General features: G+C 43.9%; 2 protein-coding genes across 4 annotated transcripts; both read right to left on the minus strand.

The window, feature by feature from the left end:
* Window positions 1-833: 833 nt before the first annotated feature.
* Window positions 834-31091, minus strand: mrc2 (mannose receptor, C-type 2). Its single transcript, XM_080487956.1, has 29 exons — window positions 30814-31091; window positions 24934-25341; window positions 21292-21465; window positions 21028-21192; window positions 19267-19380; window positions 18853-18996; window positions 18575-18766; window positions 16443-16597; window positions 16165-16269; window positions 11135-11250; window positions 10892-11040; window positions 9219-9436; window positions 8298-8440; window positions 8089-8185; window positions 6585-6714; window positions 6471-6500; window positions 6213-6379; window positions 5908-6076; window positions 5694-5836; window positions 5438-5546; window positions 5182-5348; window positions 4984-5092; window positions 4667-4905; window positions 3368-3530; window positions 3141-3290; window positions 2801-2914; window positions 2159-2338; window positions 1266-1289; window positions 834-1181 (listed from the first exon to the last, which is right to left on the minus strand). The coding sequence occupies exons 1-29, from the start codon at window positions 30938-30940 to the stop codon at window positions 961-963; spliced, it is 4422 nt and encodes a 1473-aa protein (XP_080344082.1). The 5' UTR covers window positions 30941-31091; the 3' UTR covers window positions 834-960.
* Window positions 31092-35199: 4108 nt separating this feature from the next.
* On the minus strand, window positions 35200-50806 carry tlk2 (tousled-like kinase 2). 3 transcript variants are annotated; one of them, XM_080487647.1, is made up of 28 exons: window positions 50653-50806; window positions 49885-49973; window positions 49386-49654; window positions 48996-49045; window positions 48846-48906; window positions 48635-48774; window positions 48442-48548; window positions 47033-47098; window positions 44476-44558; window positions 42928-43005; window positions 42755-42824; window positions 42625-42668; window positions 42352-42450; window positions 41835-41936; window positions 41564-41656; window positions 41276-41386; window positions 41026-41162; window positions 40728-40880; window positions 40565-40631; window positions 40349-40446; window positions 39007-39088; window positions 38558-38649; window positions 38386-38475; window positions 38125-38294; window positions 37893-38031; window positions 37080-37191; window positions 36714-36821; window positions 35200-36484 (listed from the first exon to the last, which is right to left on the minus strand). In XM_080487647.1, exons 1-28 carry the CDS (start codon window positions 50796-50798, stop codon window positions 36311-36313), a joined length of 3030 nt encoding a protein of 1009 aa, XP_080343773.1. In that variant the 5' UTR covers window positions 50799-50806; the 3' UTR covers window positions 35200-36310. The 3 variants fall into 3 exon arrangements, with proteins under 3 accessions (XP_080343773.1, XP_080343771.1, XP_080343772.1); XM_080487645.1 differs by lacking the exons at window positions 47033-47098; window positions 48442-48548; window positions 48635-48774; ... (3 more) ...; window positions 49885-49973; window positions 50653-50806 and adding an exon at window positions 45584-46250; XM_080487646.1 differs by lacking the exons at window positions 42352-42450; window positions 47033-47098; window positions 48442-48548; ... (4 more) ...; window positions 49885-49973; window positions 50653-50806 and adding an exon at window positions 45584-46288.
* Between the last annotated feature and the right edge of the window lie 574 nt (window positions 50807-51380).

Here is a 51380-nt window from a genome sequence, read left to right on the forward strand (position 1 = left end):
GCAAAGTGCCAAAAGCGTCCAGCGAGCCGCAGGAGCTGGAACCCGATGACAACCCACCGGTCCTGCTGTAGCGGAGAGACAGTCCGGCTAAAGACCGGCTTTCTATCTTATGTGCACAAATCATAGTGTGTGCCCTCAGACGACTCGAGGTCACGGGTCCCTGTCACCTTCCACACATTCACATTTGGACCTCCTCCTCGTCCTCCTCCTCCTCCTCCTCCTCCTCCTCGCCTGACAGCTGCTGCTGACGTGTCGGCTCGGAGGAGACAGGAGAGGCGGGCTCAGGAAACGACACACGCATCAGGAGAAGCGAGGCTCCTCCACAGCTGCACAGACAACGAAAACATCAACACAAGTTCAAGTTCAGGTTAATACTGGCACGGCAACGAGAGGCAACGAGAGGACGAACCCCAAAACCAATTCGTTTTGGTTTCTGCAGAAAAGGCAAATAGTTTGAGTTGAAAGTCCGTTTGTGGCTCTGATGGTCTTTTTTTTTTCTTCTTTTTTTCACTTTCTGAGTGTTTTGATCAAAATGGCAGCAATAATGAAAATATAGTGTGCAAAAATGGACTTTGGCAGGAGAGCGCGGAGTCATTTCATTAAAGCGGTTTGGTGCTGAATATTTCCAGCCGCGGTAAAACGATTCCCAGTGGATCCCTCATGAATAGCTCTGATGAGATGAATTTCCCCTTAATGGTTTGAGGAGAAACTTCCAGAATTGTATAAAAAAAAATAAAAAATCTTGGCAAAATAAAAATTCTGTAAAATTCAATTCAAAAACGGAACATCTGCTGCGCTCCACACAGCACATCAGCACTTACAACAAAAAAAAATTTAAAAATCTTATTTTGGGATTTAAAAGAGACAAAAGAACAAACCAAGAATATATACATGTGTGAGTTTGTGGGTTCCAGTCTTGTGTTGGCGGGTCGGGTCCGGAGTGGCTCAAGAGGGGCGGGGCTACTCTGACTGTTCGTTCAGCTCCATGTCCGACACCAGGATGTTCTTCTCCAGCTGCTCGCCCAGGCTGGAGTTGGTGCGGCTGTAGCGGGCGCCCTCGTAGGAGCCCCGGGACGCGCCGGTCCGCCGGCGGTACAGGTAGATCACACCGACGATCAGCACCACCAGGACCAGGCCCGTCACCATGACGACGATGAGGGTGGGCAGGTGGTCGCCGTCCGCTGGAACAGAGGAGCGTCTGGATTAGCTTCACTGCACGTCTTCATAACAAGGTCGAAATGAAGAGGATCAAGTCGCAAACTTACAGGTCACAGAGGAAGTTTCAGCACCTGCAAAGGAATCAAAAACACTTTTATTTAACTGCTCAAGTATTCATGCTTTGCAGTGTCTGTATATTGTGTCGTATATAGAAGTAAATCATACTTAGAATTTCACATACTGTGCATATGTGACGGTTCATGGTGTTTATATCTGACAATATACAGATCCTGTCATAAACCAGGATGTGTTGTTTATATTTCCTTTGAAATGATATTAATCTGTGTATGTTCAATCTGACACACTGCAGGCGACAATCTCTTATGTTTCCAGGTCTGAGTAGAGTGGCGATATAACATAGTATGTTGTGTGTAAAAGTCTATTGTACAGAGGTTAGAGAGTCTTTTTCCTCTCTCTCTTTCAGTGCACGGGGATCATGCTTGCAAAATAAATCCGGTTCCATCAGGCGGAATGCGTTGCACATCCATTAAAGAAAATTGAAAAGTGAAAACCTGTGAAGTGCACGATGCAGCCTCATGAGGTTGCAGCTGTCTATTCCCTTCATCGTTTCCCCGCACGTTGCCATGTTTGCATCGACTGCAAACGCTGGATTTTATTGGCTGGTTTGGTGCTGCGGGTCACTGTCACACTCCAGGACTGTCTCCAGCCTCCACAACAATGAAATCTCACCGTCGTGTCTCTGGTGACTTGATTTGACACCAGGTTGACTTGACGGGACCGGACACACTAAGAGCAGCTCGTCTTGTTTAAGAGGAAGCTCTTTGTGTGTGTGTGTGTGTGTGTGTGTGTGTGTGTGTGTGTGTGTGTGTGTGTGTGTGTGTGTGTGTGTGTGTGTGTGTGTGTGTGTGTGTGTGTGTGTGTGTGGGTGTGCGTGTGCGTGTGCGTGTGCGTGTGTGTGTGCGTGTGCGTGCGCGCTCACTGCGAGGCCGCTTGCAGATGACCCCGTGCGTGCGGTTCCTGCAGGATCCCGGCTTCCACAGGCCGTTGTTGCTCTGGATCCAGAAGCAGGAGTTGATGGACAGCACGGAGAACGCCACGTCGTGCGTCTCCCAGTTGGTGTAGGACATCTCCGTGTCCTCGCTCCACACTAGACCTCTGCCTGTCGCGGGAACACAATCAGCTTCAGACACTGTCAAGGACAAACTGTGCCTCCGCGCTTTATCTCAGGGAACGACTCGTTTGTGACACCGTGTTCTGCGGCGAGGCGACCGGTATTGGAGTTGATCATCCAATTAGCTTACCGAGCATATCTCACGGCTTTTCATACAAATTATCTAATAGCAGACAGATAATAATACACTTTATATCAATTAACCTTTTTTTTCCTTTTTTTTTTACAATGAGGCACCTTGCTTTATCACATTTATTTGACATGAGTGCAAAAGCCTTAATTGGGTTTTCTCTTAATTAATTGCTCAGCGATTACACTAAGAGGAATAAAAAAATCAATCATGCAAAACTTATTAAATTAAAAGTGTCATCTGCAAGCAATTTGTCTAAAGATAGCTCAAAAGTGAATCGGCTTGGCTGGAGAGTGAAGGTGAAACAGTGGTTGCTGGACCTTTGACGCTGATGCCCAGCCAGGCTCCGTGCGCCTGCTCGGCGTAGCCCTGGATGTGCTCCCACACGAACGAGTTCTCCGTCTCGTCCAAGATGGACAGGAGCTCCGATCCCACTAGGAGAGGACGGCGACAGAGATGGAACAAGTCAGAATTGATCACTGGAGGGATTGAACGATGGCCCGCCGCAGGCTCCACCAAACGCTTCTAAATTTAGATGTATTGACGCGTTGGGTCGATTGCGGCGGTCGCGCAGGAGGTCAGGAGCGTTTGATTGGTTTCCGATGCGGTGGGAGTCCGAGCAGAGTCGGGCCCGGGCGAGACGGGGGGGCGCCTCCATACCTTTTTTGCAGGAAGTGCGCGCGTCCTGTTGCAGTCTCAGCACTTGCAGGTTGAAGGCGTAGCAGTGGTTCCTGAACGCCACCCAGGCCCACTGTCCCACAGGCTGAGGACACAGGCCGGGGTAGACCCACTGGTGAACCGCGGGCTCGTCTGTCAACCAGGAGAAACGGCCGGGGTCAACAATTCTGCCTCCCGCAGCACCTTTGGCAGTCACGTCAGGCACATACCACCAATCTGGCAGATCGCCGCGTCCAGCTTAGCGTCGCAGGGAGTCATGGTCCACTGGCCTGTTGTCGTCATGTGACCACATCCAGCCATCTGATTGGGTTCGCCGTCTTTCCAGTTTGAATACGACACTTCTTCATCACCGAGCCAAGTGAAGCTCCGTCCCTTTGCACAGGAAAAGTTTAGAATTAACCACAGCGCTTCTCATCATGGGGAGAAAAAACCTGAGAGGCTCAGTGAAACCATTTCATACTAGCTGGGATCCTTTTCTAAACTCTGTACACTCTTTCCTGGACCTTTCCTGAGATGGAAGATTGAAACCCCCCCCAATTTTCTTTATAATTTTGTTTTTATTGTAATTTATTTAATTCAATTTATCCTACTCTTTTTTAAATTTGATTTATTTATTGTTTTGATTGTTTTGTTTGATTGATTAAGTGTTTGGCCTGGAGGCGGGTGACGGGTAGGGGGGCTGACATTCAGATGTGACTATGTTTACTTCAGTTTTTTGTTTTATTTACACTGTTATATTTCACACTGTCTGTCCATATTGTTCAAAATGTTCTATAACATTTGTTTTGTTTGCACAAAACAACAACAACCTTGCATACTACTCTTCAATGAATAAAATATAATCAGGTTGTGAGGTTCGGATTCCATTTCTGAAAGTGAACGGTGAAATAAATATATAAACTAATCTAATACTGTATGTGTCGGTAAATAATGTAAATATATATCATAGTCAAATTGAAATGATCAAAAAAAGGCTATAACAGGTGTGATGTGATGTCAACAGATGTCTTCTATTATAATCTCTTTTAGTGTGAAAATACAGGAAGTCCATCTTTCAGTGAAAAGTTAAACCTGCTAACATGATAACAACTGACTGGAAACATTTCTGATATAAATTTTTTATATTTGTACGTCAGAACAGTAATGGTTTAGTAATAAACCTCCTCGCTGTGCACACGGAGAAGAGTAGGATAGAAACATTCAAACTCCTCTTTCTTCCTCATACAGGCCCACTTGGTATCTGGTGTATGTATAAAAAAAATGTGTCTCCACATGTGATCCAGATTGTGTTGGAGTGCTGCTCGATTCAAAAGAGCACCACAGACACTCTGCCACTGTTGTCGATTTCTCTCTGCGCTTTGATTGGAAAACATATTGATTTGATGGAATTGGTGAAACTAACCAGTAGGAAAGCAGAATACATTTCACCTTCTGTCAGCAGTAAAACAATTCAGGATATGTTGCATTATGGCCCAAATGAAATGAAATGTGTCGGCTGACAGTCTCACTCCGTAGTTGTAGAGGGCGATCCAGGCCGGCCGGCGCAGGCTGTTGATGAGCAGCGTGAGGTAGCCCTGCTGGTAGGGGTCCTTCACCGAGGCCAGGGTCCCATTTAGAGATTGACAGAGGTGCAGAGCACCGGTCCAGTCCAGGCGTTTCTCCACCACCCGGTATGTGATCCCGCCCAGCTCCACGGGCTTGGACAGAGACGCAGGAATGAGGGCCGGAGCCGGAGGGAGGCCCTGGTCTGAAATCACAATGCATGAGTCACTAGCACACGTCTGGTTGTCCTTTAAATTTAATTGTGGTGGACTGATGTCCACACCTTGCGGCCTTTGACAGATGTAGCCGTTGCTTTCCATCTCACAGGCTCGAGAAGCCCACATGCCGGTTTTCTTCAGCGGGTTCCCGTGAATCATCACCACACAGTTTGCCTGAGGGGTGAAATCACAGGAGGAAGAAGAGATCAACACCACTTCAAGTCACGAGGGGCAGCGGACGGTGGGAATAACGTTGTGTTTACAGGCGTCTTGTTGTGGTGAGGTCCGCTGTTGTCGAGCGGCTCTCCGGGCCCCCAGTTGGTGTAGCTCAGCAGGCCGGCCTTCGCCCACTGGAAGTGACCCTTAGAGTCCGAGGTCAGACCCACCCAAAGATCGGAGCTCACGTTGGTGAGCAAGGTGGTGACGAATGCTGTGAGAGGAAAGGGAAAACACGACAGTGCGCGTGCCTGGGGTCAGTCTGCGTTTGGCTCTCAGCGGGCCCAGTTGTGCTGCAGGTACCTTGTTCCAGGTGATTGGACACCATGGCCAGCACGCCTCGCTGCGTCTCACACTTCAGCTTGGCTGCAGACCAGGTGACCCGGTGGGACAGGTCAAACACTCGGAAACACTGCGGGAACAGCAGATATCGTTACACGCATTGTGTAGTGACTAGTGAGGGCTGGAGCATGTGGGAGACGTTAATGCCAGTCCTCGCGGAAAGGTGCCAGATTACACTACATTGCTGCGTATGAGTGGGGTTGTGGTGTCGGACCACCTTGTGCTGATAGGAGGACCATCCATCGGGACAGCCAGCAGGCGGGTGCGGGGAAGACGGAGTTGGAGGGATAGTCCCAGTTACATTCACCCTCTTACAGATGTAGGGCAGGTCAGAGTGGCACTTCTGATCGGCCCAATCCGCTGAAGGAAACACACCGGCGTTAGTCTGCTGTGCACAGTCGTCACACTCTTTCTTTACTGACTGCATGTACATTTGTTGGCCGACAAGTGGACGCATCTGCGGTCGCGGCTGAGTGGGTGGGGCCTCCCGAGAGCCCAGGACACGTAGTTCAGCACGGAGTGGTCGGACCAGCGGAAACGGCCGTCGTTTTCGTAGGTGTGAAGCCCCAGCCACCAGTTGTCGCCCTCCACCTTCACCATCTGAGCGCGAGAGAAAAGTGTGAAAAAACCCCGTCAACGCTACAGTCACCTTTAAACCAATGGAAAAAGAGAACCGCACTATGAATGTAATCGTCGCACACGGATTTGAGGCTTTACAAAAAGAAATGCACATTGCCTTGCGTAAAGTGTTGGTCAGGAAATCTTCTTCTTCGACCGAGTGGACCGACGCCAGCGAGGAATCGAACCAGGAGCAGATCCTCTGGGCCTGGTCCCAGGTGGTGCGGTGGTCAAAGAACTTATAGTCGGCCTCCTGGAAGCCGATCCACTCCGGTGTGGTGGTGCCTGACCGACGGAAGGGAAACCAAAACATGAGGACTTGGATCATTTTAGGAAGAGGAAACAAATGAAGAGCTTTAAGAAAGATCCCACCGACCTTCTGACCCTGGTACCTGTTCAACACTTCCTAAAGACACACAAAAAAGAAACGCATGAACATGATGCACAAAATGCAGCCGTCATTAATCCAGAACAGAACTTCCTGTTGTACCTCTGGGGATTTTGCAGATAAAGTCTAACTCAGAGTCGCAATGCATGGCCAGCCACGTCAGGGTGCCCAGGTCTGCTGCAGCACACTGCCAGATGTTGTAGTAGTAGCGGCCAAAGTTCTGGTAGGTCAACTGAGACGAGAGCAAAACATGGAGATTATAGTTTGTACACGTTACATGGGGCAGCTCTTGACTCTTTGAGCAAATAAGAGACAGTGACGGATCGTCCCCCAGCTAGGGATATGTGTGCAAACACTGTCTCATCCGTCGGGCAAACGTCTTATGATATTCAGATTAACATGTGTATATATACAACATTTGTGTGTATGCACTATGATTACAAACATTTGTTTATTTTAGGGCAAGGCAGCATATCAAATCTGCTGTAGGGGAACGCCTGCTGTAAAGTATTAAATGCATGTTGAAAAACTGACCTCTTTACAGTTTATTTTCAAATTATTTATTGAAATTTCATAGGTGAAATGGTAGATTTCTAAAACAAAATCCGTTGTAATGGTCTATGATGATTTGTTTATTTTTATTTGAAGATAAAAAACAAACAAAACAAGACTCTGCGGTGTATTTTTACGGTATCGTTTTATAATCAATCAATGTATCCAAAATGAGTTTATACATGTCAGAAGAAGAAATAAAATAGTTAAGAATTTTATTAGAAATAGTATTTGTGAATGAAATTTAATTTTAGGCCGGGCAAGAGGCAGAGGAGAACAATATCGTGTACGGTCCTTTCAAAAAGTCTAACTAAACTGTATACAAACAAGAGTCAAATGTTGACATGGTGAATGTAGTTGTGGTGATGTAGTTTTGACGTAATCCTTAAAAGCCTATCAAATTTAATCCTGATCCAGAATCCTGATCCTGGCCTAATATCTATCTGTGGTGAAAAATTGGACAAAATCCGTGGAGTACTTTTGACGTAATCTTGCTGACAGACATACAAACATAAATATACGCTGATGATTTTATTACGTGCTTGGCAGATGTAAAAATGAATGATGAGGCTGAACATTTTTTAACTTGTGTTAAACTAAATAAAACACAAAAGTTGATGCGTCTCATTACTTCTCTGTGCTGACGAGCTCGGCGCTACCTTTTTCTTGACCGTGAATATTCTGTAACTGTGTGGGGTTCTTTTGTTCATTAAAACAGACTAAAACAATTTACTTTTAATTTGGTTGGGAACGTATAAACTGCAGGCAGGAGGTTTTCTACTAGAAGTGCTGCAGGTTTTCCTCTGAGATCTCAGAAAAGTATTCATATCCCTCGAACTTTTCCACAACTTGTCACATTACAACCGCCAATGTAAATGTAATCTTATGTGATAGATCAAGCTGCATAAATCCAATAAGATTCCAGTGGCAGCAGAGGCCCCCGTCTTAGTTTGAGATATCTATTCGAATGTTGTTATCGCATGCAGGACTTCATCTCAAAGAGATTTCTGGCTCTATATATAAGTCGTGCATGTTGCTCAGTGTGTGGACTCACAGCCAACCCGTCACTCCACTTCCAGCTGCCATTGTCCATGGGGTTCCTCCTGTTCAGCCCGATCCAGAACCAGTGCTGCTCGTGTTCTTCTGACTCCCTGTGGGCGTCATCATCATCATCATCATCATCATCATCATCATCATCATCATCATCATCATCATCATCATCATAATCATCATCATCATCGTTGAAGTGCTCGGGCCGCTCACCCGAAGGTGTCGTGGAGGATCTGCATCACAAATTGCTCCTCCTCGGGGCCGCTGACGCTCAGCAGGTTGGCGCCGTGCCGCAGACAGTAGCCGACAGCCTGCAGCCAGCTGAGCTTCTGGTCCAGCTGCGAGGAGTGAAACACCTGCACACGGGAGACCGGGACGCAGTCACAGGTCACATGTGAGGAGGAACGATGTCAACAGAACTCCTGCTACTCTTCATGACGCCGAGACTCTGAACTCAGCACTTTTAGTATTACTCAAACTTTTCTCATGAACATCCAAACTTTCTGTAGCCATCGAACTTTAGAACTCCTCTTTGTCGATTTTTTTTTACTACTTTAATATTGCAAAACTTAGTATTTCCAATACTTAATAAAATATTTTTTAAATGTAAATACATAAATAATGAAATAAATAACAACAATAATAATAACAATAGTAACAACAACAATAATATAATAATAATAATAATAATCTATTTATTTAACAAAAAGAGACATAATAACATTTTCACGTATATTGTGCTTTCCAACTGCTTGAGGAGTCCCAAAGTACTTTACACCATTAATCACATTCACCCATTAAATTATAATAATTATATATAATAATTACTATATATAATAATAGAAACATTGCAAAAACAACATCATTATCATCATTATTATTATAAACTGCAACAGCAGGAACTGTTGAGTTCATTTTAGAATTTATAGTCATATTTAGTACATTTACAATAAATTCCGTTTAGTAAAAAAGGGTTTTGTTTGTCTTAATAAGTCTCATTCGACCCCATTGATTTATTTTTTTGACCTGAAAAATCTTTTACTAAAACGCTCTAATTCTAAACAGGATATTTTACGCTGTATTTTCTTTAATAGTTGAGGAGTTAGCTGCTGAGTGAGTCTCTGGCGGACGGACCTTGTAGCAGTAGCGCAGGTTGCTGTTGCTCTTCCAGCCGTTGGGGCAGGCGCCGCTGAGGCTGGGGGTGGGCTGCGGGGCGGGGGGCTCAGGGCTCAGAGACGTGTCCTGGTTCTGACGGCAGATGAATTTCGCCCTCGACGACGCGCAGTCCCTCACCTCCCACAGACCCGTCGCAAAGCCGGTCGCCATGGAAACACAGCCGCCACGGATGTTGGCTGAAATAGACAGAGGGTGAAACGTAGGTGAGCGGAGGGGGGGGGTGGAAAGAGGCCTCAATGATGAAACGTCTGGAAATAGATAGGATATGCGAAGAAATAATGAGTGAGGGAAAGTGATTACATTATGAGTGCTGATCACAGGTTTCTTAAAACACGGAAAATACTTTGGATTGTATAAATCAGACATTTGTTCACAAACTGCACAACCTCAAAGACAAAAAGCCGGCTGCGGGTTTTTAGTTCAAGTGAAAACGACGATTCTTAACAAATTTCAAAGGCGCAACGCTTCAGTAGTTCAGGCCAAGTGCACCAAAGTAAGAAATCCGCCGTAGCTGTAATCTCAGCAGAAGTCAACACAGTTTGTATCTGCAGTGAGACGCCTCGTCTGTGACCACGTCTCCAGACTCACTTCCCAAATTATGGCTATTATGCTGAGAATCTAAATGATATGAAATTATGCTTTTTATTCTTTTGCTGCTGGAATCTATGAAAAACAAAGCTGAGACGTGATTTGAGCTTTTTTTTTTACCAAGCAGGCAACTTTAACGCAAAATAAAATCCCTTCCTTCATTATGAAGTCAGGCTATCAGAATGTCCATTTAGAAAATGTACTTTGGAAAAAGAAAGATAGAAAAAAAAGTCACCTGGGTCAAGTTTTTGTACGTTCAATCTGATTGGCTTGGTTTCAAAATAAACTTTGTGTTTTGAGGTCACTGAAATACTCCCGCTATATATTACAGGGAAGTTTAATAATCCCATTAAGGATGTGAACTTGCGGCAAGAAAAGAAAGTAAAGAAATTGAGAAATAAAAGCAACGATCTTGCAGGTACGCCTCACACACTCCTCATATAAGAAATCGTAGAATTAAAGGACTTAAACTAGAAAAAAGCTGTTAAAACAATAATTGATCAAACAGATGTTGAGAATAAACTACGTTATGATGATGAAATTACTTTGAAAATAATCAGAGCTCCCATATTTCGGGAAGTGAGTATAGAGGTGATTTCCCATTGAGACAGACTTAGGAGGATTTTTTTTGTTGAGTTCCCGATGTTTTTCACATTATAATATATAATTGCTATGAGGTTCTAGGCAATAAAAATAACAACTCTTCTAAAATTAGATGCTTTTAATTTGAAATATCTAGTGAGTCTTTTTATAGTTTTATATTTTCAGCATTCCCCTTTTACAGCCGCTCTGTAGAGTTGGTTCAACATTCCCACATTCTCACAATAATAAAATCCCAAATCACAAGTGGATCAACATATAAGAAGCTGATTTCAGTCAATATTCTGATACAGACATGGGAACGACGCATGCATCGGGTATTAAAGAGACATTTTACAGGTGTGGTCTTACTGGAGAAGCACTGATTCAGCCTGATTTTTGTTGATCAACGTTACCAGGTCAGGAAATGTATCCCTGTCAAATGAGGCGTGTGTGGTGGGTACCCGGCTGGTCTCGGTTCCAGTTGGTGTAGGACACTTGGTCGCTGCTCAGCCAGTGGAAGGAGCCGTGATCTCCCACTTCTCGGAGGCCGATCCAGAAGGAATCTCCAGTGCGGCCGAACAGCAGGCTGTTGGCGAAGGCCTGCTCGAACCTTCAACAGCGAGAAGGGACGATGAAGCAAAACAGAGCGGTCTCTCTCTGAGTCAGTGTGTGTGTGTGCGTGTGTGTGTGTGTGTTGCACATACCTGTTGGTAATGGTGACGAGGGTGGCGTCGTGCTCCTCGCACGACTTTCTGGCTTCGTCAAAGGTGAGCAGATCTTCTCCCACCCAGTAACAAGCTGGACTGTGCCACTTCCAGCCCTAGAGGATGGAGAGATGTAAAAAAAATAACCCTCAAATAAACAAACAAAAAAAAAAAAAAACTGCCTTTAAATGTGCTACTACATAAACTGTAGTTAAAACAACTTCTGACATAGATTTCATGTTAAAAGCGTAAATAACATGAGGTGTTTCACCAAGCATCATTTTCGAGTGTTGTAAAGAAACCTTTCTGACTCTAAATGAGAAATCTGATGCGAATACATAAATAAAAACACCACAAAATCAAGTAATTAAAAATACCATGAAATAAATTCAGAAGCATAAATGCACTTCTCTTATGTTGTGAGTTCAACTTCAGAAGTTTCAAAATGTTTTAACCAGGTCAGCCACATTCACCCGACACACAGCAGTTACGTTGAGTCCATTAAACAAAGTAAAAAAAAAAAAAAAGGGATGTCTAATGATGCTTTGTGAATAAATAGGAAGCAGAGACGATGGCAGGTTGCTGCAGACATTTGGCACCAGATACTCTGTAAGTGTGATTCTACAGCCAATAAAGTAATACCTCACAGTAGTAATAGAATCTTTATTTCCAAGATATCCAGCCCTATTTATATATGATTATATTATTGGCTGCTTATTGCACTATTGGGGAAATGTTATTACGATAATGGATCAAATATCCTATTACACTAGTTACATGACATTGTTGGCTTTATCACATTGAAAAAGTTCAAAATGATTTAATTATTGGTTGTTACCGGCTTGTAGGCTTGAGAAAACTACTTTGTATAATCTTTACTACACTTTACTACACTGTAGTGTGTATCCACACAAACATTTACATGTAATAACAAGATTTCTTTTTTGCAATAATCAACTCTAAACCTGACAGCAAGTTTTTGTTTCAGAGTCAAATTGAGTTTCTTGCAATAATTAAAATCATGAGAGAAACTACTATCCGGTTATGGTAATAGCAAACTGGTTCTTGTTGAGAATCGGTTCCCAGTGTTTCAATTCCTCGGAATCATTTGACCAATTTGCAAAAGATTCTGTTTTCGATTCCACTGGGTGCGAATGACGTCGACGTCATTCACCAGTGCAGCCAGCAGGAAACACGGCTCCCAAACGGCCACGCACTCAAAGGTTTGGCTCCACTTCAGGAAAAAGGACGACAACGGGGCAACTTGTGATACTTGCAGAGTGGGAGTTCCATCAAAAGTTGGAAATACGACCGATATGCAGAAACATTAGCACCGAGAACTTTGAATGAATGTCGCGTTTTCGATCGGCTGAGTGAATCTCAACCCAGAGATCAGCACGTCCTCTGCTGCTCATACGGCAGGTTTCATTTCCAAATGACCATCGATGAAGAACCGAATCGTTAAGCAGAATCGAAAATGGAATCGGAACCGTAAAAACCTTATCAATTCCCATACTTAACGTTGGGTGCCTGAACTATTTTCACTTCTGCTGCTCGCACGCTGGAGCACTTTCGTCACCTGGTTACAAACAGTTGATAGATTAAACGGGGAAATTCCATATTTCCCCATATGATTCCAATCAAAACAAGACATTTCAGAGATGTTAACTCAGCCATGTAGAGAAAGAGGAGTGAGTTGGCACGAAAACACAAAGATAAGCAAATGTATGAGAATCCGCCGAGTTTAAAGACTGTTTGTTCCACACAACTGCAATGAGAGTCCGAGTTTATCAATCTCGCCAAGCTGGCCTCACAGTGAAGCACACTCATAGGCCATATTTCAAATAATTGCTGTGAAAAATATTAGTGAGTTAAGAGGTTTTCAGAATTCCCGTTGCCAAATGAAAAGAACAAGTCCGGACATGCAGAGAAAAGCTCACCCACTGTAGCTGTGGACGTGTACAGACGCAAAGTGCCGCCAACACGCAGACGGGGGCGGGCGTTTGCGCAGGAATGATAGCAATAGACAGGTCACATGCGGCTTTGAGCGATTAAAACCAACCTCTTTTGCACAACCACACTTGGCATCTGGACAGAAGCCTCCGAGGTTACAGATCTGCTGGAACTCTTTGTCTTAGACTCAAAAACCTACTTCAACTTCTGGCTGATAGCATGTATACAGGACACAGGGCCATGTCGTACACATGCGCTTAGCATTTCCTTGCAAGCATATACAGAAGCGGAGCGTTCCAAACTGGATATCAATCCTAATCAACCAGCATCTTATCACACAAAACAGCTGAAAACACAATGAAACAAGCCACGCGCTGAATGGATCCATCCTTCCCATGACAGTGGAAGGTTAAGAAAGTATTTCAGCCTCTGGACGCTTCATAAGTCGCTAACTGTGTCTGGAGGAGCGGTTTCGGTGCTTTTGCCTGGAAAACCACACTCTGAGAGCAGTGGGAGTCAAGTCAAACATGTGAGTTACACAATTAAACAAGCTGAAGCTTGTATAAAGCGCCTTTAATCTGAAGGAAACAGCAGGGTTCCATGATAATCATCTCAGATTTACCATGAACCCTCCTATTATTACCAGATTGCACCGTATCATTTGATACTACATAAATATTACTATAACTGCCGTGAGTTGAACTTTCTGGTTTTGTTGTTGACATACTATCTGACCAAAACTGCATTTGGAGCGCGGATGGTGATATCTTATCTTAAACGTCTGAGAGAAATGTTATGTTATCATAACTTGCATTCATTTCCTGCAGATTTAATCTTAATTCCACCTTAACTACAAACTGTCTAACCTGAACACATTTAAACTTGTGTACTAGAAGATGACATCTACTTACCTAACCCGTCATTACTCAAACCTGAACTTAACTCTTAGTTTCATCTCGGCTTCAAGCAAGTATTCGGAATAGATTCCCCGAATAAGTTCCCCGAATGTGATGACATTAAAGATATTACACACCTATATATATTTAAAAACCTCATGCATTACGAGGACTTAGATTCTCTTTTATTTCCTGCAAACCTTACATCACAAACCAGTGTCATAACACCCTGATCACAACCTATAACCTTTCTACATAATAACTCTCAAAACACACACACACACACACACACACACACACACACACACACACACACACACACACACACACACACACACACACACACACACACACACACACACACACACACACACACACACACACACACACAAATTAGAATTAAAAAAACACAACAAAAACATACAATAGCTCGATCGCCCTCAAAAAACTGCTTCTGGCATCATATTCGTGTTTCATTATCTCAGTATCAGTTATACATCGAGCAAATTAATTGTTCAGCTAATTAAAAGATTATCTCCAGAGACAGAAAGCAGGAATGAAGCAGCTGTTGTTTTCAGTCGCTGCTTCAGTGAAAACGTACAGTGACAACATTACAGGATCCATTACATGTGTTGAGGAGCGAGCCCGGAAACCAGACCGGCTAAATGGTTACTGGAGCAGTCAGCCGCCTCCGTGCTGCTGTTGTTGTTTCACATGTGCTCATCTGCCTGAGACAAAGTGAGCCCCTGCAGGACCCCGCAGCGCCCGTCATGGCAAAATGACCCCCGGCCGCATTACCCCCCATGATGCCTTGCTTCCCCCCCCCCACAGAGCGGGTTAGAGATTCATTACACTAAACAAATGGGTCCGTCCGTGTGGAGATTTGAGAAGCAGCACGACCACTCGACTTCAGATCATTTCCATCATAAATCAACACTTTGGGAATATACACCACTTGACTATGGAGCCAGAATCTTGGCAGATGTCAGAGAAATGTAGTATTTTCTGAGATGGTCAGGCAGGGAGGGATTAAAGCCCAATGTTGAGAGAAATATGAGCAGTATAATCAAAGACAGATGTGACAAAAAGATGTGGGCATAATTATGTCCTCTTCTGCTGGATGTAACATGAATTTAAAAAAAAACATTCCCCCGGTTTGCACGCTGTAAATACTGGCCTCAGTGTCAAACATACTGTGAGCCCATCTCATGGTCTAATCTGGCAGGATGACACTGAAAACTGTAAAACTTACAAATATTAACGTCGTCTTCTAATGTAATGAAACAGTTACTACTGCTAACGTTAGCATTCCTATGCTACAAGTCACATATCACTTTCCATCCTGAAGCAAAAAGTCTGTGATGAAGACCGTCAATTTAATCCTGCATGGAATGACAATTGTTGATCAGCCGGATCCAATGAGTGTTGCCACAGCAGGATATTACAACTTGCATTGTCAAACGATTTGTCCTTTCAATAACACTGAGTTATAGGTTATCAGGCCACTTATTTGCTGCTCTGGCCCCTCCAGGGTAAAATGAGTGTAACCTGGGTTCCAGGACCCCTTTGAGAGGGGAAGACCAAGGCTTTGTCTGTATGGAGATTAACTAAACTGCATTTGAACTTGTCAAAAGAAACCATAACATGACACTTTATAGACTCAAAACCAGGCCTGGGAGGCGGCCAAATGCTTTCATTTATAGGGCTCCTGTTTCTTCTGTGTTGGTGTGAGTGGGTGTGTCTACCAGTGTTTGGAGGAATCACAGATCATAGAGGGACCACGGCATTACTTAAAGGCAATCTGGGGGGAGTCCAAGGAAAATAAAGTGGAAAACCGCTGGTCTAGAGAATGGTGTTGACTGGTTGTAACTGCCCGTGTAATAGGAGAGTGATTCATGTTACAGTAACAGTCTGGGTGGGTAAGGGTGAGAGAAAGAGGAGCCCGAGGATCAGAGGACAAGGGTGAAGGAGCGGCTGAAGTGTTTAGAACAATAATTATGTGCTGAGAAACACAACAGGCTGACTGATTGATCCTGTGTGAAATATATTTGGACCAAGAACTCTATATCTAGTATAGGAGGGAGGTAAAACACATCTGAGTGATATAAGCCATGAACGCAAAATGTCAGAGAGAAAATGAAGTGTAAAGTGTTGAATGCCAAGAGAGAAAAGTGGCCGTACTTGTTTGCAGTCTTGGTGCTGTGGCTTCCCATCACTCTTTGTTCCTGGTTTCTTGCAGATGGAGGGCAGCGTCAGATTACAGGGGCTGTCATCCCATCGGCCCTCCTGCACACAGCGCGGCGAGACACAAACAGAGAGACGGAGCGCAGCTGGTAAATATATACAAGAGGAGGAGGCAGCGGCACAACGGGGAGAGGCTGTGTTAGTGTGAGGGGTAATCAAGGCGCCCCCTCCCAGGGGGAAGGGGGCTTCAGGGGTCACAGCCAGGGTCAACTCACAGCTCCCCAGATGGACACGCAATCTTCCAGGGTGTTGCGGAAGTTGTTGGGTTCGAAGGGGTGCCAGTAGGTGAAGATGACGGGCGTGTGGTCGGTCCACTGGAAGTCCATCTGCATGTCGGTGTCGTGCAGCCCGATCCATAACTGCTCAATGTCTGTGAGAAGACACGGCAAGACGAGGTGACAAAATAAGCTCCAACTACAACCTTTTCCATGCAGCTTGGAGCTTTTCATGATGTGAGGAAATAACTTGGAACCATCGCTTAAAACTATCGATAATCATCATCAGTTTTTTATCTGATCGATTTTACCCTAATTACAACAAAATATGGAAAAAACTTACTACCAAACTCTATATTCAAATGACGGCTGAAATACTTATATGTTAGCTTTGTTTGAGTCTGAAGTTGAATCAGAACAAAAGCAAAGTATCCTGACGGGTCTGAGTGAACTCTGTTTGAACCTGCAGCTCCTCTGATCCCCGCTCACTCCTTCTCAAGTGTGACGATATCTGAATTCACATTTATGCAATGAATGTCGGAATTGCACAGACTGTACTGTCTGGAATAATCATAAATCTGTCAAAATGTCAAATTTATTCTGACAGTTCAGCCACTTATTATGAAAAGCCTCACACTGCGGTTCTGTAGGTCGGCCATTACTGCTGACGTTGGAGTCTGAGACACTAATGAATGAGACCTTTGAAGTGATGGATGAATGGATAGATGGACGGATGGATCGATGGATGGATGGAAGGTTTTACTCGAGGTACTCAAGTCTACATCCCAGTCCAGCGTCTCTAAAGCGACAGGTGTGAATGTGAGCGCGTGTGACTTTCTGTCTCTCTCTATTTGCCCAGTGATGGACTGCTTCACCCATAGTCAGCTGGGATCAGCTTCAGCCCACCACAACTCCAACTTGGATAAAACCAGGTAAAAATCAATGGATGGAAAATCACATAAGCCCAATGAGTTTACGTTTTCTTTCATTTCAATACCCTGTTTGTGGCCTTTCACCCGCTAAACGAACCATGCAAATCTGCAAAAAAGCTGTTTTAACTTTTACAATGTGTTGACTTTAAGTTGAACCTGAACAATAGCAGAGATTTGAGTGACCTCTGTTTTAACTTGCTGGACTTCGACATTACTGACACGCACTCCTATTCTCTGGTTGTCCTTGGCTGAGCGTGACAATATTTAATTTCACATTCGTGCAACAAATGTCAAACTCCCTGGCTTCCATGTCTAGAATGCTTATAAAGCTGTCAAACTGCCAACTTTATTCCTTCAGTTCAGCTTCTGAAGGCAAAGCTCTAACACAGGCATTGAACCCTGAAGCCAGCCGTGTTAGAGATGTCCAGTTTGAGATTAAAGGTCCCATATTATGCAGAATTCAATTTCTAATGGTTTTCTAGCAGTAATCTGTGTCCCCATAGCCTGTGTATGAGGCCCCAGAAGTGAAGAAAGTTTGTAACCTCCATCACTTTGCTTACTCCACGTTTTAACGAATGTGTGCCCATACAGGCAAATCAGTGATTTTCCCCTCATGATGTCATGCAGAGAAATAACCACTCCATCCTGTAAATGATAGTCATTTTGACCCGCGCCCAATAAAAATGTACAAAGATTACTGATATGCTGAGTAAAATCAGTATAATATGAAAAACCATAACAGTAGCAGGAGTCGTAGCGATAAATCCACCATGAATAACCGTGGCTGCTCAGAACAGCATATACTAAAGTAGAACTCACAAAAGGTACAATTGCTGTCAAACAGCATTGGCAAGGAAAGCTACGAATTTCTGTTGGGTGTTTTAATGACGCGAAAGTGACACTAAAGGGTCATCAGTGAACATGGAAACCACTTAATCTGAAACACCAGAAAGCTCTTCTCGCTGAGACGGGCCTGGAGTAGGCACAGACAGACACAGAAACAGCCTGTTCTCAGTAGAGCTCACCGGGGGGACTTTTAGACTGAAATTCAGGACCTGGATTTGTAAAAATACACTTTGAAACCCTTGTTGTTGGACCTCTGACACCAAAACTCTAAAATACAGGCCCTTTGAAACGCTTGTTTGAGGAGAACACAGTGATTATGCACAAAGTAAAAGATGTATTTGTGTTTTGTTGGACCTTTCTTCAGGATGCGCAGGATGAACTCGAGCTCCGGCAGCGTGTGGATGCTGACCAGGTTGGCCTCCATTTTCTGGCACGTTTTCTGAGCCGCGTCCCAGTCGGTCTTTTCTGAAGCGAGCTTGTAGCATCCAGCCTGGAAGGCCTGCCAGCCCACATCACATTCATATTTCTCATCATCTGCCCACGAATCTGCGGAAGCAAAGACATTAATAAGAACCCCATCAAAGTCCTCGGTGGTGAGCTATAACTGGTGCACGAAAGACTTTTCCACTGACCGGTGGTGAAGGGGTCCAGGGTTGCGTTGGGCCTCTTCTTGCAGACGTACGGCAGAGCATCAGAACAATCACGGTTCTGCCAACGGCCCGATGACTCTGTTCGGATCACAGCGCAGTTCTCCTCCTCTGCGTGGTTTGGCTGGTCTTGAGACGGAGCAATAATAAGAAAAAGAATTCTTCATAAAAACACTCACCCCAAGGTGCTGATCCCCACATACTCGAAGGGTCAACACAGAAATACTGCGGTTGTCCTGGAGAGCTGCCAGACGGGCGTTTGAACTGAGCGCTGCTAAAAACGTGCACGCATGCTCACTCAGCCTTCAGTGGGAAATAAACATATTTTTAACAAAAGGATCACACACACTTGATGCTCTAAAAAGGCAGAAAAAGCCTGGATTGTTTTTACAGCCTAACCTGGCTCCCAGTTGAGATATTTGAGTGGCGAGGAGTCGGCCCACTGCCAGCCTCCATGGATGTCCAGGTCATTGAGGCCAATCCACAAAGCAGCACTGTAGCCAGTCAGCAAACCTGCAGCGGAGAGAAAACTCCTTGTGTAAATGATATGAAACAAGCTCATGGAGGGAACGCTTTCTCCACTTTGACGTGACTGCCACTGCTGCACCGGCCCGGGAAACATTATATAAGATTAGTCTAAATGTGGGCTAATATTGGCAAAAGGGTCAAACAACCAGCGGAAAAAATCAATTATTCCTGCTGGGAGAGTGAATATGCAAACGAAACAATCTGTGTTTGTGCGCGGCAAATTTCACTGTTATTAAAATCCTCTTGATGCTTCTCACAGGGCAGCCACGAGACAAAAGCTTGATGGACAGACATGTAATTAAGTCATGAATATTAGGTTTGTAGAAGGAAATCAAGGCTTTTATAACCGCTATGGAGTGAAAGTTACATTGAAACTCCACTTCAAGTAAGGCAGAGTCACTTAAATCATCTATCCACAATGATAACTAATGTCTTTTAACAGTTAATAGTCAACTTTTAACTATTTGTCTCTCTTAATAAAGCTTGTAAAACCCAATTCCCAAAAACTGAATTGTAATTGAAAACATGCTTATGTATATAGAATCATCTCTGCTATTAGTCCAGTAATTCCTGAAGGTCTGAGGATGATACACACAGATTATCTGATTTCCTTACATCCATCTTTTTCAATATTTTTTCAAACTTCATCCAGAATTTGGAGAAATTGTGTTTTATCAATACCTAAATTCCGAATGGCTAGTTTTATACTGTTGCAAGCTGCTATTTTCAAATGAAAAAGTGCTTTTTCTAGCTGCCTCTACACCAGAGGTATAATTCATGCGTCCCACGGTCCTAAAGCGACTGCAGAAAGAAATTTTTCTTTTTTTTTCTTTTTATAAAAGTCATTGCTAATAGTGAGATAGACGCTTGTTTGAGACGCTGCAGTGAAGGATAGCTACCTTTTAATTAGCAATATTACATCAGCATGAGTGAGTTTGTTAAAACATGCACAGAGCTTCACCTCCCGAGAAGCCACCAGGATTTTCTCATCATCAGCGTGAAGAGAATCTCTGTGCTAAAGAGGATTGCAGCTTTTTCAAAGGAATTTTAAGTTGCCATATGTTGTGTGAAATGTACATTGGATGTGTACTTTTACTTTTCTGCATTAAAACAAGGCTAAACTTTTGACATCTCTGCTCTATCCCAACTTTGTTTCTGTGTGCCTGCTTCTTTAGGAGGCAAGGCGGAAAGATTACTGTCCCAGGCACCCGTTCAAATTTAATCTTTTTCTTCCACGGAAATGTTTGGCGCGTAACTAGTCCCTTATCATCGGGAGTGCGTACACAAAAAGCACATCAGAACATGTGAAAACTTCATAAACAGTGTGCTATGACTTTTGTTAATGATTCAGCAAACCGTTTCCAGAAAGAAATGGCAAAAAAATCAATCAGGTGGGGTTTTGGTGAGAAAAGAGTCGGCAGTGAGCGGAAGGCATGCACAAGATTTCATCTGAAATGTTCTAGTTTTACCATATGATGCTACCGTACCACAAAACAGTCATGTCATGTGTTTTATTGTGAAGAAAACATTGATTTAAGAAATATCCTGGGTGTTTTTATTTCGATCACACCCAATCCTTTTTAGAATTGTTCAACAGGACTGAGAAGATGAAGGTCGGTGTGAACCCTTTACCGTTGATGTAGGTCTGCTCGTGCAGCTTGGTGATGCTGAGCAGGTCGGCCCCCTGCTGCTGGCAACTGATCCGGGCCTCGCTCCATGACAGCGTCGCCTGGAAGTTAAACTGGTAACAGCTGTCTGTCAGCGGGTCGGTATCCCAGAACGTCTCGCAGCCGCCGCCTGCGGGATGAAAGGGGGTGGGGTGAGGGTGAGGGGTCGGTCAAACCACGAGGATGAAACAGCAACAGGCAACGTTTTCAAATCTGGTGGACAACGCACTCTTGACGGGACAGAACCCCCAGTGTTCGTCTTTGCCGTAGTCGTAGGTGGTGGCACACCACAGGTGGCCGTCCTCGCGCCCGATGCCCGTGCAGCTGTGGAACCACTGGCCGTCGTAGAGGAACGGCAGGTAGCAGGGCCGGCCGTGGGAGTTCCCCTGGATCGTGTAGATCTCTAGAGAGCAAACATGAGACAGATTGCTGATTGCCTGCGTGCTAATCACCAGCAGAGACAATCCTGCTCTGAAGCTACGGCCGTGAACTTTGCTGAGCTGAAATACCTCATATGTTTTCTCAGCAGCTTGAACAATCAAACACACGGTGAAAAACAGAGGATATTGTTACAGTCCAAACAGCAGAGTTACACAGTGGTCAGTAGACGGAAGCGGATAAAAATAGGCTAGAGGTTTTGTATTTTAACACTTTTTATACTCTGTATGAAAAGATTTTAAAACATTCTAATGAAAGTAAATATTATTCTATTTTTATTTTATTTCAAAAAATGATCTTACGACTTTTTATGACATGAATAGTTTTACTATATGTCCTTAAAGTTTCCATGTTATCATGAATTTCAAGTAAAAACAATTCATTGACTATAATTTAAAAAAATAATATTTACACAATCAATCAATCAATTAAAAATAATGATTAAATAATGAAATACAATTCAAAGTGGTTCACAAATTCTTCCAAACATTAAAATGGAAATATTTCTATATTCGGAGGAAAATAATATATTTTGAAACTTATTTATTTATTTATTTATCTAGTTATTTATTTATTTATTTATTTGTTTGTTTGTTTATTTGTTTGTTTATTTATTCGATTGAATAAATGTATTCAGTTCTCAATCACTACCCATACCTTTCCAGCTGGAGTTGCTCAACATTTTCAAGCTGTTTCTGAAACAACGGGACAAAAGATTTTCTCTTCTCATCTCTTCTCGCCTGTTTCATTCGAGTTTCCTGAACTTAGGCAAGTTCAGCTGATTTATGCGGCTCAACCAAACTCCCTCCACTCGCCGTCCGAGCCTCGACATTCCACAAGTGTGGTATGGAGTGTAAAACAGAGCGAGAAGCAGCGGCTGAATCTGGAGCGTTGCAGTGGAAAGTAGGGCAGACATGTTAAAACCAGGGAGGAAAAAAGCTTTCTGGAGCTTCCCACTCGTCTCCAGCGCCGGCTGGCTGCAGCGAGCTGCTCCTCGGCTGACTAATGTCATAGGCATTCCTCCGCGGCAGAGACAGCTCCACTCCACAAAGAAACTTGTGAAGATCGGCGCTTTAAAGTTAAAAAGTGGCACTGCACCCACTTCATTTGCCACATGAATGCAAAAGAGAGGAAAGATTGAAAAAAAAATTTGCAAAGGGGGGGGTTCTGGGTTGAATTTAATAGTGGATCTGATTCTAACTGCAGTTTTCCACATCACAGCATGGATTGTAAATACAGCTATGACATGTTGTATAGGTAATAATGGCTTGGACACGGATGGATTTAATCGAGGGTGAAAACTATAAATAAATATGCACATACTTGAGGGAACCGGGGAAATCTGTGTGTTTACTGGAGAATACCAACACGGACAATGTTTTCTTTGGATTGGTGGCTGGCGGACTGCCACTTGCCCTCAAACATTTCCTTAGAGCAACATTTTCTCGTGTGATGTGCACAACAGAGCGGCTATCTGCTGAAACGCAGCGGCACGCAGGTGTTCAATCCATCTGCACACTAACAAACACCGATAGATGATCTCTGATCGAACTGATAGTTCTATGTCATACTCAGGTCAAACTAAATGAAAAACTATATTGGGGGAAGAAAAAGCAGAAAATCTAATTCAAAGTACAAATATATTTGTATATGCTCATTTTAAACATGTCGTAAAGCTTCATCTAATCGACAACTCTTTCTGTTTGGACTACCAGCACAGACATTGTATTGTTCTTCATCATTCCGACTTTGACGAGGCCCTCGAGGAGAATGACATCAACAACAGCTCACTGGATTCAGGAGTTGGCAAAACCAAAGTCAAATTAATAAGATGAGATCGGGTGTACTTTGAATAATGGGAAACAGAGAAAACAGGCCTGCTATTCAGCTATTCCAGGAGAGCTCAGGAAAGTCATGAAGAACTTTAAAGAAAGCTGGGAAGAATTAGAAAAGTAATTTCAAAGAGTTTAGACATGAATCTGCCCACAGTTGGAGATATTATAATAAGTATAGGAAGTACCTCGGAGAAATGAATCCAAACGAGGCTGAACTAACTGAAATAAAGCCACTCACACCGACATGATGTTTCTCTGCTGTGTGCTGAACGGCAGAAAGTTCAATCGGTTCACTGTCTGTTGCAGCGTCACGATTAGTGACGAAGGTTCAGCAATAACAAAAAAAACCCTCAGCATCAAAGTTTCTCCACCACAGAGTGAAACAAAGGGAATCTGCCTTTCGTAGTGGACATGTGAGAGCCCAGACCTTAAGCCAGGCGTTTGAGCAATACAGCTACGTTAAGTAGGAAAAGATGGCACGTAATTTCCCTCAATCTGAGACTATTTGATGTATAATTCTTAGAAATGTTGACACGTCTTCCAATGTATTATTCTTGAATACAATGTGTGTTTTGACACTTATTACATAGATGAAGATCAGATCAGAGACTTTATTTGAAGAAGCCATAAAAAAACAATCTTCTCTCATGATATTTATTACATTTCTTATTAAATCCCTGAGCTACATGATAAAGGAGTCATCACCCGGAAATCACATTTTTCCTTTTTAAAACATGTATGTTGGTTTGGGATCTCAGCTGAAAATCTGGAGATTAAAAGTGGATGAGTTTTTTGAGCTTTGGGGTCTTCGTTCAAACCAGAATCGTCCACAAATGGGAGATTTTGATTGTGTTTCTCGTGTTGTCATCAACACAGGAAGCTAATATCATAAACCCACTTCTGTTAAATTTAGCCGCTAACGAGACTAGTATAAACGTTAGACCCACACGTGATTTTCAAATGGCCATGTATTTCATTTCATTTGGATGTTTGGAGACAGCTTAACAATTGTTTTTTTATTTTTATTTTTCATGTGAGCAAAGGACCGCTATGCTATCGCTATCGCTATCGCTATGCTATCGTTGTTACTGACAGCTCCTGCAGCCAATCAATGTGCGCCTAACATCTGTACCAGTCAAAATCTCGCATGTACTCTCGAGAGGAAGTTGCGATATGAAAAAGGATCAGAATGAGCTCTGTGTTTGATTTTTTTTCCCTAATAAATTTTAAGAATTGAATTAAAGACCATTCAGGGGAGACTGGATATGTGAGAATACCTTTTGATGACTCACTAACTCATCTCTTCATCTGGTGTCAAATGTTTTTCAAACATCAGGATAGTGCGAATACTCGCACATCAAATTCACTCCTTTTTACTTTATGCACATAATAACTTGTTTTTCTGTTTTTGTAATTATGCTACTAATAAAAAAGGATCGGTCGATTCGATCATGCATCAAACACAGAATGTAATGTTGGCTGGTGGAATCCTGAAGTATTTCAGCTTGAAATATACTGAATCCAGGATGACTCGGTGATTGTTTGATCGAGCACCTTTCATCAGATAAATCGGAGCGTGCAGACGACAGAACTCCTACCTCGATATGTTTTGGAGCACAGGTCCTCCAAGCCGCCGTACAGAGTCCATTTGAAGCTGGAGGTGGAGGAGGGGAAGGAGGCGTTCAAGACGGAGGACGACGGCAGGTAGCTGTTCAGGTGCTCCAGCATTTGGCCGCAGTTCCAGGTCCAGCGCACCCGGGGCGGCTCGCGGTCGCACGTGTACACGCCGAAGGGAGACTTGTTGTCCCATCTGTGGGTGGAGTTCCCCGTGGTCATGCCCAGGCACAGCGAGGACCCGAGGTTGAACAGGCGACCCCGGGTCACCCACTTCCAGCGCTGGCTGGCCTCCTCACAGGAGGGCGACAGGAAGAGGGAGTGATCCCGCACGCCCAGGCACCCGTCAGCGCCCTCAAGGAAGAAAGCAAAGTCGTCAGACTCCAGCGGCGCTGTGCGGAGAGAGGGAAACAACGGCGGCGGTCAATAACGCTGATGAGAAAAGAGAGTTTAGTGTCAGCAGCTGATGTGGCAGGAGGCGAGGTCAGACACCGGATCGATATCTCTATTAATGGATGGAGGGTTAATTTGATCGGTGGAGGCTGGAGCCTCAGCACAAGCCAGTGGTATTAATCCTCCAATAATACAACCAAACTCCAATATCCGACATACACGTCGACAAAAAGGGAAGTAATTAGAGAAAAGAAGTGTAAGAGTTCAACCTGGATGGACTCTCACTCTTCATTAACCGTACAGGGAGAAGCAGTTGGTGCTTGTGGGATTTGACTTAGAGAGAAGATGAAATGAGCACAGGAACTACATACATTTGGCTGGTATAAGTAATTATTTTTACCGGATCTAACGCTAACCAATGATAAAACTACACTTGGGCTAAAACTCGCCTTCAGATTTTCACATGTACGTCTTGAAACACCTCAAGTAAATCAGACGTAAGCAGAAAGGAAACTGCTGAACTTGTTGTGGCTGCGAGCCAGCGTCGGTGACTGGAGTTTCGGGAACAAAACCCAACACCCGTTTCCCAAAAAGATGTGGTTTTCTTTCTTTTCCTGTTTTTTCTTTTCTATTTGTTCTGCACAAGAACCCCGGCGATACAGACCTGTTGGGCTTAATATACCACGACTCCCCTCACCTAATAAACACACTGCTACTATAAATTCAGTGCTATTACATTATTACACCACCACGACTCTGCTGCTGACCTGAAAGTGAAAACTTACTTCTGGCTTTGTCTTGCTTAACTCACCGAGAGAATATCAAGAGGCTACGGCTTTATAATGAAGTGTTTTTGGATGGTATTTTCAGTAAGAGGGAAGGAAAGAGGTTCAGGTTTTCACGATTATATTTGAATAGACCTGCACAATATTCTTGTTATCGCGATATTTACATTCAGAATAAACAAATAGAATAGGACACATTATCATTATTATCTTAGATTATTGCTTATTTAACTGAAGTCGCATGATTTCAGCTTCCTCGTCATCATCCTCAGACTTGGTTCCTAACTTGATGATGTTGGATTTTCTTACAGCACACTTCATTTTGATCCCCGGCCACTCTCTCAAGCGACTGTCAAACAAATGCCTGGCGGCAAAGTTAATCCTCACTGAGAATTTTACAGCCAAGAGCGACTTAATTTTACAGTGTTTTGACTACAAAGTAAAGGAAGTGACAGATTGTGTTTCTATAGCGCGTCCATGTGCGGAATAGCTGCAGTCTGACATTAAAAACTGACTTTACTGAAAGAGAACAAGAAAAGATTTGATGTGTACAACAGAGTCAATACAGCATATTGTGCTCACATAGTCTGAATCGGTTGTTAATATAGTTGTGTGAAGAAAAGCATATTAAACTCTTCCAGTTGGGGTAGACAAGGAGCAAAACTTTTAGCGTTCCTTCTCGCCAGGCTCTGTAAGAGGCCCGGATGTCGAGTGTTTGTGGAGGATCACCAGGCTTTGGGTGGAAAAACACGACTCTCACTTGTCGGTAGCACGGTCTGCCTAAATCCCTTGTTTCCTCCCTCTTAACTCAAAACTCTTCAAATCTCCCGTTTAGTTTTCTCGAAACACAGAGACAATGAAAGAAGTCCATAACAAAAAAGAAAAGTCCCCGCGATCTGGAGGAGGCGACGAACACGTAGCTGCGTTCGCTCCTTCGCTCGATGGCAAAACCAAGAAAAAGACTCGTTCAGCACAAATTTGGCTGAGCTCTGTGTAATCAGACACTATCATCCCTCCTGTTCCTGTTATAAAGCCTTCCATCGTTCTGCTGCTCGATTACGGTCTTGTTTACTTGAGTCGATTGTCTGAAAGGAGCACGAGTCACTTTTATCTTATTCACTATTATGAATGCAACATAATCCAAAGCTGGGAAACGAGTGTCTGGTGAATCCATTGACTGGAAAAAAATCCTTCAAACTTTCGTCAGATCAAATCTTTTTTCGGCTGATAACAACTAACACAACTGTAAAATGATGAAGATAATAAGATGATGATATTGTTCCCATCAAGATTCAAAGCTTTACACATTTTGCGATTAAGAATTAAACAAATTATTTTCCAGTTTCACTGCCCCTTTGATTACACATTTGTGTTGTACCACAGCAGAAGCCAATGACGTCAATACGCCACAATATTACTTCTCATGGCCAGACAACACTTTAAACTCAGAGAAACGGTGACTCGTCAACAAGGCAACATGCCTCTAACTCACTCTGATGCTGTTTAGACACGTCTACAGGTAATTAGAGCTTTTTTTTTCTTTTTTCTTTTTTTTTTTTAACCCTCGTATTCCTGTGCTCAAAGGATCTGGCAGGCAAACTTCTCAAAACAATCATTCCAAAGCAAAAAAATAAAAACATTGAGCTTTGTGTGAGTGAGTGTTTACTCGCAGTAAAGATTCACCATGTTTGTATCATGAGCTACTTCTTCTGCCATCAAAAACATACAGGGAAACTGGAAAAAACTGCCAATCCTGCGGCCTTTTAAATCACAATAAGTAGTAAAAAAAAGAGGGATGAACAAATCAGAAGAATTTCACCGGGTAAAGACTTTGTGTTGAATTGACTTCAGTACTTTAATGCCGCTCGGATGCGGGACACTCTGGAAAGAGTCGACGAGTGAAACTCAAACACAAGTTTTTCACGCTCGTCCCGGAAGGCGTCACGACTTGGATGTTCGCTGTGAGGAAAAAGTCGCGGGGCAATCGGAGAGAGTGCAGAATTCCAGATTAACTTTAAGCCATTGAGCCCCCGTGAAAAGCTAAGCCACAACAGCTCTCCTGCTGTGATCCCATCCTCTTCTCTGCCCTGTCACCTCTTTTCTTTTTCCAGTACGAAGAGGGAGAGACCCAAAAAGCACACGGCCAAGAACAACCAGCAGTGCTGGCTGAGAGGGGATGATATTCCCAGAACCTCCACCTCCTCAGTAAGGTCATCCCTGGAAAAAACCCACTTGAAAATATGGACGACTCATCAACACACTTTACCCTGTTTGGTGGATTCAGACTCTTCATCTCTCAGACAAAATGAAGCTGGATTCTTATCTGTCTAGAACCAATCTGGAGATGTAAGCGTCTTCCTGTTAACTTATTATAACAGATGTCTGTGATGGAAACACACTAACAGGTCAGTGTGATAAAACAGTAACCAGCAAATAGACAGGAAATTCCAGCCTGCTGTGTTTGTTTCATTGGTGTTTTATGGCGGCCTGTCCTCTGAAGAAACCCAAACTGTGGAGAGGGGGGGGGGGGGGGGGGGGCAGCCCACTGGAGAAAAGTGCATATATTTGCATTTTGGAGCCACACTCGAAGACAAGAAGAGCAAAGTAGAGGCTCGGATTTAGAAACCAGAGTGAGAATAACTGCATGCCGTCGAAACTTTCCATCACTCCCACGCTGGTGGACGGTGTGGAGTAAACAACGTGTGTTTTCAGCTGTTACATCAGCGCGAAATCAAACCCAACGTCGATTTCCGCTGCGAATGGAGAACTGATCACTGCCTGCACCTTCGTAGAATTAGAATAGAAACTTATTTTCAGCATGTTAGATTGTACTTTCACACATAAACTGTGAATGCTGCATTTCTACCCATTAAGCATCGACGTACATCAGTTCCCAGTATATCAGGCAGCCTAGGTTTCTCTCCTCTTTCACACAAACTCATCAAACTGTGGGAGAGCATGGGTTTAAAGGTACCGTCAGCGAGAAACAACCCGGGCAGCAAAACGGGGCAAACCCTCACATCTTATAGCGTCTCATCCATTTGGACTAAAAGTGATTGACAGGGGATTCAGTGGTGGGAGAGAGATTTGATGACAGATGGACGTTTCAAAAATAGGAGACTAAGCTTCGTAAAAATTCATAGGAAAGAGCTGAAGATTATTTAGGAAGCAGCTGTGTCTACTTAGGGAATGACCATGTTAAGCTACATTCACACTGCAGGCAAATGAAACACAATTCTGATTTTCTGCCCAACAAGTGACTCATATCCGATCTGTTTCGTAATAGTGTGAACGTTGCAATTCTGATTTTTGCACACCGTGTTGCTGTCCTCGTTGAAAAAATTGCCAGGTTTTGTGTCAGTGAATCTCCATCCATAGTTACTTCTATAGACAGCGAATTCGGCGTGACGTCGCGCCTTCTTCTGCACGTGCAGAGTCCCTTTGGGGTCGGACGCTGTTCACACTGATGAATCGAGATTGAGCATCAGGACCTGCAGTGTGAACGGAGCCTCATGAGTCAGTTTCTGTCTCCATACAATGTGGAGAATTATAAATATTTGGTGCGTGAAGACTATAAACGGCCAAAGTCATCTATTTTTTTGAGGACTGTGCTGAAGGTGTTCCATGAGTGTGCGGCGGCGACCACGATCCTCCATGATGTCCTGGTCTGCAGCAGCAGCATCTTCAGTAACAGACTATTACCACCAAAGGTCACTACACAGGAGATCCTTCATTCCTGTTGCCATAAAACTCTATAACTCCTCCCTGTCAATAGTGTTTGTGTTTTTCTGCTTAACCGTGTATATAATAACATTTCATATTACTTATTTAACTTGGCTTTGCTGTATCGATATTTTAACTTCTATTTATTCTGTGTGGTGCGATTACAAGAACATCCTCCTGGGATCAACAAAGTATTACTATTCTATTCTATTCTATTCTATTCTATTCTATTCTATTCTATGGTTAGAATGCTGATGGTGTTCTCATTGCAGGACCTAAACTGACCTAGATTTGAAAGTATTCCCTCATTTATTTACAGCTCTACAAAAGAAAAGCCTGAGAAGCTGGGCGACTTTAAAATGAGAATGTTAAAATAAATCATTGTGTGGCAATAACGCAAAGAATAAATAAATAAAGTTTAGCTGGGTAAGAAGTGCTACATTTTGCTGTCGTGTGTGTCGCTGCAGTGGTCTGGAAGCTGTTCATGGCTGCACTCAATGTGTTAATTGCAGCCTGTAGCAGGACGCAAAGGTCACATCTGGCCGCGGGGTGCCAAACGAAGCGTCACCGCAGCCTCGGCCTCAAAGCGACCAAAAACGCCACGAAAACAAGAAACGACTCCGCCGGTGCTTTCAAATCAACTTTTACGCATAAATAGAAGCCAGTAATCCCGGAGCCGCTCTACAACTCCTCCCCTCCCTCCTCCACCCCCCTCTGGTTTTCTCTCTCTCTCTCTCCACATCTGGTTCCACTCAGCTCTCGGACTTTTGGTTCGTGGCAAACCGACGCACCGAATCCACATTTACGCAGCGCTCACACGCATTTGTCCCAAACAAAAAGTCCTCAAACCAAACGCAAACGCATGCAGCCGAAGGACAATCTCTTCCCTCCAATCCCCCCCCCCCCCCCAAAAAAACTTCTCCGTGAATGAAGTGAAGCGAGTGGGTTTGTTTCTTTCCTCACCCGTCAGGCTCCTCTTCAGTTCCAGACTTAGGAGGAATAAATATAAAGTGCATTTGTACAAGATAAGTTGCCGACAAGTCCATGTTGCCGCTGCGTCCTTGTTTCGGTTGCGGTCGCTGCTTTGCATGCTCGCAGCTTCAACACGAGCCACAAGCTGCAAAAAAATAAAAACAATACAAAATCCAGAATAAATCAGCGGAGCGAGGAGAGAAGTGAAGCCGGAGCAGCGACGGTCGGAGCGGGTTTGTTCCACTGAGGAGCTCCGTCCGCCTCCCACCGCAATGAATGGAGTGTGTGTGTGTGTGTGTGTGTGTGTGTGTGTGTGTGTGTGTGTGTGTGTGTGTGTGTGTGTGTGTGTGTGTGTGTGTGTGTGTGTGCGTGTGTGTGTGTGGTATCCAAAGTGAGGTTCGGGGGCTTTTACGCGTCTGCAGCAGAACAAAAGAGAGTCGTTAATGAAACTAAACGTGTGGCGCTGAAACAGGGACACGGCAGGTTGTTATTGAAAAATAATATTTGTCTTTGAAAAAGAGAGACACGTCAGAGCTCTTTTCTTTTTACAATATTTTTTTCGGAGATCATTTTTTTCTTCGATTACAACTTTCTGTCTCTCTTTTGGCGTGGAGGGGAGGAGTCTAAAAACGTCCATACGCGCTCCATAACATAACCAAACAATCCCGGTAATATTTCCACTTCTGGTGGCCGGCGTTCTCCTCCTTCCCGAAAGTTGTTTATATGTCACTCCATGAAGTTCTGGGCCGTCTGGCTAATTTTATATTCTTTTGAATTGGGATTGTGCAGACGGAGATAACGGCGGATCTCCTCACACAAGCGTTCAGTAGGCGTCCATTGTTGCTGTCTGTTACTCTGGTCTGTGCGCGGAAAGTAAGACTTGGCCTTTACACTTTTACATTTTTCCAACGAGTCACGTGACATGTAAACATAACAAACAGGTCGCAGCAGCAGTGGTCATCATCGCCCCAAATGTGTCACTGTCTGAATTTTAGCTTGTCTTTGGTAGTGGTGTGCGATACTGTGAGATTTGGTATCGATCCAATACCAAGTAAATTCAGGGCTCGTATCGCCAATACCGATCCCATCCCGAAACGTTTTAATATTCAAGGTTAATGCATCGTCAAATTGCTAGATCTGGATGAATTTTCATGACCTTTAACTTTTTAGGATTTTTCCTGTGGTTTATTAATTGAAACCTAGAACATGATTGGGGAAAAGCCTGGAAACTCTTTAGCATGTAGCATGTAGCATTGTTGGTCTGTAAGCCCCGAAACTCTTTAACATGTAGCATGTAGCAAGTAGCATTGCTGGTGTGAGCCTTGAAAATCTTTAGCATGTAGCAAGTAGCATTGCTGGAGTGTGAGCCCCGAAACTCTTTGGCATGTAGCATGTAGCATTGCTGGAGTATGAGCCTCAAAACTCTCTAGCATGTAGCAAGTAGCATTGCTGGTGTGTAAGCCCCAAAACTCTTTGGCATGTAGCATGTAGCATTGCTGGAGTATGAGCCTCAAAACTCTCTAGCATGTAGCAAGTAGCATTGCTGGTGTGTAAGCCCCAAAACTCTTTGACATGTAGCATATAGCATGCAGCGTTGCTGGTGTGTGAGTCCTGAAACACTTTAACCATGTAGCATGTAGCATGTAGCATGTAGCATGTAGCGCAGTTCGGAGTAAAATTATCAAAATTTCCAAATGAGGAAAAAGTTTTGCTTCGTTACATCCCTTCTGTGCTTGTATTAGTCACCGTTATGCCTTATAGATGTTAATATTTAAAATTACATTTTTATCCTGTCTCATTTGATATTCAACTTTATATATAAGTACTTTGTGTGGAACAATGCTTCAAGGAATTTCCCTCTGGGCCTAATAAAGTATTTAAATTCTATTCTATTCGATTCGATTCTAAAATGACAACATTTTCTGAAAACAACCAAAAACGCAATGAAATGTCTACCATCCTTTTCAACTTCATAAATGCAATATAAGATATAGTTTTTGTTTCAAAACTAATGTATATAAGAAACCCCTGAAGCTGTGTTCGCCTCGTTTTAAAGATTAAATATTTTTTGCGGCTCCATGTATCTTTGATTTGTTGGAAAATCAAAAAGAATGTCTGTTTTAGTCATAAAGCTTGCAGACACCTGGGTTTGTTTTTACAAAATTTGCATAAAACCAGTATTAACGCTTGTTTTTTTTTTTTTAAGTATCACTCATTCACACAAAATCTATTTCCACATACACCTTTTATCCGGCTGGGGGTTATTGTTATGGTTAGGGTTAATGGTGGACGGAGCCGATCCCAGCTGGTTGAGTGGAGGCAAGACTAACACAATAAGGCAGACAGTAACACACATTCACAACTATGGGGAACTTAAAGTCACCAATTAAGCTTGAATTCCTGTTTTTGGACTTTGTTGTTGAACATCTCCATCCGTCTTCTCATCCTGTGGGTTTTCTGTTTTGCGCCATGTCCCGGCACTGAGTTCACTCTACGAGCGTCTGGCATGTTAGGAGTGTAACGTGTTGTTAGCGTGGTGTTTGTGAGCCCAGCCTACACGCTGGAGTCACTCTGGTCTTTTGAAGCTGCGTTAAAGACGTGTAAAAGTGGGAGGAGTGGTAGTTTGAGTATAAGGTCACCCAAGGCCACCACAATATACCCGCCTGGGTCTGTTTTACAGCCTGGATCTGTTTTCCACTAATCATTGTTGTCTTTTCTTATCTGTGCAGGATCTTCAACAAAACCTGTGCTTGAATTTTCGATTCCGGTTAGAAACAGTGAGGGTAAACTCACTCCTTCGACTGATGAACATTGCATGTCTGTTTGCCTATTAGGCCAGCTGGACTTTACTTAAATCATGTTTTGTCTTTTTCAACAACCACAGTGATTTTTACATGATCAGTCACAATCATCCAATCACAAGTCAGGATAAGGTTGGATCATTCAGGGATCTGCGACCTTCGGCCCCTTGAACCTTTCACAAAATCTTACCTAAATGAAAATGACTGTGTGCATTTAGATATGCACACAGTCATTTTCAAAAAGACTTTTATCTAAAAAGGGCTTTTAAAAAAGTGGTGACAATGAGGACAAAAAATGAGGACAAAAAGAGCTAAAACCACAAGAAATGTGTGTGTGTGGGGGGGGGGGGGGGGGGGGGGGGGCAGCTAAAAAGGCTTTAAAAGGATTTCTAAAAGAAAATAAAATGTATAGGAGAAAAAAAGACACAAACTGTTTAAAAAAAAAAAGTCAAAACGGTTAAAACTGCTAAAATGTGAAAATTGTCAAAAGAAAATGCTGGAAAAAAAACAATGAAACCTTGAAAATCAGGTAAAAATAAAGCAACAATTATATGCTCATACATTGTACTTCAATACTTTTTCTGTATGTCATCACTATAGCTCTCCGTGTGTACAGTGGAAGTAATGAATTACTAATACTCAGAATATTGTATTTAAGTAGCAATTTTAGGTACTTATACTTTCATGATCACTATCCAAGTATGCTACTTTGTGTTTGGGTAGTTTCAGAATTAAACTTCATATTTAACCTTCTTATCCACATTATTCTAGGAAAAAAGTTCAACAGAGAACTTTTTGTTTTGATTGGCAATTTTTTAATGAACAAATAAATTCTTTTAGAAAATACAATTACTTTTCAAAAAGATTTGAGTACATTTGAACAGTACTTTGACTTGTAATCGAGTATAGTTCAGACATTGTAAAAATAGCTGCAATTGAATCTTCCTTTTCAATACTCTCTCCATCTCTTGAGGGTGTTTTTCAAATGGTTTGTGTATTTTGATGAATTTCAAAAGAAAACATCCAACAAAAAAACAGTAATTTAACTTCAATAATATGATTTCTTTGGTAGTTTCATATGAAACTTGCTTATTTAGTAACTCTTACAACAGTTAAGCAGTAGTTTGCTCTAACGGGGCCTTTCAATGGTCAGAAATCGGACTTATATTTTCTTTTGATGTGAACTAACAGAACCGTATCTAACAGGTTTAGTATATTTAGATCCATGTTTTGAGGGGAACCTGCAGAGGTGTAAAGAAAAGAAGAGCAGTCTTTCTGTATCTATAGGAAACATGAGAATGAGTGTCGTGCAGACGTGTAGTGGTTGGCACGCTCATTTCGCAGTAGAAAAATCCCTGGGTTGAATCCAGGTCTTCCTGCAGTTTGCATTTTCTTCCAGTCCAAAAATATGCATTTAATGGTCATTGGAATCTCTAATTTGCCCCTTGTTGTGAACATTAATGCTCCTGTACATACATAATGTATTTCATCTATTTAGTATCCCACACTTCCAGCTCACACAGAGTTGGAAGTCTTATTTGCCAGTGCAGGAAGGACATAGAATCACACAGACGCTCACATTTTAACCAATAGTATTTAATGGTTTACGCAACTTTCTGCTAAGGCCCAATCTCCCCCAACAGTACTATTAGATAAACCAGTCCCTTGCATTTTATTGGCCAAAAAATAAATTCAAACATACCTAAATAAATATGTGTTTATGGAAAGGAGGGGGAAATCAATCCAAAACAAAAACAGTTCTAATTAAAGGCAACTGGAAAACACACAAGTTTTCTCCATAAAACATGTTAAATTGAAAAGTTTCTTTAAAAAAAAAGAAAAGAAAAGAAAGAAATATGTAAAAGGGGGTCGCTCCTCAACAGCTTCCACTCCAGAACAAGTAGCAACTCTAAAACCGTTGGTTATAAAAACTGGAGGTGGGACACTGCCACCAGCTGGAAGTTCTAAGCTTTGGTCACAGGAGTTTGATGAGGACATGGGGGGGAGGGGCAGGGGCAGGGGGAGCGGGGCGGACGAGGCGGTCGCTCCCCGTCACAAAGCGTCCGGGCGTGGAGCTTCAGCTGGAAAGGTTTTCAGGAGTCGACACACGTAGGCGGTGCAGAGCGGCTGGGTGCCGGTCGGGTTCAGGGAGGCGAGAACGACTGAAACCTTTGAGCTTGTGGAGTTCAGACCTCCGCTGAGCAGAGCTGAGGGCGTGTGTGTGTGTGTGTGTGTGTGTGTGTGGGGGGGGGTATGAGGCCTTCCCAGTCCTTTCCATCTGGCCAAGTTGAAGCAGTTTCATTTTATTTTCTTCTTTTTTTGTGTGTTTAAGTTGAACAGAAACATCCCAAACACTTAACCCCGCAGTGAGCCCCCCTGAACACCAGAACTTGCCCCTTGCTGTGAGAGTCATCCGGGGCTTTGACCCCCAGAACAATGCCACCCCCCGTTTTTTTATTTTTTCCTCCAGAAAGCAGGACCGCCGGGCCGAGGTGGACAGACACGAGAGGGACGAAGGGCCTCGCGGACCGCCCTTCCTCACCTGTCCATGTCGTCTGAACCCAACCATCTGATCCACTTCCTGTCAACTCTTCAGGTGGGATGCTTTCAAGCAGGAGGGCGGGGGCGTCACCCTCCCCGTCCCGCACTCGGAAACGTCCCGGTCTGTCAGGTAAACAAGCGTGGGCTCAGTTTGAGGCGCTGCTGTTGGAGGAGCTGGACGTGGAGGCCACGGCCATGCCCGAGGTGCCCGAGGACGCCACCGACTTGCGGATGTGCGGCATGAGGAAGGGGTCGCTGGCCAGCTGGTGCACGTCGATGCGGTCCTCCTTCCGGTAAACTAGACAGCGCCTTATAAAAGCCTGTGGAGAGAACATGCAGCCAAAGAAATGTCTTGTTAAAACTTCATACTGTGCTGAAGCTTAACCATCATATTTCCCCAACATGAGTTTGGATTCACATCTATTGGAGGGAAACAAGCAGAAACACACCTGATTTATTGCCAAAGTGACTGAGCCAGACTGAAAACCTCTCAACTATTGAGATCGATGTGAGCTTTGTTAATTCATTAGGAACTGATGGGACGTTTACCTTAGCTTCAGGTGTGACTACAGGTTTGGGGGGAAACTGAACGTCTGTTGCCTTCAGGATGGTGTTCTCCTGCAGGATATCCTGCTGCGACTGGTTGTGGCCAAACGGCTGCAGAGGCAAAGGAAAGGAACAAAAGTCAACGAAGCAGTACCCCCCCCCCCAAAGAAAAAATATCAAGCGATACGTTGGTGGGTGACTCTGAAATGGAAAAGATGCTGTCAACTGTTAAACTTCCTGTTTCAGAGTGGAGTGCATTAAAGTACCGTCCGATTTCATTCATCTGTTCCTACATATGGTAGACGTCCATGTAAAATGAATTCTCACGCAGTTTTGTTGAAATACTGATATTTGTCTTGCGTGTCGTACCTTGCGGCCGTACAAACACTGGTAGAATATGACTCCCACGGACCAGACGTCCACCTTGTTGGATATTTTGGGGGGCTCCTTCCCGACCACAAAGCACTCAGGAGGCAGGTACCTGAAGGTGAGAAAGAGTGGGACTCAGCGAGACGAACCGGATCAAACCGCCTGCATATTTCAACTTGTGCACCAGTCATTTTCTTGCAGCATCACTTCAGCTCTGTGCCACATGTGAAGGAAAAAACGTGACGGTAATTTAAGGGGGGAAAAAAAGAAAAAGAAAGAAAAGCTGTGCGCAGCAGCCAGTTCTCTCCAAGAACCCGGCAATCAGAGTTTGTTTGTGAGGTGGCTCGTCTTTGCTAAATGATCTTTGTGTTTGCACCTGCAAAACCAGCCGAGCGGCAAAAACAACCAGGCGAAGGAATCGTTCAGTTACATTACAACCACGGAGAGAGAAGAAATGTGTTGGAAATGTTCCTTTGGCCAAAGAAAGGGCACTTTGAAGTTAGTAAGTGATGTTTTACACTGTGTGCCCTATAATCCTCTTATGCTTTGTCTCTGTGACACATCGACGATCAAAGACGACGACTTTTCTCTCTGTTGGTATTGAAGACGTCTCCGCTGATCACTGCAAGTGTTTTCTTCATAACAAGCTGCTCTTTTTTCCCGTTTGACAAGGATGCAGTGCAATGCAAGAAAACCCTGAATGGCCATTTAAATTTTTTTTTTTTTAAAAACCCTATCATATTCCTGCTTTCATCCCTCCTTGTTGGTTTCCTGTATTTGTGTGCACACTCGTTTTATGAGCAACTATCTCACCAGTACGTCCCCGCTCCTTGAGACGTCAGCTCCATCCCGTCCACCGAGTTGTAGCTGTCGTCGTCCATGATCTTCGACAGACCGAAGTCTGTGATCTTGATCTCCCCGCAAGCGGTGCCGTTTACCAGCAGGATGTTACCTGTGTGGGGAGAAGAAAGAAAAAATAAACGGATTTAAGTTCCCAGTTGTGGTCTCATGCCTGATAAAAGTTATCGACGGCGTGTGAACCCACCAGGTTTAAGGTCGTAGTGGATGATGGGCGGTCTGATCTCGTTGAGGTACTTGAGGGCGTTGACGATCTGCATGATGATGGAGCGGCCCTCCTTCTCCGACATAAGCTTGTGCTGCTTCAGGTAGAAGTCCAGATCATTGCCCTCGCAGTACTCCAGCACCGTGCAGAACCTGCTCCCAAACAAGGGCGCGTGCAGTTAGACTTTTATCCCACCGAAATACACTTGGAGGGGAAATTTGTATTTGAGCGCGAGGGACTTACGAGTCAGTGTCAAGTGAAAAGTAGTCATAGAGTTTAACTATTCGTGGGTGGTCCAGCTCTTTGTGGATTCTATATTCTCTGCATGCATGTCTGCAAAAAGAGGAAAATAAAAACCAATTAAGGAAATAGTAATTACACTTCTGTGATGATGTTTTCATTACACAACACTCACTTGTGGTAATTTTCCTTCTTCTCGTCCCTCCAGTTCTTGTTTAACTGGTGGATTTTGACTGCGACATACCGTTGCTCTGTTAGGTCAAAGGCCTGAAGAACAGAAATCTCATGTAAGTTAAAAGTATACATGCAGGTAAAAAAAACTAGTGAAAACACTCCAATACACTCTCAAATTATTTTGAATGGTGCCACACCGTGACCTCTGATCTGAAAACGCACCAACAATGATTCCACATCTCAAACACGCCTAATTTGTCTCGTGCTTAGAAGAACCTGTTTGATACTGAAGCCCACCAATATAATAAACCTCTAGAATCACATTATGTTTTGGTCTAATTCTATGATTATTCAGACGATGATGTCTGAAAAATATCACGTGGTGAAATGATCAACCTCTTTCCAGAACAGTAATGTATATGTGCGTAGCTCTCTCCCTTTCACACTCACCTTGTAAACTTCACTGAAACCTCCTCGTCCCAGTAAATGGAGTAGCAGGTATCGGTCATTTAGCGTGGGGTGATCTTTGAATCTGCACAGGAGAAAAAGTCAATACAAACTCAGTTCTTCCGACACAAGGACACGTCGATGCAAAGGTAGAGTTGGGAGGAAAAACCTCAGTTTAGATTATTTAACATCACAGCAGTGTTGGTTTATACACTTTGGCCACGGAAACAAAGCCAGCAACACTTTTCTATCGGTTACAAGATAAAACATGTGGAAGGCTGCATTTACACTGCAGGTCCAGATAGTCACATCAGATTTGCTGCCTCAATTAATTTCTTTAACAATGTAGTGACACATAGTTTTATGAAGTGACCCATATCTGATTCTTGTGATAATACTTGCCTACAACTTCAGAATCATCACACATGCATACTTCTAGTGTTTATAAACTTCGGAAGCAAGCGCAAACTGTGAAGCCATGGATGAAGACATATGTTTGATCTTAATGTCGTGGTGCCCGAGAAGTTTTCCAAACACGGAGGAAAATGGCCAGAATTGCATCTTATGCATATGCTGCAATCATTTCCTCCTCTTCTCAAAGACAGAGAAGTCATGTGACCTCCTCAACTGACCACGGTGTGGTTTTCCTTCTATCAGATCGCCTCCATGTTAAGAAAATAGGATCAGCCTGGTGACACGGCGGTCGCATCAGCACATATTCATGTGACAGTAAATCAGATATTTATCTGATGAGGCCTGTTTCAAATCTCAAAGTAGAATGCATGCGTCTTTCTCCTGCTTGTACTGTCCAATAGCAGGTCCGATCTGTGCCACATAAGAGCAAGAAGATATGAATTGGGTCACATTTCACTGACGGTGTAAATGCAGCCTTTATGTACAAACAATAGCAGACACATGATAAAATAGTGGCGCCTAAAAATCAGCACCATCAAGAAAGACACGATGAAAAGTGGCATCAATTGAATAATTTGTGTTTCTTGCATAAAGATGCAGATTCTATCCGTGTAGCAATTGGTTCGATGACACGATGCCGCATGGATTTGGGCATTTTGTTAATGTTGGACTCGTGTTTGGAGCAACTGAAAACTGCTCTATCCTACATGTTCATGCTGGCGCGGTTCTTTTTAATTTGATGTGTGACATCACTGTATGTCTATAGAATTAATGTCCCTTTATATGTTATTTATGACAGAGGCTTTAAGAATGAGGAATATAAAAGATCCATGTATAAATGAAACCCAGAAACCCTTTAAAACTGCAATGAAATTTGCAATGTTGTGTGTTATGCAGGTGAAAAAAAAAAAAAAAGAAAAAAGTCTCATACTGTGAATTATCCTCATTGTGGATCCGCTTCAGCTCGCGTATGTGCAGGTTTCGCACTCGCTCCAATCTCTCCAGCTCTGCCTGGATCTCAGCCTCTTCCTGCAACAGCCAAGAAAACACCATCCAAAGTTATGCAATTCATCAAATAAATGGAAAAAAAAAAACCCAAGCCAGAGTACGCACATCATCAAAAACATTATCCTCATTGTGGGATTACCTTTTTAAGATGACCTAATCTTAACTTAAAGATTTCCTCCTGCTCGTGGTACTCCGCCTGCGATAACCTGCAAGGGACACAGAACCGAGTGCAGAGTTGAACATGCGCCTGTTGGAAAAACACCAGATATAAAAGAGAAAATACGCAATGAAAAGTTTTGTACGCTTCGCTTTCTGTTCCATTGGTTTTGCTTTTGCGTTTGTTTTGCTCCAGGCTTGGGGGCGGAGTCTGGGCCATGGAAGGGGGCTTGCGTTTCGCCAGCAGCTTCCTCTGTCGCTCAATGTCCTCTCGCTGGGAGTTGATCCTTTCTTGTTGTCTGGGAACAAGATGGACATTAGAGGGTAACATTATTTTCTCAGCTCGAGCTACTGGAATTATGTATTATGAACTAATAAATATGCATTAATTATATAGGGTAGTCTGGGAGGGGGGGGGGGGGGGGGGGTGATGAAGACCCTCACTTGATAAGGTTTTGAAAGGCGTATCCATCAGTCCACTGCTCGGTGAACGAAGCCCCGTGTCGCACTGTGGTGAAGTGGCCCAGTCGAAGTCGATCCTGCATGCTCTTATCTCGGCAGGCCATCTTCTCCTGTTTGGACTGGAGAGTGAAGACAGCAGGTATCGAACCTCAGTGACTGTTTCAATATTGCTCATGTATGAGCTTATTCACAAAACACAGCAGTTCCTCCACATTAGGGGACGTGAACATACTTTTTCTATCAGCAGCTTCTTGGACATGGTCACACACTTATTCAGGCGCTCTTTGTATCGTTCCAGCATCCTCTGCTGTTCATCGATTTGTCTTCTCAGATCGCAGTTTGCCTGGACACAAGCAGGGAAAATGTCAGGCGATCATTTCATGTTGTACATGTACATAAAAATATGTTTCAACTCTGACATGCCTTAAGTCGGGCAAACAAAAACAGACCCAGAACATGAGACTCTCAAAGCCACTGAAAATGTCAAGCAGAGCAGCATGTAATGTAATGTGATTAGTACCCGCAACAAATCGTCTATTCGGCCCTCCTTCTTCTCCAGGTCAGAGTTCTTGTTGTTCTCCATTGCTGTTAGTTTCTCTATAGTAAGGTCAGACTATGGGACGAGCACAGAAAGTGTTTCTATTAATGGTCAATCATTCTGCAGGGCAACAAGCATTCCCAACATACAACCAATGATCCTTGTAACAACTATGTTTATACAGTATGTATTTCAAACAAAAACTACAACAATCAAGATAACAGGCAGACGGCAATGATCCCGACTCTGGTACCTGTGTGGCTTTGTGCAACATGTGAAGAGAAGCAGGCTTCAGTGAACATGAGGAGTGCTCCGTGTTGGCGGAGTTGATGGAGGAGGGGCTTCCCTGCTGCACCTGAGAGGCAGAGACACGCATCCAATAAAAACTTCACACGTACCAAGAGTCAAATAATGTGCCAATTTCATCTTATTACAGAATCTGTCAAGACCTGGAGCTGCCTGTGCTGAACAGACAGGACACCAATCAGGCTGAAGAAACCCAAGGCGAGCGAAACCATGAAACGGTACTGAGAGTTTACAACTTGAAAAGAGGACGTAAACAGCTTACTAAATATCAAGTTGATTTCCCGTTAAAGGTCTCAATGAATCGTTTCCATACCTCATGGGTTTTATAGCAAAATTCCCATGTTTAAGTGAGTCTGACTGGCGTTAAGAGCAGAGGTGAGAGAAACGAGAATGAGTACTGAGAAGAAAAACAAAATAAAAGCATGGAGGGGAAATAAAAGAGACCATGGAGCAAACATGCTCACCGTGACAGGGGGATTGGAGAGAGAGTGTTGTGGGGAAGAGCGGACTACTGGTGGAATTCCCCTGGCAGGGCTGGTACCAGGACCGCTACCTCCCGCAAACTGACAGATATGAGAAGGAAGACAGAAGAAGAAGAAGAAAATGGGAGTCAGTGGAATGTTAGTGAAAAAAAAAAAAAAGAGGAGTAAGACGCCGAGTACTAGAAGCTACGCATCCCAAGCTCGAGCGAGTTCAACGCTCTGCTGGAACACACGGACGCACTTTCTGGCACTCACCTCAAAATAATCGCTAATTTTATGTCCTCTTCCTCCGGCTTTGCCTGAAAGAGAGAGAGACGTCGACTTCAAGGGGAAGCCAATATTTGGGATTGACTGTGAAAGCGTCATGGCAGAGGGACGGCTTTACCTTGGCTGCTGTCGAAGTGGTCGGCTTTACGTTTTCTCGCTCTCTGGTCATTCGCCTTCTTCTCGGGAGTCTGAAGAAAAAGCAGCATAAATCAGCCACGTGTATAATAACAGAGAGGTGGTTAGCACTGAAAAAAAAAAAGGTAAACCTGTAAATATGTAACAGAGACGAACCTCTAGCTCTTTGTCACTGAGTGAGCCCACACTGCATAGACTCTGATTGGATGACTCATTCTGATTCTGACCCGAGCCCTGTTAAAACAAGACGTACAATCTATAAAAACACTGCACAGGAAGCAATTAAACACAGATATATATATGTGGCACATCAACGCTTCAGAATGCGCCCACATGTTGGAGAGAACGCACACAGTCAGAAAACATTAAGTGAAAGGGGCGAGAATCCGGAGGGAAGAGATGCAGAGGTTTGACTAAATACCATCACCATTAACTTCCCACTGACTCTAGACCTGCATAAATCCCAGTGCCGGTTCCCTAGGTGATGCCTGTCAATCAAATGAATCACATCAGAATTCAGCAGACACTGTCCAATCAGGGAGATACTTAGTCATTCAGAGCACACTCGAACTCTCTCGCTGAACCCTCCGAAAATGGTTGAGCATTAGGCATGCTGCTGGGGAAGTATTCCTCTGTCTGTCTGTCACCTTTAGATAATGTCATCTATTTTCCTCCTGCTCACCATGGTCTCAGCCATTTTCCCTTCTCGGGAGAAAGTCGGCTTGGCTTAATCTCGGAACGACAGTCTTCTTTTTACCCCCAAAAAAGAAATCTTGGCTGTGTGTTTGAAAGAAAATATACCGTGCAACAATTTTTGGCCATTGTTGTTTGATTATCAAAGGGTGTTGCACTGCTTCGTCCTGAAACGATAACACTTTTCCTGTCTTTAATGCCAATTCAGTGATGACAGGGAGCAGCAGTGCCACACTGCCCAAGGTCAACAAAAAAAGATAACAACAGCCCCGAAGCCACTCTGTGACATTGAAGAGCTTTTAGACCACCAACCCATATTCTTTCACAGCCATTTGTTGACACACTTCTCCCTCTCTCTCCCCCACCCACCCCACGCACATTGCATCTCTTGTCATACAGGGTGGTTGTGGCATGATGCCTTCGCAAAAGCCGCCATTTTCTCTGCAATAGCAGCCATGCCATGCTCTGGGCTATGCCTATGGCTGGCATGGGGCCCACTCCTGGCGCCGACTCTCGCTCCCTCACTGTTCCAAGATCACCTTCCACAAAGACAGCTCCATCCATGGAGCGAGCGAGCGAGGGGGTGGGAGGCTAAACGTTCCCTCCACTTACACCTGGTCAAGAACTATTTCTGCATTCCTCCTCTGCCTTCGCTCCTCCTCCCCGCTACCACCCCTGTCCCGTCTGTGGCCTTTCTGGCAGGCGTCACCACTTGCATATACAGCCACTGCATCACGAGCCAGGGAGAGATGCCATATCACACCGGCCAAAAAACACAGACACAGCTCAACCTTCTCCAGAGACAGACAAAGAAAAGGAGTGGGGCCAAGCTCATCTGGGCCAAACAGCAGAATGATACCGAGGCACAGGGAGACAAAGAAAGGAGAGATTCACATACACACACACACACACACACACAGAAAAGTGTAATCGAGAGAATCTGTGATTATAAGCACTTTGACAGGAAGGCGCGCCCTGCTCCATCTTTCATGGCGTCTGCTTAACACAAACCTTGGCCACGCCGACCCCGGTGAAGCGTGCCTCCAGGAGCTCCTGCCGCCGGGGGTCCAGGCTGTGCAGTTCTTCCATCATGTCTGTGGAGACAAGAGCCCAAGATTAAGAAAAGCATTTTGAGGAGTCCGGAATATTCTAGTAGGAGCGAGGGATCACTATTTCGAAAGGCACCAGTTGTGATGAGTCATGGCTGTTTTTAGCTATATGGATGTGGAAAATTCCTGTTCTGAGTCATCAATAGGCTTGACAATGATGTTTAACCTTATCATGTGTGTGTTCATCCTGCCACCAGCTGTGCCACTTAGTTTACTGAGTAAAAAAGAAACCGTGACACCATAAAGTGGCCAGAAATAAAGCCAATGGTGAGCATACATTTACTGCGTGAACCAGATGTGTAGTCACTGCCTGGAAAATTATAGCATCATGTGATAACGCCCTGGCATTATAGGCCTAAGTTACATGGCGCTGGAGTTATGAAAAGGTCACTAGTGGAGGCACTGCCAAGTACACTCACTGCCATGGAAAAAAAAAAAAGGCCACAATAGACAATAAGTGTCCAGCTTGTTAGCTCGAGCGAAGGTTAACGTTTAAGTTACACGCCCAACTCTGTGTTATCTGTTACTTCCATACATTAATCAAATAACAGCAGCACCGGTGTCCACTCAGGAATACACGTTAGTCTTTAACTTTAATTTGAGCATGCTGGCTCAGCAGAGATTTTTTTTTAACGATCAGCTTTGGGGGTAAAAACAACACAACGTTGGATAAATGAGCCACAGTCTGAGTTCGATGTTAGCGTAGCAATATTAGGGGCTAACTGTTAACGTTAGCTCCCAACATTAGACGCGATTTGCCGCATAATAAACAACAATACGTCCAGCTGTGGGTGCGCAGCAGCTGTGTGGTTAAAAACGACTGTATATAGCATGTGTCTGCGGCTGTGTGCGGTTTTAATGGGCACTCGTTAGAGCTAGCTGGGTATGAAACATGCTAACTGAAAGAGAAGCATCAGCTCAGGTCTCCAGGTGCTGCTGCCACGACGCCTCATTGTAACACACCTCCACCCACAGATCCGTTTCTTCCGACAGCCTAACGACATACTCACTGTAATGTAATATTCCGACGGTGCTCCGAAGGGCCTGCTGCACACACTGGGACCGTCTCCGTTGTTTCCCCGGTGCTCGGCAGATCCTACCGTGCTAGGCCGCATCCACAGCCGCGACCCTCGCGTTGCCAATTGTTCACGATGGAGACACGAGCTCGCTCCTGCGGCTCGGGGAAGACGACGGAGGATTCCCTCGGAGGCCTTGACGACTCCGGGTATCCCGAACCCGCCTTTCCGTGCTCCTTATTGAGCGGGGATCCCCATCACAGCCCCCTCTCCGAGGACCATATCGGTGTTTTTTTTTTAAGGTCGGGTATCTCGTCCCACACAATGGCGACCCTCGAGATTCTGCGTTTTTTCTCCCCACCAGGTATAAATAATGTCTTGAAGCTGGCGTTAGTTACCCCCCCTATCTTTATCTCCCCCGGCGGTGAGATCAATTTCAGGTCCTGGCTTTCGAGCTGGATCAAAACAAAGTTGTTCTCCGGTCGTCTTCCTCGCCGCGGGGAAAGAACCGATCTGTTTCGGAAGTTGTTTCAGTTGCAGGCGTTTCACTTGAATCCGGATCGATTCGGTTCGGTTCTCATGTTTTTTTTTTTTTGCAATGTAAACAATAATCAGTAAAATCTCATCTTCTCTCGTGAGATTGTTTAAAAGTATTTTCACCTCCGGTCAGTCCACGCCTGTCCCAGATCTCTGGTCTCTGGACCAATGACAAACCCCTCCATACACAATACCATTAACATCGCCCACCCACACCAAAAACATCACCAAGTTACCATTCCCATCATGTTCATACCCACACTGGACTCACTTCAGATCAATTACCCCACCCACCATTCACACAGAGATTGTGACTATACAAAGAAATTAAAAGTGATAACAAGCACACGTCAAGTTTATTTTTTATTCTGTGTATACAAAAATGTGATTAAATTCGTTCAAGTTATTCCAGAACATTTCATTTAAAAACAATGCCTGGCAGAATAGACACTTGTATATGATGGGTAACCAGCCCTGTTTGACACTAAAAAGGAAAACAGTCTTGACGTGTCCATCCACATGATGGTAGCCGAGATTGCGTGAAGCCTTTATGGTAAACTACGCTGTCACATTCTCCTTATTGCAACCTTTCCAACTCCGTACATCCTACGGGAAAAGCGAGCACAGGCTTCCTCTCAGCTCTGAGTTTCAGGCAAAGGACCCCCCGCCTCATGTGTCAGGAGGCAGAACCGGAGCCTTGCGGTACTTGCACTGGATCCACACCCGGTACATGGTGAGCTGTTTGCCCCGGTTCACCTGCAGCCTTCTGTCCACCAGGCTCTGCACCTTCTCCAGGCCGGCCTCGGTGAACAGCTCGTGAAGCTCGTCTGAAGCAAAGAGAAGCACAGGTGTTAAAACTGAGAAAGATTCTCGTGAATCACCAGCAAGTTCAGAGTTTAGCCGTACCTTGCGTAAAAAAATACACCCGTGTCCCGTCACCTCGAACGTAGAAGTTTTCCGACAGACACCTTCCTGAAAGACACAACAGAGACGCAGTAATCATCCGTCTGTGCTGCTTCAGCCGACTGTGAAGACATGCAGTAAGTCAGACTCAAAAACAACTCCACGCTCAATATAGAGAAACCAGTTCATGTAACAAGCATGTATTTGGAGAGAAGATGGGAGCCACAAAAAACTTCACCCTCTGTACCGGACCGACAAACTGTCCAGCATTGTTTATTGATCTAACACAGTGGTCTGCAACCTGCAGCTCTGGAGCGCTTCTGTAGCGGCTCCATGAAGCTTTCAGACCATGTAATGGGAATAAACATTTTTGCTTTAATTCTTATTTTATTTGAATTTCACACTGATTTTCATGAAATAATGTAAAACAGTTAAAATATGTCAGAATAGTCAGAATTGCTGAAAACAGAAAAAAAATGTTAAGTTACTCAAAAAACAAAACAAAAACAAACAAACTGGAAAATCAGCAAACTAAAATGACTAAAACTGCTTTTATTGAAGGAAAAAAATAAATATATATATCAAAATTGTAACGTGACACTTTGCGAATGCAAATTGTTTTTATATTTACAGCACATAAACAAACAAACAAACAAACAATTCTTCACTCTGGGTGGTAAACATATTTTGAGGCTCCAGACAAAATTTTATTTGGTGGCAAATCATCCAAACGGCTCTTTTGGTCTTAAAGGTTGCAGCCCTCTGATCTAACACATCCGAGGAAACTAATTCCATGAGAGGACTTTACTTTGTGAATGTAAATACATGCGTTTGACAAAACAACCTGAAAACACATTTAGTGTAACAACATTTATGAAAATAAACTGCAACCGATGTTGATTTCAATTATAGGTGATTGGTCTTTTTTGGAAACTACGTCCCCGGGCCACAGAGGAGGCGGATGGAGGACGTACGTGATCTGCGGGACACCAGCGGCCGATGTTTACTCTGTGGGATGAAATCGGAGGACCCGAAGAAAACCCACACATACACAGAGAGAACGTCGTACAGAAAGGCTTCCCGATCCTGGAACTGAATTGGGGATTTTCTCGGCAACAGTGCGAACGGACCACGACCTCATAGTGTGGCCGCCACACAGCACGCGATTGAAAAGCAGGTCTCCGCACGCTTGGTAGGTGGTGTGGCGGTTCCAACATTTTGACTCCTTTCTACATTTTATAGTGGGTAGAAACTCCTCGGGAATAATCCAACACGCATCATTAACTGAAGAACTCAGCACAGACCTTTGCTGTGAAGTGAGTGAATTCATCAGCGTCGGTGTGTTATATATATATACGACCATGTTCCCGTCAGTAATAGTTTATATGTTTTAAGTTTCGACTTGGACCAACCTTTCTTAAACCGGAGCTGTGCCATATCGTAGCGTCCGTAGTCTCTGAGCAGCAGCACGCCGCCAGGCTTCAGCAGGCGTGCCAGTCTGCTGATGGAGGCTTGCATCCTGAGACACAGGTGACACTTTTTAGACAAGCGGAGAAATATTTAGAGCCCGCTGAAAAGGAAGGCGGAGGAGCGAGAAGACCATACTTGTCTGGATGCAGTGCCGACAGCACGAAGATGAGGACGACAACGTCGAGGGTCCCGTCGGGGACGGGGTAATTAGCTTCCACGCCGCTCAAGTCGTGAACGAAGGCGAAGCAGCGCCCGGTGTCGTACTCTGGATTAGTCTGATCGACGAGAACAGTTCCTTAGCAACGTCACAAATTCAGAATCAATTTCGCCATCCAAGTCTGCTCACCTTGACCAGCTCCACGGCCGTACTGGAGAAATCACAGCAGTAAACAAAGAGTCCCGGGTCGCTGCGGAGGCAAAGCTGCAGTTTTAGCTTTCGAGTGAAGAGTGTCAGTGGCAGTCATTTAAGAACGCTCAGAGTCGCGTCTGCTCTTACTTGTTGGTCTTTAGTATTGGAAAAACTGTGTTCCCCACACCGCAGCCGACCTGCGCAGAGAGCAGCATATCAGTTACATCTTGATGATGATGATGATGAAGGCTTTTGTATTCTCATAAACTCTAAACCATATGGGGTGTGTTTATAAGAATGGATGAGTCATTAGAAGAACATTTATCAAGTCATCAGTTTAAAATCTGCGCCACACTTAATAAACCACTGGCCTACATTGCTGTAAACCGAGTACAATACTCCATTACAAGTAATGTCATTGCAAGGAGTTTTCTACTTAAACATGTTCAGTTCTACCAAAACCTGTCTTATCCATTACTGAGACCTCAGTAAAATGAATTCAGTAAAAGTTGGCTGCCTTATATATCGATGTCTCACCTCCAGAATACGATACGTGGCCGACGACCCCGGAAAGTCGCCGTCACTTAAAGATAAATTCGCCAGTTGTGTGCATTGTGTCTGAGCAGCGCCGTTCTCCTGAAGCACTTCTGTACCAGAGACGTCAGGGCTGGGTCCCTGGTAGAGGCTGCACTGCGGCGCCAGCTCTGGAAACTCGGTGAACAGCCAGTGACGGTCTTTGAAGAAGCGGTTCTCGTGGATGGTGTAAAAGTCGTTCCAGTACTCGTTGGCCCGGCTGTCGTATTCCTCTGCAACGGAAAGCGAAAATTGATTATGAGCTCTTTAATTGTGTGAAGACGGCAATCAAAACACGTTATCACGGATGCCATTTTAAGAGCTGGTTTCTGCCCAAACACAAACGTCCTGGAACACAGAAAAGGTCACGTTCTGCATCCTCAGGAAGGCAATTAGAAACTGTTCCACGTCTGCAGCCAGCTCATGCAGTCAGCTTTATGTGTGTGGGCAGCTGTAACGGCACCTTGTTTCTCTGGTGGTAGGGGCTGACTGTTTTCCAAAACTTTCTTCTTCGCAGCTGCCTCTTGCTCATCCGTCCACTCCACATTGTCCCTGTTGACAAGAAAATAGGATTATTATGTAGTTAGAATAACTGCAGAGAAACTCGCAGACATCCCAAGGGAGGGACTTCTTGTCACATTTAGACAAGGTTGATATTACATCCCAGCAGATATTATAAGATATTATCAATAAATAATACCTGAAAGACAAAGAAAGAGTACCGTTTTTTTGTGAAAGTTTCAGTGAAACTTGCACAAATATAAAATGTATTACACATAAACTGATGAATGACAAGGTGATACGGACAAAGAAAAAACTTAGAATATACAAAGATGTTCACACTATTGATAATAATATTGATGGATTACCCTGGTCAAACTGCAACCCTTAAAAATAGACGGTTCTTCTTAAAAAGTACAGATGATCAGACTGACATGCTTCTTCTGTTCACTCAATGATGGCTTAAATAGTGGCAGAGTGACTCACTGCACCATCTTGTGTTACAAACTGGTATTACAGGTGTTATTAGGCTGTGGGCAAAGCTTAACTTAAGTTATTTATTTTGCACTTTAGGCAGAAATATCACATGAAGTAAAAAAAAAAAAAAAGTAAATTTGTGGACTGTTTCCACACCATAGAGCTGTCCCAGTCAGCGGACATCAGCACTGACGGATGGTGCGCGTGCACATCTGTCTCTGTATTGTCTGCGGTGAGACTGTGAGCTACCTACCAGGCGTTGTGCTGGAAGACCTGCCGCGGATCCGTAAGGAAACGTGTCCCGAACTGAGGCCTCTTCGGGTCTCCACAGGGCGGCTGTGACGGCTCCGTGACACCGCAGCCTGCCTCCACTCGGTCCGCCGCACCGGGCGCCGCCATGTTGGATGTGACGCAGCGGAAGAAGGGGCGGAAGCTTTCACGGTGATGTGTTCAGGGACCAACGGAAATGGGATAAACAGCCAGAACTGCAAGGAAGATTACTTTCAAAAACATATAAACAGAAGAAAAAAATTATTACGGCTATTCGAAAAAATGTAGGTGGGCAAAAAGCGTGCACACACAATGTGGCATATGTTAAAAAGATTCTGATTTCAAATGTTTGCAAACAACTGGAGACATTTAAATAGCAAACTGAATCGCCATCTCATCCGCTTTGGACACTGCAAAATTTACAGTATACCAAGTTTCATGTGTAAATCAAGCTTTTTTTATGTCTCGGGTTTGTTTCCAAGCACACCTTTCATATAATCAGGAAACAATTGGAATTGTTCGGCACATTTATATTTGATAACAGTAAAACAAGCCAGATGAAACGCTTTCCCTGAAGACCTTAAAGTAAACACCGCATGTCAAAAGGTAAAGAAATAAATAAATAGATGAAAATATTAGGACTTTGATTGGACTTTCAGAATGCAAATTTTTATTTAAGGGGGCAATGTCTTCAATACTTAGTTTGTCTCA

This window comes from Lipophrys pholis, assembly GCF_963383615.2.
Source record: "Lipophrys pholis genome assembly, chromosome: 19".
Taxonomy (NCBI): domain Eukaryota; kingdom Metazoa; phylum Chordata; class Actinopteri; order Blenniiformes; family Blenniidae; genus Lipophrys; species Lipophrys pholis.

Coding starts and splice junctions, on each gene's coding strand:
- mrc2 (XM_080487956.1), bottom strand. CDS start 30,940: ATGCAAAGCAGCGACCGCAACCGAAACAAGGACGCAGCGGCAACATGG. Junction 9,437..10,891: donor CTGGAACCGAGACCAGCCGG/GTACCCACCACA, acceptor TGTCTATTTCAG/CCAACATCCGTGGCGGCTGT. Junction 2,339..2,800: donor GCTGGGCATCAGCGTCAAAG/GTCCAGCAACCA, acceptor TTCCCGCGACAG/GCAGAGGTCTAGTGTGGAGC.
- tlk2 (XM_080487647.1), bottom strand. CDS start 50,798: ATGGCGGCGCCCGGTGCGGCGGACCGAGTGGAGGCAGGCTGCGGTGTC. Junction 42,825..42,927: donor TCAGTGACAAAGAGCTAGAG/GTTCGTCTCTGT, acceptor CTTTTTCTTCAG/ACTCCCGAGAAGAAGGCGAA. Junction 38,476..38,557: donor AAGAAGGAAAATTACCACAA/GTGAGTGTTGTG, acceptor CTCTTTTTGCAG/ACATGCATGCAGAGAATATA.